This window comes from Patiria miniata, unplaced genomic scaffold (assembly GCF_015706575.1).
Source record: "Patiria miniata isolate m_02_andy unplaced genomic scaffold, ASM1570657v1 HiC_scaffold_27, whole genome shotgun sequence".
NCBI classification, from domain to species: Eukaryota; Metazoa; Echinodermata; class Asteroidea; order Valvatida; family Asterinidae; genus Patiria; species Patiria miniata.
Window position 1 is genome coordinate 444,475 of NW_024037066.1, and position 60,948 is coordinate 505,422.

At 41.3% G+C, this 60,948-nt stretch overlaps 3 protein-coding genes across 3 annotated transcripts; 1 reads left to right on the forward strand and 2 right to left on the reverse strand.

The window, feature by feature from the left end:
- The first annotated feature begins 11,898 nt into the window (after nt 1-11,898).
- LOC119734539 (G-protein coupled receptor GRL101-like) lies at nt 11,899-16,307 on the forward strand. The gene is made up of 3 exons (XM_038208075.1): nt 11,899-12,020; nt 14,881-14,958; nt 15,157-16,307. The coding sequence occupies exons 1-3, from the start codon at nt 11,899-11,901 to the stop codon at nt 16,241-16,243; spliced, it is 1,287 nt and encodes a 428-aa protein (XP_038064003.1). The 3' UTR covers nt 16,244-16,307.
- Nucleotides 16,308-25,956: 9,649 nt separating this feature from the next.
- Nucleotides 25,957-50,842, reverse strand: LOC119734233 (axin-1-like). Its single transcript, XM_038207606.1, has 9 exons — nt 50,705-50,842; nt 39,771-39,887; nt 38,791-38,928; nt 37,590-38,239; nt 36,694-36,831; nt 35,556-35,774; nt 35,050-35,169; nt 32,652-32,828; nt 25,957-26,573 (listed from the first exon to the last, which is right to left on the reverse strand). The coding sequence occupies exons 2-9, from the start codon at nt 39,822-39,824 to the stop codon at nt 26,447-26,449; spliced, it is 1,623 nt and encodes a 540-aa protein (XP_038063534.1). The 5' UTR covers nt 39,825-39,887; nt 50,705-50,842; the 3' UTR covers nt 25,957-26,446.
- LOC119734540 (axin-1-like) lies at nt 50,701-60,647 on the reverse strand. Its single transcript, XM_038208076.1, has 2 exons — nt 59,782-60,647; nt 50,701-50,860 (listed from the first exon to the last, which is right to left on the reverse strand). Exons 1-2 carry the CDS (start codon nt 60,645-60,647, stop codon nt 50,701-50,703), a joined length of 1,026 nt encoding a protein of 341 aa, XP_038064004.1.
- Nucleotides 60,648-60,948: the final 301 nt, after the last annotated feature.

A 60,948-nucleotide genomic window follows, 5' to 3' on the forward strand; every position in this document is an offset into this window, starting at 1 on the left:
TTTTTTTTCACAATTTGTGGATTCATTTTACATCCCCTGATAACGATAATGACATTATCATCTTTCGGATGGACTATCTATTCATCAGAAATCATGGGCGAAGACGAAAATATTAGAAGTTGGCCGGTGAATGGATTAAATTTGGGCAATCACATTCATTTTGAAACTTCACTCCGTTCTAAGTACACTGTAAAAACTCCCTGGTCAAAATTGACCCAGAATCTGCGTCTATATCCGTACAACCATTTTCCAGGTCAAAATTTACCCTTTTCTGGTCAAAATGACCTTTTTTTCGGGTAAAAAAATGACATTTCTCTGGATCATTTTTTGACCCTGAAACGGACTGTTCAGATATAGACTCATATCGGGGTCAATTTGACCCCAGAGTTTTTAGATTGTATGATACTGTACACCAGTGTTGTAGTTGAGTCACTTGAGTCGAGTCCGTCTCGGGTCGTTTGGTTCAAGTCCGAGTCACGAGTCATTTGAGTACGAGTCATTTGAGTCAAGTCCGAGTCCAGATAAATATATCTTGGTCCAAGGATTGGAATGGATACACTGGAGAATAACCACAGCTATATAAGAGAAGTGCCAACCTAATCAAAACACACCAAAAAGCAGTTATATACAACAAATTATATCATGAAAACCAAATGTTTGTCAGTTTGCCTCTTTTTGGATCACTCGTTGGTATATTCCTCGAATGAAACTTTCATGCATGGACACTCAGTGGCGTACTAAGGGGAGGCCTCCGTATGCCATCCTTAATTTTTTTTTGGGGGGGGGGAGCAAGCATGAGCTTTTAATCGTTCAAACTCATTGAGTATACCCCCTCCCTAAACCCCCACCTTCGGCAAATTGGATAAGCTCTCCATGATGAGTTGGAAAAAATAATATAAATCATGCTTGTATTTTTTACTCTAACATATTCAATAGACATGAGACACAATGACGTCACGCTTTGTTTACAAAGTCATGTGCGCTTTCCATTGGAGCTTGGTGGATCTCTTCCCCGTAGGAAAGCGCATATATATGACTGTAAGCAAAGCATGACGTCATTACGTCTTAGGTCTATTTTCTTGAAATCAGCAAGTTTTAAGATAATATTAAAGATGTACTGTCCGAGCTGTTTAACAAATTCCCTTTTTTATCTTTATGTATAGCCATCTTGAATCCTCTGTTCTAACGATTAAAATTTCCCCCCTTTTTTGACAACTGCAACCCCCTTGAGAAAAGGTTTTTGGATCGTTTTTGCGAACAAACAGATCCTCCCTGCGAGCAGACTGGTTGCCTGTCCCCATAATTATTATCGTTTCTGATACAGAGGCGGGAACCAGTCGACGAGTGTCGGGGCCGCAAATAATTCAAAAGTGTGACGTAAATATTCCAAAACTATTTGGTGTTTTCTTGTGTTGATGCTCGAAAATGGCCTGGACAGAACATCTTTAAAAAAAAATCATGGTATATAGACAATTATTTTGCTTATATCTTGGGGCATAGGTCGAGCCACGGTGCAATGGAAGTTGGTGCATGATGTCACACTGATCACTGAAGGCCGTGTCAATGACACCGGTTACAAAAAGAAGGAAATTCCAATCATTCAAAGATTGACCTCAGAGGAAGTTTCATTTTGTGTAACGAAATGGAAACCATTTCTCACCTTGAGATTCTACAATCCAATCCACGATGACAATAATGTTGGTTCTTTTCATTTTTTGTGCCGTAACAGATTTTCCCCCTCATGGCTGTGAGCAAAGGTATTCTGCCGCTTTCTGTAATGGCGATTGGAATCTTGAAAACATCCAAAGGATCGACCATACAATACAATCTCTGTAAGAAACAAGCCTACAGTTTACATGCTTGATGAAACATTTCGCACACTTAAACTGTTTAAAAAATTCAAACTGCTAAAGTGAACTCTTATTTTCTTTATTCAGTCATTTGTTCTTCTCATATATAAATAACAATGAGAAGAATCGAAATTAATTGGTAAAATTAATTTCCTCTGCAACACAATAACGGAAGACAGTAATATCAGGATTTTCAATGAGAACCAAGAACCGTCGTGTGCCTGTCAGAAGGGCGTATGCGCCCTCACGTGCGAACGCGAAATCACCCAAATCTAGTAGACTGGTTGCAGAAAATTGCGTCTATTTTAATAAAATTTAAACATTTTCATAAGAAATTAACTCAATGTTTTTTCCAAAAATTATGCTTCATACGTGTGATAAATTTAAAATGTTATAATACGCGCGGGAGAACATTGGATTTATAATTTGCGAGGAGCTTGGGAACCGTTGGAGCTTTTCAATGCAATGTTCTTAAAGTGGGTTGGTTTTTTTTAGGTCAGAACGTTCGTATGCTTTTCTCCCGGGCACACGATGTACCCAATTTGACGGATTGAGATAAATTGTGTGCATTACAATTAAAGTATACATTAAATTTGCGTTCAAAAATCATGGTCATCAATGTTCGAAATTGAAATACTAGGTTTATCCGAAGCTGTGGCCAAGATATTATGGTCTCCTTGCGCTGTTTGCAAAGTCGGACAATGTCCAGCGGTTAGACTCTTGTGAACTTTTCTCCAGCCAGTGCAGGTACATGAGTCGCTGTCGTCTCCTGCTCGTTTACCCTCGATCTTTCCATTGATGGCCAAATCTTTGAATTTTTCCGAACCGTATCGTGCATCTTCTGTGGGTCTACTCGTTCAACCGCTTCGATGTCTGCACACCGGCTGTTGTAAAACTCTTCTTTCGCTTCTCAGCAGAGAGTACGGATTTACGATTCCGGCGCCGTTTTACTTTTCTCTGTTCGTCCATCAGCTCCAATATCCGATGGGACGTCATTCAGTCGTGATTTGCCGCCCTGATAGTTCGCAGTAGCACCTGATCAGCGGCTTCTGTAAACCGGTTGAGTGAGCTTCAGGAAATCTTCTTCTAGCTCGATGGTGTTGGCATCATTCTCCTTAAGTTCCATCCTGTCTCGGACTTTAAAGATATAGTCCATCATTTGTAATTTGTGCATTTTGTTCGTTTGAAGCAACGAAAGTGTTCAAAATCTAATGAAGGATACTGAACAACTAACCTGATGAAGTTTCAGCTCAGCTTCAGCAAGGGTGGATCGGGGGGGGGGGGGGGGGCGGCAAAGGGGGCAACATGCCCCCCCCCCAAAAAAAAAACAACCCCGAAACCAATTGGGTTTTTTTATGTGACGTCGCAATAAAGGCAGGCAATGAGTACACCACCATCTTTTCCTCAAAAAAATATTGGCTAAAGTGGTCAGAAATTGCCTCAGATCGCACCACAGAGCATCAAGAATCCAAAAAAATTTCGGGGCCCTTAAAGCGGGCCCCGAACCCCACGCCGTAATTTTTTGACCCACTTTTTGGGAGACACAATTTTTTTTGGCCCCCCCCCAAAAAAAAATTGTGTTCGGAATCCGCCCTTGAGCTTCAGCTGTACATTCCGAGAAAAACAACATTCTAGGATCTCAATTTTAAATCAAAAGTTGCTTAATCATGTTTAGAATTGCAGCTATACGCACTGATCTGACGAATTATAGCAACCGCGACTGCCTGTGCGTCGTGCCAATGCTTGCGTGCGCTGCGCCGAATAACAAAACGAACTACTAATTTAAATTTTCCTACGGTGCGTCTTAAGACACCCATTAAAATAATAACTACCTAATGCAAAAATGTACTCAAAACTTTAGCTTGAGCGTTATAATCCAACTTGGCATGGCTTTGGCTATGCTCATTGCAAGCTATGTTTTAAAGATTTGAAATGTCATTGCTATAGTTAGTGATGAAAAATCTTTGGAATGACTAAATTATCAATGGACAACCTACATGGGCGTCGCGAGGGGGGGGCAAGGGTGGGCACCTGCCCCCCCCCCCCCTGGAAAAGCAAAAAAAACAAAAAAAAAAGGAAGAACAAAAAAAGATAAAAAAGAAAAAGAAAAAGAGGCGCGAAGACAAAGTGGTGTAAATTTAATGAGTTGGGGGGGGGGGGCAAAATGTCCCTGCCCCCCTCTAAAATTGATAAATCGAAAATGTGTTGAGAAATACAAGCATTTTTTGGCAAAAAAAAATGTTGCCCCCCTCTAGAAAAAATCCTGGCGACGCCCATGACAACCTAAGGTACCATTATTTGGCATACCTCCTTTTACCGCACTGTCCACAGCTGCGACAGCACATTCCTCCGACAGCTTCACTCACCATTTATTCAGCAAACTTGGAAAAAGAGGGTTTTTTTGGTCTTTGTTTTGCAATCAATGTTGTACAATTTTTGCACTTCAGCCCGTTGTTTTTGGATTACTTTTTTTTATACACCCTGAACATCGATACGCGGTAGTCCGATTATGTCTGGGATGTCCTGCGTGACCAGCAAATCCCTACCGGGCGAGGCAGCTCCGATGAAGCGGCCTGGCTGCCCTTTACGCCGTTGTGTCTGCTGTTCGAATATGACGTCGTGGTCATGTTCTTGGGGAGAATACAGAGGTAGAATCCCCAGCTCCCTTCCTCCGAGTGTTTCGAAGACGAGTCACTACCTCAACCCTGGACCGTACTTATAGCAATGTCCGCTATAAACTGGACCGTTGAGTGCTGCTGTTGGTTTTGCCACGTTGACCCATCCGCCAGCACCCTCATCGAGGTGTGGTTGGCACATCAAGTTCTCATCCGTCTGCCTCATGCTGCTGCTCGTGGTGGTTGCTTTTAACCCCAAGTTGGGGCGGGAGGGGGGGGGTTGGGGCTTAAACTTTACTGTCGCACACCTGATCGCCATGAGCCTCTGTGCTTAGTCGAAACCAGGGGCCCCCGGGCTCACACCTCAGCCACGTCCGTGTAGATTACTCTTAAATGGATCTCCCCCCCGCCCCCTCCCCCTCGCCCCCCCCCCCCCTCCTCCCCCTCGCCCCCCCCCCCTCCTCCCCCTCGCCCCCTTCAGTGTTGGGATATATGGAATGCAATAATGAACGCATGAGTGTTATAAATTGCACTGCAAATGCAAGTGTAATACGTGTGTATCGGAATGGGACAATTATCTGAATCAATTACTAATTCTGTCCAACCCACCAATGCATTTGTTATCGTTCCACGATTGTTAACAGGTGGCTAGAGGAGGGCAATATCTCACATCTGGAGCCAGGCATGTTCAACGGATTTTCTCGTCTCATAGATCTGTAAGTGTTTAGTACCTATTATGGGCGTTTGAGTTTGTGGCATAAAAGACCCGCCCTGTGAGTAGCCTGGTTCCCGATCCCTACGTTATGTATCCTGTTATGGATGTTTCTAGATTAATAGGTCTTAATGGGTTTTGCATAGATATTCTGAGCCAAGTGGCACATGATAAAAAAAAAGCAAATGAAAGGCCCAATGGATCCCTACGTTATGGATCCTGAGAGGAGCAGGAACCAGTCTACACAGCAAGAAATGAAATACTGACAGGCGTGTTTGTGAAAACTAAACTAACGAAGGCCGATTTTTATAGGAAATAATTCTGTATTGCGTGGAAAAAAGGAAGTGACAAATGGCTATTTTATTCAGGGTTGAATTCGAAGACAAAAAAGCCACTTCAATCTGTAATGGATTATGTATAGAAACTTTCACCAAGTTATGGCATGAATCGGAATGATAAAGGATGCGTTCCTTATGCTATTGTCGAGTTTCCCCACGAAAAATATTTGTTATTTTTTCAATTAATATTTTCCTAGCAATATAAAAAGTTACTCACTTTTGAAAGAGATATCAAACAACGAAATCCACCCATGATTAGTTATTCAATTATTTCTTCACATAATTCGAATTATTTTCGGATCTCGCAGGGCGGGCTCATTATTTTATGCGCAAAATGAAAACCCAGAATTCCGTCACCAAAGCCGGATTTTTTTTTCCCGCTCGAACTAATTTTACACATCGAAAATTCGTCTGGAGGAAAACAAAAACTTCATTAGGTGCACGAGTATGATGCAACTTTAATTTTGACAAGTAATATTAAGAGCGTTCTTAATGATAAAAAAAAGCAAATGAAAGGCCCCAATGGATCCCTACGTTATGGATCCTGAGAGGAGCAGGAACCAGTCTACACAGCAAGAAATGAAATACTGACAGGCGTGTTTGTGAAAACTAAACTAACGAAGGCCGATTTTTATAGGAAATAATTCTGTATTGCGTGGAAAAAAGGAAGTGACAAATGGCTATTTTATTCAGGGTTCTATTCAAAGAAAAAAAGCCACATCAATCTATAATGGATTATGTATAGAAACTTTCACCACGGCGTGGCGTGATTCAGAATGATAAAAGATACGTTCCCCATGCTATTTTGGAGTTTCACCACGTAAAAATAATTGTTATTTTTTCAATTGCTACTTATCCAGCATCGTTACTCACTTTTGAAAGAGACATCGAACAACAAAATCCACCGATGATTAGTTATCGAATTATTTGTTCACATACTTTGGCTCTCGCAGGGCGAGCTCATTACTTTTTGCACAAAATGAAAACCCGGAATTCCGTCACCCAAATCGGATGGTTTTTTTCGAGCAAACAAATTATACACATTGAAAATTCGTTTGGAGAAAATAAACCTTCTGAGAACAAGTTTGATGCAACTTTAATTTTGCCAAATAATATTAAGAGTGTTCTTCCCTATTGTAATATAACTATTTGGCGGAAAATTTTAACTTTGCTGTTCTTCATTTGATTCGACAGTATCTTGAAGAATCTTTCTTTTGAGTCGATGTCCGCAGGTACATTTTCTGGACTCTCAAATCTCCAATATCTGTAAGTTTAGATATGGTTCGGATGTATTCAAACTCTTGTTGTTGATAAATAGTTGATGTAACGAATATGCTTGTAAATTGACTTTAAGATTGTTAAGATATCTTAGCAGTTTAATCAGAATCACACAAAGATGACCCTGTCCGATGGATGTTCAATCCTTGTAGTCATTCATATAATATATTTTGCTAAGCCCCTCAAAGCGTTTTCAGAGTCACGGCAGATACTATGCAATAAAACACACCCAAAAAACCCAGGTCATAACCATTCGTTTTTAATAATCAGGTACTCATTTTAATTATCCGATTTTTGTCTTCATTGCCCATTTCTTTTTTATTGCCGGCACTGATGTGCATTTAATTATTTTTCGGGGGCAATTCAATTCTTCCACGTAATCTTTGTTCATGTATTTTTATTTGACTTTGCAGAATATTCTCATTTAATTGCTGATTTTCCACGAATTAATCTTAACGGCCCTTTTCATGGGAGAAATAAAGTAATCTAAATCTGCCCAATGTTTGAATAAAAATGAGGAGGAAATTTACGTTCATACCGTACAGGTAATTAAACTGAATAGAAAACAAATAATTTCAATTAGAAACAGTGCGTTTAACACAAAAAAACCTTTACATATTTTGCAGTGTATTTCAGCTTTGTTATAGGCCTATTCTCCTTTTGATTTGACAGTTATTTGGACAATCTTCCCCTCGTGTCGATCCAGGCTGGCCTTCTTGATGGACTCTTCAATCTCAAAAACCTGTAAGTTTTGATAGAATTTCTGATGTCACAAAAGATACTCAAATGTTTATTAGTATTGCAAGCTATTTGAATGGGAATCAATCTCACACTGAAAAAGCTGTTTCAGCAATTCTTTTTTTCACTTTTCGATCATGGGCAATGTCTTTACGACCTCATTTTTAAGTATAGTTTGCAGCAGCATTGCAGTTGTTGCTAAAATTACTCTTCCTGCATGACTTAACTACAGCGCGTCCCAAAATACCCGCAACTTATTTTTTGCAAGGTTAGCGTCTGCGCGGAAACACGTACCACCATTATACTATTGTCATTTTAAAGCTGGGAATTTTAACTTTATACCTGACGAGTATTGGTTTGATATTTAAAAGAGTTTTAAAATTATTTACGTTCACAATAAAGGCATTTCGAAAACAAACTCAACTGATTTCAAGGAAAATCGATGATGCGGTACATCAGATGCAAACTCGAGTCAACAAGCTGTTGAAATAACAAAAAAGCAGTTGATTTATACTAAAAACACATTGAACTTGAAACGACGAGCAATATTGTGAATTTATTTAAGGTGAAGCATAGGCGCGGATCGAAAAGAAAAGGAAACACAGAAAGTAAAAGGCAACGCGATCGTCACATCATGAACCTGATGAAGCATTTCCACATTAGAAAAAAATGCGCATGATTGATTTTCCTTGAAATCGGTTGAGTTTGTTTTGACATGCCTTTATGTGAACACGAATAATTTCAAAACCCTTTGGAAAATCTAACAATACCTACCAGGGATAAAGTTAAGATTCCAAGCTTTTAATATGATATAAAAAATAATGGCGGTACGTGTTTCCGCGGCGACGCTAGAGCCTCGCAAAAAAATGTTGCGGGTGTTTTGGGACGCGCTGTAGATACACGTATTGCACAAGAACCACAGGTCGTAATGGTTTTGTATACACATTCTGAACCAAGCGGCACATGCTAATTTTTTTTTACAAATTACAGGCCCCAATGGATATAATTGGAAATTTGAATTTTACGTCCGTTTTGTTATCAGTAAGCTTTACTTCACCCCTCACAATATGTGCAAGGCACTTAGTATGGCCTACAAATATTTGAACTTATTTAAAATTATTGCTATCATATACAAAAATAACATTGATCCCAATTCCAGAAAATTGGTGGAAAAAAGATGTCCAAAAAGATTTTAATTTTGCCAAATAATATTAAGAGTGTTCTTCCCTATTGTAATATAACTATTTGGCAGAATATTTCAACTTTGCTGTTCTTCATTTGATTCGACAGTGACTTGGTGAATCTGCCCCTTGAGTCAATGTCCGCAGGTACATTTTCTGGACTGTCCAATCTCCAATATCTGTAAGTTGAGATATGGTTCGGATATATCCAAACTCTTGTTGTTGATAAATAGTTGATGTAACGAATATGCTTGTAAATTGATTTTAAGCTTGTTAAGATATCTTAGCAGTTTAATCAGAATCACACAAAGATGACCCTGTCCGATGGAATTTCATTCCCTGTAGTCTTTCGTGTAATTTTTCTTGTGCTATTCCCCTCAATACGTTTTCAGAGTCACGGCAGATATAAGCAACAAAACACACACACAAAAACCCAGTTCATTACAATTGGTTTTTAATAATCAGGTATTCATTTAATTTATCCCCTTTTTGTCTTTATTACGTGTGTTCTCTTTAAAGCCAGCACTGATATGCTTGAGTTTATTTTGGGGTAATTATCTTCTTCAGCATAATCTTTGTTCATGTATTTATTATTTACTTTGCAACACTTCCTTTGATTTAGAATATTCTAATTCAAATGTTTATTTTTTCACGAATTAATCGTAACGCCCTATTTGTGGGAGAAATGAATAAATCTAAATCTGTCCAAAGTTTCAATAGAAATGAAGAGGAAATTTACGTTCATACCGTACAGGCAATTTAACTGAATTGCAAGCTATTTGAATGGTTATCAATCTGACACTAAAAATATATCGATCTCACAATAAAAAAGCTGTTTCAGCAACAATAAAATTGGATCATATGGGCAATGTCTTTACGGCTCCTTTTTTTTTAGTATGGTTTGCAGAATAGCAGTTGTCGCTAAATTACCTTTACTGATGTTTCTACATACATGTATTGCACATGAACCACACGTCTTAATCGGTTTTGTATAGACATTCTAAGCCAAAGGGCACATGATAAAAAAAAAAAGCAAATGAAAGGCCCCAATGGATCCCTACGTTATGGATCCTGAGAGGAGCAGGAACCAGTCTACACAGCAAGAAATGAAGCGTTTTCAGAGAAACGGCAGATACTATGCAATAAAACACACCCCAAAAACCCAGCTCATAACCATTCGTTTTTAATAATCAGGTATTCATTTTAATTATCCGATTTTTGTCTTTATTGCCCATTTTTTTTTATTGCCGGCACTGATGTGCATTTATTTATTTTTCGGGGGTAATTCAATTCTTCCACGTAATCTTTGTTCATGTATTTTTATTTTGACTTTGCAGAATATTCTCATTTAATTGCTGATTTTTCGCGAATTAATCTTAACGGCCCTCTTCATGGGAGAAATAAATTAATCTAAATCTGACCAATGTTTCAATAAAAACGAGGAGGAAATTTTACGTTCATACCGTACAGGCAATTAAACTGAATAGAAAACAAATAATTTCAATTAGAAACAGTACGCTTAACACAAAGAAACCTTTACATATTTTGCAGTGTATTTCAGCTTTGTTATAGGCCTATTCTCCTTTTGATTCGACAGTCATTTGGACAATCTTCCCCTCGTGTCGATCCAGGCTGGCCTTCTAGATGGACTCTTCAATCTCACAAAGCTGTAAGTTTTGATAGAATTTCTGATGTCACAAAAGATACTCAAATGTTTATTAGCATTGCAAGCTATTTGAATGGGAATCAATCTCACACTGAAAAAGCTGTTTCAGCAATTCTTTTTTTCATTTTCGATCATGGGCAATGTCTTTACGACCTCATTTTTAAGTATAGTTTGCAGCAGCATTGCAGTTGTTGCTAAAATTACTCTTCCTGCATGACTTAACTACAGCGCGTCCCAAAATACCCGCAACTTATTTTTTGCAAGGTTAGCGTCTGCGCGGAAACACGCAACACCGATATACCATTGTCATTTTAAAGCTGAGAATTTTAACTTTATCCCTGACGAGTATTGGTTTGATTTTTAAAAGAGTTTTAAAATTATTTACGTTCATAATAAAGGCATTTCGAAAACAAACTCAACTGATTTCAAGGAAAATCGATGATGCGGTACATCAGATGCAAACTCGAGTCAACAAGCTGTTGAAATAACAAAAAAGCAGTTGATTTATACTAAAAAAAACATTGAACTTGAAACGACGAGCAATATTGTGAATTTATTGAAGGTGAAGCATAGGCGTGGATCGAAAAGAAAAGGAAACACAGAAAGTAAAAAGGCGACGAGATCGTCACATCATGAACATGATGAAACATTTCCACATTAGAAAAAAATGCGCATGATTGATTTTCCTTGAAATCGGTTGAGTTTGTTTTGACATGCCTTCATGTGAACACGAATAATTTCAAAACCCTTTGGAAAATCAAACAATACCTTCCAGGGATAAAGTTAAGATTCCAAGCTTTAATATGATATAAAAAAAATAATGGCGGTACGTGTTTCCGCGGCGACGCTAGAGCCTCGCAAAAAAATGTTGCGGGTGTTTTTGGACGCGATGTAGATACTGTTACGAAGTCACTTCAAATCCAAGCAGACAACATAACAGACAGAAATTTAAATAAAGGGAAAGGAACACTCAAATGAATGAGGATCGGAATCAAGGAGTTTTTGGAAATGAAATTAGAATTATTTTAATTATTTACAATCCACAAATTAACACACATAAACAAGATTAAATAAGCAGATGGGAAAGCCATTAATTATACATTACAAATCAAGTAAATCATATCATACGGTTGGCCATTGGTGAGAGGGGAGGTACCTCCAGAGGGTGGAACCCTGGACTGCAGTCTGCCGGAAAAGTTCGGAAGTCGCGAGAGAGAGTTCTTGTCATAACGACTTGCGTCTTGATCGGCGACCTCCGAAACCGGGCGCTTGGTGTGATGGACGGTACGGGTGGAGACCGGATCAGGGGAACGATTGTGCTAGCTGACCAGTCGATGAAGTGCCATAGCAGAGGGGCGTGGCACCGGCGGGAACGGCACCAAGACACTGGCCCAAGCCAAGGAGAGCCAAGTCAGCGGTCAATCTGGCAGTCGTGGTGGTAGGGACCGTGCCCCGTGCAGACGGCAACGGGCAAGGCACGGCCAAGTCAGCGGCCTCAGCAAGCCAGACGGTCGGGCAGCATGGCATCGCCGGAGAGCGAGTCCCTTGACCACACCTCAGCAAACTGCAGTTCAGAATCTCCAGAACGGCGAAATTCCAGAGCTTTTAAGTCCGGCAGGGAATTCCAATGTCCATTCCACTGGTAATGAATGTGGGTTGGACTCCAGCGCGAAGTCCCAGTGCGGGAACAAAAGTTCGTTGCAACAAAAGGGGACTATGCAGGACGATCGCGGGCCATTGGCCTAATTTACATGAAGTTAATTTGCTTAAACCTTAAACAATTTACGAATTCTTAACAATACACATACTGCACAAGAACCACAGATCGTAATGGTTTTGTATACACATTCTGAACCAAGCGGCACATGCTATTTTTTTTTTAAATTACAGGCCCCAATGGATATAATTGGAAATTTGGATTTTAGGTCCGTTTTGTTATCAGTAAGCTTTACTTCACCCCAAATATGCTTGTAAATTGATTTTAAGCTTGTTAAAATATCTTAGCGGTTTAATCAGAATCACACAAAGATGACCCTGTCCGATGGATTTTCAATCCTTGTAGTCATTCATATAATATATTGTGCTAGTCCCCTCAAAACGTTTTCAGAGTCACGGCAGATACTATGCAACAAAACACATACAAAAACAAGCTCACTACCATTCGTTTTTAATAATCAGGTTTTCATTTTAATTATCCGATTTTTGTCTTCATTGCCCATTTTTTTTTATTGCCGGCACAGTTGTGCATTTATTTATTTTCGGGGGTAATTCAATTCTTCCACGTAATCTTTGTTCATGTATTTTTAATTTACAGAATATTCTAATTTAATTGCTGATTTTCACGAATTAATCTTAACGGCCCTCTTCGTGGGAGAAATAAAGTAATCTAAATCTGCCCAATTTTTCAATAAAAATGAGGAGGAAATTTACGTTCATACCGTAAAGGCAATTAAACTGAATAGAAAACAAATAATTTCAATTAGAAACAGTACGTTTAACACAAAGAAACCTTTACATATTTTGCAGTATATTTCAGCTTTGTTATAGGCCTATTCTCCTTTTGATTCGACAGTTATTTGGAAAATCTTCCCCTCGTATCGATCCCGGCTGGCTTTCTTGATGGACTCTTCAATCTCACAAAGCTGTAAGTTTTGATAGAATTTCTGATGTCACAAAAGATACTCAAATGTTTATTAGCATTGCAAGCTATTTGAATGGGAATCAATCTCACACTGAAAAAGCTTTTTCAGCCATTCTTTTTTTCATTTTCGATCATGGGCAATGTCTCAGTTGTTGCTAAAATTACTCTTCCTGCATGACTTAAAGGGAATGTACATCATTGGCTGTTGCTGTAATTTTCAGAAATGAACTATTTGAGGGGTTAGTGTAATAGATCACATATTGTTTAACTGACATGTTTAAAGTTTTGTGTTCGAAAATGCTGGAAAAATCAAGAAAAACAAAAATGTTTAAGTAGTCTGGTTCCCTGACTCCACTAAAGATAACATGGATCAATTTATAGATGTCGGAAAAATTGTAAGGTAAGGGAACCAGTCTAGCTGGCCTGCACCCGTTCATAAACATGTAACCAATAGCAAACAACATTTGGACTGAAAAAATTAGGAGCAGTAGTTGAAAAATAGTTAGGCCGACCACCGTTGGAAATGTATACAAAAATACCATTTTCTTGAAAATGACTTCACACAAGGTGCCATAATTTTACAGGATGCTTAAGACTGTCATTTACCAACATCCTAGTAAGGTATTTCGTAAGAACTTGGTAGTTTTTTTCTTTGATGTTTGCAAATGTTGTATTTTCCCTTTAACTACAGCGCGTCCCAAAATACCCGCAACTTATTTTTTGCAAGGTGAGCGTCTGCGCAGAAACACGTACCACCGATATACCATTGTCATTTTAAAGCTGAGAATTTTAACTCCACCCTGACGAGTATTGCTTTGATATTTAAAAGAGTTTTAAAATTATTTACGTTCATAATAAAGGCATTTCGAAAACAAACTCAACTGATTTCAAGGAAAATCGATGATGCAGTACATCAGATGCAAACTCGAGTCAACAAGCTGTTGAAATAACAAAAAAAAACAATAGATTTATGCTAAAAACACATTGAACTTGAAACGACGAGCAATATTGTGAATTTATTGAAGGTGAAGCATAGGCGTGGATCGAAAAGAAAAGGAAACACAGAAAGTAAAAGGCAACGAGATCGTCACATCATGAACATGATGAAGCATTTCCACATTAGAAAAAAATGCGCATGATTGATTTTCCTTGAAATCGGTTGAGTTTGTTTTGACATGCCTTCATGTGAACACGAATAATTTCAAAACCCTTTGGAAAATCAAACAATACCTACCAGGGATAAAGTAAAGATTCCAAGCTTTAATATGATATACAAAATATTGGCGGTACGTGTTTCCGCGGTGACGCTAGAGCCTCGCCAAAAAAATGTTGCGGGTATTTTGGGACGCGCTGTAGATACACGTACTGCACAAGAACCACAGGTCGTAATGGTTTTGTATACACATTCTGAACCAAGTGGCACATGCTAAAAAAATTTAAAGAAATTACAGGCCCCAATGGATATAATTGGAAATTTGGATTTTACGTCCGTTTTGTTATCAGTAAGCTTTACTTCACCCCTCACAATATGTGCAAGGCACTTAGTATGGCCTACAAATATTTGAACGTATTTAAAAATTATTGCTATCATATACAAAAATAACATTGATCCCAATTCCAGCAAATTGGTGAAAAAATGATGTCCAAAAAGATTTCGCAAAAGTTATATCTCAAAGTTAAGAAAAATACCTTTAATTAAATTTTCATAACGAGCAAAGTCTCGACGGATCCATAGTTGAACAGATGAAATATTTAAAAGAGAATTAACGCCCCAGACAACTGGTTGCTTAGAATATGGGTTTGGAGTATGCCTGTTTTAAGTGTCACATCAAGACCATGTTTCATTTCTGATCTTTTTCAGTGTACTGTTTAACATATCAGGCACGTTGACTAAGCTCGATAAGGTCGCCTCTGACGGGTTACCAGCCTTGCAAATAGCGTAAGTCATAAAATCGATTTCAATTTTTTTATCAAACATAACATAGACGATGCTGCCTGGGGAAGTGATGTTCATCACATACCAAATTCTTATCCAATTCACGACAGCGTCAAATGCTATGTGCAGTTCTGTCCAAAAAAATCTTAATACATTGTGTGTAGTCTTCAATAAACTTTTTTTTTTTAATTAAATTTTCAGATACGTTGACGACTACCGTCTTTGTTGTGCCTTGTCCAAGTTGCAGAATTTTTCTATCGAGCAAGATTGTTTGACTACAAAGCCTAAACCAGCTTTGAATCTGTGCGACAGCCTTATGCCAAATTTAATACTGCGAGCGGCGTTGTGGGTTTTGGGAATGAGCGCGCTTATTGGTAATTTCTCTGTCCTGATTTGGAGGCTTATGCAGAAAGGGGACGGAGGGGGTAAAAAGACACTCTCATTTATGGTAGGAAATCTGGCTATCGCGGACTTCATGATGGGTGTGTACATGTTAATCATAGCTGGTGCAGATCTTTCATTTGGCGAGGACTACTTTCTTGTGGCTCCTGAGTGGCGCACCAGTGCATTGTGCAAACTTGCTGGAGTTCTGTCAGTTCTGTCCAGCGAGGCTTCGGTGTTTATTGTGACCCTCATCAGCGTAGACTGCTTCTTAGGCATTGTGTTTCCGTTGAAAAGATTCTCTCTGGGAGGAAAATCAACAACAATCATCATTGGTATCTTATGGTTCCTGGCACTTTGTCTGAGTATCGTGCCGACACTTTCATTTGGGTCTGATTCTGATATATATGGACTTTCGGACGTTTGTATCGGCCTGCCCCTTACCACTAAGGCATCTGATGTGATATTGAGGCCGACGGAGGCTTTGATTAGTGTTAGACGCTTTGAAAGTGCCCACGCCACAGGTGAGAAACCATCTTGGATCCTGTCAATCGTTCTCTTCCTTGGGGTCAATCTAGTTTCTTTTCTTCTTGTCCTGTGTTGCTATGTCGCCATCTTCATCAGTGTCAAGCGCACAAGAAGTGCTGTCGGAGTGAATGCCCACAGGGAGCGTGAGTTTAAAATGGCGGCCAAGATGGCGCTGATCGTGATGACGGATTTCTGCTGCTGGATGCCTATAATCATCATGGGGATTCTGTCTCAGACGGGAACAGTCACTCTATCCACCGAGGTGTATGCATGGGTTGTGGTTCTGGTTCTACCAATCAACTCGTCCCTGAATCCTGTCCTTTACACTTTCCTCACAGTTTGTTGCGCGACTAAAACAAAAGTAAAACACCGAAAGTGAATCAAACAAACCAAAATCGCAACAAAGTTCAACAAAGTGCAGTGGCGGATCTACGGAGGGAGGGGTGGAGTAGGCGGTCTCTCTCCTCCTCCCCCACCGCAAAAAAGGAAAATTATGTACAAAATGTACATGCTAGCCCCCCCCCCCCCTCCGACAGCTACACACCCCTCCCCTTGAGCCAGAGCTGAATCTGTCCCAGCAAACATACACATTGCAAAGGTTTGCTCGAAGCATATAATGTGTTATTACCAAAGTGACTCATACCTGGGGAAAATAATGAAAAATAGCCGTGGCTTTGAGCTGTGCAAAAGCCAATGCGAAACCGTACCTTGGTATCAAGGCCCCAGGTACGTTTTTTTTTTAATCCACATTTCATTAATGTTTAAGACATTAAGACGTCCGGTTTCACGAAATCATCAAATTTGTGAAAGCTGGGTGCTGTAAAAATTTCAATTTCTTTCATTGACTAAGGATATAGCAAACTGCTCATTCATACTCACTGTGAATGCTTACAGCTAAATAAAGCCGATAATTATAAAAGGATTTTGCCGATTTACTTGACCACAAGCTTACAGATATGACGTGTGCTGTTTATGCATGATTGCGCAATCTTCCCATTTTATGCTACGCGTACGTGTGATTGTTGGACGAGTTTGTTCAGTTTGGAGGTATTTTCTGTCAATTTTTGCTGAAATGGGACGATCAAAGGTGTCTTCAGAAAACATTCAATGCGGGCGACTACACGTGAAATCAACAGCCTACCTCGTTCCCATGTGTCGCGAGCAGTACGCTCCCACCACTCCTTCCTCTCTCACGTCACCTGGTATTACATCATGATGTTCAAAAACCTTGCACATTTATGCAAATTAGGAAAAGTCTGGTGCCTTGGCTATGCTTTAAATCAGTCTTTGTTTTTGTGTGCGGTGCATGGGGTAAAAACAGAATCAATATTCGTCGCGGCGTGAGATCCGAGAGCATAACTTTCAAGTTCAAAGTTAAAATGTTACAATCTCATCTGATAGCCATATATGCAGTCATGATTGACTCATTGTGACCCTTTTGATGATGGAGTTCCAACTCTGCCTGTCCAAAGTTGACCGGTAGGCTGAGGGCAGAGACATGCCTGTCAGCTCCTGTAATCCATCGGTACAGCGGAGTTTCTTAGCTGTCTGCCGCATGAATGACTGCTTTCAACATTTCCTTGAACAATAATCTTCTCCAGATTATCTCCTTCTCATCTTGAAACATGGCCCAAATACTGCAGTTTGGTTTGTCAATCCTTTGGCCCACGGTGGTCGTATCGTCCAACTTTCTGACGTAATCATTTATCTTCCGCTCCTTCCGTGATATTCTCAACATCTTCCGCTAGCACCACATCTCGAAAGCATTATTTCTGTTTCTGCCTGCCTTTCCAACTGCCCATGTTTCAGACCCATAGGTGGCAATCGGGACAACATGAGCATTCAGGACTTGGATTGGTGTGGTTCTAGAAATTCCTCTGTCCTTCCATTATGTCGGTGAGGGCGAAGGCTGCTGACCTTGCCTTCGCGAGACGTCTTTTGATTTCTTGAGAGCTTCCTCCATCACTGACAATTAGGGAACGCAGGAAGTTGAAAGTCTTGACAACTTCAATGTCCTCGCCATCATCTTGTAATTGCTGGTCTGTCACTCCTCCACTCATCGTAACGTTTGTCTTCCTAACGTCGAGGCAAAGTCCATATTCCTCACTGGTCCGTTTGATTCGGTCAATCTGGTCTCGGAGTTCTGCTCAAGGTGGTGTCGTCTGCATATGTGAAGTTTGTTTCTCTGACGATCCGATTGATACCTGTCCCACAAAACCATCTAGAGCTTTCCTCATCATGTATTCTGCATCCCTATAATGCATCCCTGACGCACTCCTTGCCCAATTGAGAACCACTCGCTGTCTCCGAACTCTGTTCCTTCGGTGGCTTCCTGACCTTGGTATAATGCTCTGATCAGTGTGATCACAATGTGCAGAGAAACCCATTTCCTTCGTGATAATCCACAGCTTCGGATGTTGAACACAGTCAAATGCCTAAGAATAGTCAGTAAAGCAGAGGAACAAGGGTTGTCGAAATTCCTGATGTTTTTCCATTAGACTCCGATTGACGCAAAACTGAACCGAAATACCAGTCAGTTTCAAATGCTAAGAAAGCTGTAACACTGTATATATGTACATACATGCACTACCCACGATTACTTATTTTGCTTATGTAAATTCACATATGCCAAAAACAAAAAAGAAAAAAATGCATGTGCCTAAAAAATAGACCTTCATAATTTTACATTCTTGTGAGAATTATTTCTTTTTTTCATTCTAAATTTTTTGCATGAAGATTGACATTGCGAGAAGCTTGTGATTGTTAGATTTGAAATAAAGGGCCAATTTCTTTTTTATATCGTGGGCCTATGAAGTGTAATTTCAATATGACCGTCAACTAATTAATGCAAGATTTTGAAACGAATGGTAAAGGAAGTTTCGCACTGCTTACGCCTTTTGCTGTATAAAATGCTGTGGTTATGAAGTCGATATAAATAATTTGTTGATGTACTGTGGCTTAAAAGTACTGAAAACGGAGAATGTAATCTCATGTATTCTATACATTTATTGAACATTATAATCAGTGTTAATACACGGTGAGTAAAAAAAAAAGCGGAACCCAAACCCCCAAAATATAATATTTCATATTTAAAAAACTATGTAGCATAAAAAATTATAACGACTGGAAAACCAATTCATAAGCTACTTTTAGATGAAAAAAAATACTGAAATTGCTCAATCCGTTTAGAAAATATTATCACCGTTTAAACGCAACGACCCTAAAACCTGTTTCGTTTAAAGATAAAAGCAATTTATTGTGTATTCTGACTGTTTGGCACAACACAGAAAATGACACAGAATACTTGTCTCAACACCTGTCAACAACTGCAGTATACTGATCTTGATTAACAACTTGTTAGGCAAAGAGTGTGATACATAAAAATCCACTTTTGTTTTAAAGACGGGCCTTCAAAAGGACTTTGTTGAATATTGTTAACTTTTAGACTGAGGTTTTATCGCTGGTGATGTTTGAAGACAATTGTGACGACGATTCTTGAAACGCATTTTAGGACGAAAGAGGTTTTAGGGTCATTGTGTTTAAAGGGTGATATTCTTTGAACGGATTAATCAATTTCAGTATTTTTTTCATCGAAAAGTAGATTGTAAAATTTGCTTTCCAGTCATTATTATGTTTGGTGCTACATATTTTTCTAAATATGAAGTATAATTTTTGGGGTTTGGAGTTCCGGTTTTTTTTACTCGCCCTGTATCGATTCATTTGAGCATGGAAAGAAAAAGGAAAGCACTGCAGGTGATTGATTAAAGATAAGTTTAACACTTGCTAAGAAAAATAATTCTGTTCATGACTGTGTGAGCTTCACAAACACAATGGATGAGAAATCATTGTTAGACAAAAATGCTTAAGGAACAAGTTTATTCTGCTAGGTTAGTGACGTTAAAAAATGTGGCTCTCAAAAATAAAAGCTGTATAAATGTAAAAAGATGTGTAAGATTCATGAATTAAGTGTCCCTCCGCATGTCTGTCTCAGCTCGTTTAGATTAAGAAAGTGAGGACTACATCTGCGCAATGAAACACAATAGATGCTTATACTCCCAACTGGCAGTCCAGTTGAAATCTCCAAGAAAACGCAATGAGATTATTAAAAAGGATAACCAAAGGATGTAGATGAGCACTTTAACGGAAAACTATTTTGGAAAATGATGTAACCGATACATCAATGCTGTCTCCATAATACAATTGCATAAAACAAGTTGCATACAACCACCGTTTTAAGGTTCTGTCCACGGATCACAAAAAAAGTTCAGTGTTCTTTCAGTGAAACGAAAACAAATCATATGTGTGTGAATTGTTTTCGTTTTGCCGAAAGAACGCACACTTTTTTGTGATCCGTGGACAGAACTTCAAAACGGTGGTTGTGTTTAAAACTCCACTTGAAAAGTACATGAGTGATTTGAATGATTCTTGTACCAAAAGAAAGCTGATGAATTGGGCTCTCATATCCTAGGTTGTCTTCTGCACTCACCGGTGGATTTAGGGAGGGGGCCCCCTTCCCCAGTGTATAAACTCCCCCCAGTGTATAAAGGAAACAGCCGATGACGCAATCTCATATCATAAAGTTCTCAAAATTACAGATGTCGATACTCAACATGTTCTCGGGTCTGACGACCCAAAGGAGGACCCCTCCCCTCCCCCCCCCCCCCCTGCAAAAATGTCTGTCTGCACTGCAAATACATGTATTATCTTTTGAAACATGAGTTTAATGAGGGCAAAATAACATGCAAACGATGCTTAAATGTTTGAGTTGCACATCGGTTGCCTGTCGGTTGGACGCGACAGGGACTGTATGACCAGTAAGAATCCGGCTCTGTAATAGCTCATGTCCAACACCAGCACACTCCCGGCGCGGCACCTTTGCGGGGCCCGCGACTCACCGTTTCGGACGCTTAGCGCCACCTATTGACAAGCTTTCCGATGTTGTTATTGAAGCAACCTGGGGGGGGGGGAGGGAGGAGGCTGTGCGGGGGCGGGGGCGCGAAAGAGCTCTCTTGAGTGAAAAGGGGTATTATTTGAGAAAAGTTTGTCACTGCCGGGTACGGGTGGTGGACGTGGGCAACCCCTTTGCACCCCCTGGTGACGTCATTTCGATTTTGAGCAGAAATTCAGCCTAAGCTGTTGATTGGTCAATTAGCCGCCATGATTTTGTAATTCAGCAACAAGTTACCGAAGACCCAATAAAGGGCGCCCGCTGAATGGTCATAATATGGAGGTCAAGACGCAGTCTTGTTTTGCATAATCACCGAGTCCGCTCACATAATTATCATAGACGTTTGCAGTGCAAGGGCATTATACAACTTCGTTTTCGGGTCTTATCTATATAGTTCGTATTCAATGTTCATCCTTATTCTAAAACAGCAGCCTATAGTCCCAATGATAACCATGCCCACAGGGGCGGATCCAGAACACAATTTCTTTTTTGGTGGGGAGGGGGGCAAAACATTTTTTGGTCCCCCAAAAGGTGGGTCCCAAAAAAATTGCGGCGTGGGGTTCGGGGCCCGCTTAAAGGGCCCCGAATTTTTGTTGGATTCTAGATGCTCTGTGGTGCGATCTGAGGCTATTTCTGACCACTTTAACCAAATCCTTTGGAGGAAAAGATGGTGGTGTACGCAGTGCCTACATTTATTGCGACGCCACTTTAAAAAAAAAATAGGTTTCTTTTTTTTTATAGGGGGTATGGTCCCCGTCCCCCCCCCCCCCCTCCGGATCCGCCCTTGCATGCACACCCCAAAACAGTCCTTAGTGAAGCCCACTACCGATTTCGAACAATTTGGGGCCCATTTACTGGTCTGCAACCCATAAGACTTTGGTTTGTTACCAGGGCGCTGGGGACGAGACCACCCCACTTTTTTTTCTTCAAAATTTCAATGGCCGTTTATTACATAAATAGAAAGCACTCAGAGAGCGCAAAACTCCGCCAAGGCTAATCAATTCCCGCCATATTATCAGTACACCCAAAAGAAATACATGTACTCGCATAAGTGGTGAAGAATCCTTCAACAATCCTGGATCCAGACCCAGATCTAGATCGCTTTTAACATTAATCGATTTGTAATTGTACTAAGGACCACCCCTAAAAAAACTGTCATGCAAATCCGCCCATAACTTTTTGAGTTATCTTGTTAACACACAAACCAACCAACAAACAAACCAAATCCGATGAAAACATAATAATGCAATAATGTGGTGATTGATTAGCACTTTTTACCACAGGTCTCAAAGCACTTCACAATTTTGTTATAACCCCTGTTCGTTGGGCAATGAGACCACTTTTTGCAGCAGCTTGAGATCAGCGCATTCAGGGCCCAATTTCACGGCGCTGCTAAGCACAAAAATTTGCTGAGCACAAAAAAAGTCTGGCTTATAAAAAGCAGGTTACCAGCCAAAACTCCATGTGATTTTCACGCTAAAGCATACAACAGCTCAATGCTAATCACGAGCAATATACATCACATGGAGCTTTGGCTGGTGACCTGCTTTTATAAGCCATACTTTTTTGTGCTTAGCATATTTTTTTGTGCTTAGCAACGCCATGAAATTGGCCCCGGTCTCAAACTTCACAGATTTTATACTCCTATATGGAGACAATTGTAGTAAAGTGTCTTGCCCAAGAACACAAGCACCATGTTCCCCGACAGGATTCGAACCCACGTACCATGGCACACGAGTCGAACACCGTAACCGTTGGACCACAGTGCTCCGTTTACGCAGGGCAGTTCCCAAAGAGGCAAAAAATTAATTCTTCTGTGCACAAAGTTTACAAAAAACATCCTAACGAGTGCCCAAAAAATCACTAACCACGCTTCCTGAGGCCGACAGGCTAAAGAAAACACACACAGTCACCGTTTTGTTTCTTAAAAATATAGCACATAATATTCTTTAATTTTTCATGTATACAACAGTTTGCAGAAAACAAAACAAATTTACGTCACACGACAAAGTGTCATGCAGTACATGTCAGTAAAAACACAGGGAAAAAAAAGCTCATAAAAGCAACGTAAAGAAATTATGTATATATCTACAAGTATAAAGACTTAATTGAATCCGACACAATATTCAGCATGGAGAGGTGAAAACTGCTTTGACACTTTGAGGGAAGTCGATGAAGGAATCTTTGTCCACTGATGCCTGATGTTTTTATTGTAAATTTTGAAAGGAAGAGCTTTGCTTAGTACAAGACCAGATCAAATTAGCCTTTAACCAAGGCCCACGCGGCTACCCGAACACGTGGCGCACCCCAGAGTTGGCACGTAAGACTAGCACGAGCGGCAAAGCGGCTTTGCCCTCATGCTGTAGTCTCCTTACGTGCCAGCATTCGGGGTGCGTGTCCAGGAGCCGCGTGGGCCTTGACTTAAGGCTAAGATCAAATACACTCGGATGTTGAAACGTGGCAGTACTGTTTTTCAACACATTAAATCTCAAATCATTTACTCGGGTTTTGATTTTGTTCTGGAAATATTCAGTTTTTGGAGCTTTTCACCAATACTAAACACAGCAAAAAATACCGGGTGAGATTTTCAAAGCAGTTTGTCGAGTCAAGCCAATTTGGATCAAAAGCGGTTTCGGTCTTTCAAAATGATCAATGCCACATGGAATTGTTGACAGCGTGAATATTACGCATTGTACCAGCACTCACAATAGGCCCAAGACATAATGATGTCATGCTTTGTTTACATGTGCGCTTTCCTATGTAGTAGAGGGTCCTCACTTTGTCTGGCGTCCCGACTTCACTTCCATCGGAAAGTGCATATGTAAAACAAAGCCATTACGTCATTATGTCTCAATGAATTGAATTTTGGATGTAGGAGTTTTTCAGCTCACTTCCCACAATATTAAGAACACCTTTATGTGTTCGCACTGTAAGCAGGTTTCCGAGTTGGATATAATGTACTTCTCAGACATTACACCATTTGGAATATACATGTATTATTCATATTTTTTTATTCTTTAGGTTTTATCATCAGTAAGTCTCACTAAGTGATATTTATCAAAAGAAAACCCACGGCGTAATTTCCGTCATGAATTTCCGAGGGAAAATTGACATTTTGAACAATTTTGTCCAAGTTTGCAGAAATGGAAGGAAGTGTCCAGTGTTCAATGAGTTTAGGCTGAAATGGCATCCAAGCTAATAAAGACATGAAACCTGCACTAGAAAGTGAATTTTTTTTCATTTGAATTCCCTGTTCGGGTGTTATGTATATTTGATCAAATTTACCAATTGGACAAATTTATTCGAGCCGAATACACTGGGCTTAGATTACAGAGTTGCTCCACAAAAATACCAGACCAAATTTGTTCCATGTAGAAATTGGCCAATTTTGAAAAATATCCCAGTCATTTCACACAAAGTTGAGCCTGTTCGTTTTTCCAGACAACACATTTTATGATTTTACAGAACAGATGAGATAAGGGTTTGGAACGAAACATAACCGGGGAAGCATGGAAGAGTACAGAGTCAACTTTCAGATCACTGCCCGGCTGGATATGCCAAGACGCGCCATTTCAGTTGCTCGCAGTCTCAGGCATTCAACGCGCTCACCGCACATCTGAACACGTCAACTGCAAGCAGACAACCTTGCGTCTCCCGACAACCAACAAAACGTTCATCATAACAAGCTTAATAATACTTTACAATGTTTCTTTTTAAAGTTATATCTATAAAAAAACAACACCAGACTTTTCAAAAGGAAGTCTAGTCGTTTATCTGTACAAATTGGCAGTTGAATATAAGACTTTGTATCAAATATACACGTAGGCAAACAAGCAGCCTAAACTTCCACAAGTCCTGGCTGCCTGAAAAATGCCTCCTGATTGTTTAAATAACTCTCATCGCGGATTTTAAATTTTTATAGAGGCTTTGTAAGTTTAACTATTAATAAGTACGCATAAATTACAGGGGGACAAAGCTCGTAATAAAAACAGCTTAGGAGGGTGTGGTTAAAAGCTCAATGGGACATGATCTGGAAGTATAGACCACAAACATGCTCCTAATAACGAGGGGGGGGGGCCTTTAAAAATACACAATAAATATTTTTATACAATCTCTTCTAATCACTAAGTAGACGGTCATAATTTCTTCGCAATGCTGTCTTTAACGATAACAGTTTTTTAGCTGTCACTCTACTGGTTAAGAAATCTGAGGTAGACACAATTCCAACTTTTTTTTTCTTTAGTATAATCCTTTTTTTTAAAACCACAGTATAGGGTCAACAAGCTCATTCTCTTTGCTCAATTCTTCAACATATTCAACGATTTGTTGAAATTTAGAGTTTCTGTGCCAAGAAATATAAACGTAAATGTGTATCTGGTGTGGAGAAAATAATAAGTTATCTGCAAGGGATTTGCAAAAGTTTAAAGGTAGAGTATTTTGCAGCTATCCAAAAAGTAGCCTACCAAATCCATGTTGGAAAGCTTACTTGTTTAAAGATAGTAATGACACTAAACTCCCTGCGAAATCATTCTATCTGGCATGCTGTCATTTTGGAGAAAAGAACAAAAGAAGGTCATTTCCAAAGATGTGTCAAGTGACACATTTGTGGAATTTCTGTGAAGCCACCCCCAGGCATTATAATTTGTAGTTGGTTTGCAATTGGGCGAATCCATGAATGGGCGACAACCAGCTGAATGAGAATCGTGTCCCGAATGCTGGTTTGGGGAATGCATCACAAGAGGGCGCAGTTCAAAATATGACGCGGCAACTTTGGAATGGAAATCGAGATCCACAATATCTGTGTTTATGTTTGTTCTGTTTCCTCGAAATGTACAGCATTCACGGAGCTAAAACGTCATCGGGTTAGTTATTAACCGTCCTTCAGATTTTGAGCATTTTTGTTGGGTTCAAACGATAACAAAAAAGCACAAATTACAAATGGTTTACTGTTCATTTTAAGAACAAAAGTGATGCAGAATTAAGCCTAGTCTGTGGGTATGACAAAATATTAAATGTGATGTGATCAAGCTACATGAGTCGTTTGTCGACCCTGGTCAACATTTTGTTTGTTACAGATTTGAAAAGAGCACAATCTCAGCATTACTGCTGTGAAAACCGCATGCTGATACCATCTTTAGTTCAAAGATTATGGAAGTTGGAACACCAAGAGATGTGATGAAGTGATGTGATGAAGTGGTCCTATTTTGGCCTGTATCTCCAAATGAAACTTCCTGACAAACGACTCATTTAGCTTGATCGCATCACAAATGCTGTGTCAATGTCTTGTATTACAGGAGCTGGACACGACTGGCATGATAGAGATGTATTTGAATATTTTAAGTACTGTACATGTAGTTAAAAGTAGCTGAGATATTTTGCAGCAATTTTGTAGACAAATTCCAGCTCTGGCACATTCAAACCAGAAACTGCCACATGTTAATGCTTCAAGTCTACTTTTTTTTGGAGGAGTTTGCATACGATCATAAAAAAAACAGTACGGTTTCACCTTTGGTTTAATTTTGTTAAACAAAATGCCGACAGTTTTCACTTTGCAACGTCAGGCGGTTGTTGGCACGGTTGGGGTAGTTCTGTTTGGAATTTTTCGGGCAAATCGTCGGGTGCTGGCAACCGTATTCAGTCGATCTTCTCCACTTTGCCGATGATTTTGCCCTGGTAGATGGGTAGAATTGTTGAATCGTCCGAGATGATCTCGTGGACAACTCCCGTGTCAAATTCGTCGCTGGGCGTCTTAAAGGTATACCTGTTCGGCAAAAAAAACAGTAAAAAAACACAAAATTTATATGACTGGTCGTCAAATTTCTCTGATTGTAATACCCCTCCCTTTTCTTTGGGGGGGGGGGGGATAAAATACTTAGCATAACTGAAGTATAATAATAGACATTTGATCCCTAACAATGTATTCAACTTCATGTACATGTACATATATATTTACATGTGCATAAACACAACACGCACACACACACACTGAGGTATGCACCCCTATCTCTCTTCTGAAAATATCCCCTGCCTAGTGGAATTCCAGAAGGTCAATAAAAAAAGTTGGAGGAAAACCGCAAAAAATTTTTTAACATAAGTCACAACAACTTCTACGGGTACATGTAGTTGTGATGTAGCCCCGAGGCTAGAGAGAAGAAAAAAAAAATTACGGACAAGAAATAAGATGTCCCTGACAGGTGCGGCAGCCAATTGCAACTGTAGCTCCTAAGGCGCTGACTTAAAAAAGGGCCACAGCAAATTCTTTTTTTGTAGCAAAATAAGACAATCAAAGATGGCCGCCTTGGCAACCACTGTTCCCTCCACATGGGTCCCCAACCCAGGGTGCATCATCACTACACACATTTCAAATCAAGAGTGTGTGTGTGTTCCAGAATGTCAAAGCCGACCGGCCAATTAGAGTGCAGCGGTTTCCAGTTTCAGGCGGTTCTGTCCAGTCTTGGGCGGCACCAATTACAGGTAATTTTGGTGTTGCCGATGACACGCCGGGGGGCGGCGGCGGCCATCAAAAGGACACCAGCAGGGGAGGGAACAGCTCAGAGAAAGCCTAGCGTTTCTGTTTCGAAAGCCACAGATGAGGAAAGTACTAAGAGACTAGTGGGCGGTGTGACCTGGGGCCAACTCTGCATAGACACATATTGGTTTTAAAAATTCAAGTTTGTTTTTACTATTTGCAGTGAAGGTAATTACATCTGCATTTACGCTGAAGTCACTGCATCATATGCAAATCCTCTATTTGACAGAAAAGCACGAGGCTGAGCTGCATATGGACAACACACAAGAATAAGGAAATTATGGTTTTGGTGAAGCTGATCCAGTTAACAGCGACTAGACTAATTTGGCAAACAACATTAGAAGCCATTTTTTTAGGTCGAGCCACATCCGCGCGCGCGCATTCTTAAAGACGAGGCGTGTGCGCATTATGTTAACCCCATTGATCAAAGGCGTACGGAGTGCGTGTGAACTACATGAGCGCAACTCGCCCAAGCCTGGTGCTATCTCAGAGAATGGCTGTCGCGGAATCAGTCTCTAGTTTTTACTCTTTTTTTTGCAACTTTTCATCATGCCGTGTTGATAATCTCTGGCAAATTGAAACGATTCTAACATCTATAATGTAAATAGTCATAGCAAAATTTCTGCAGCTCTTCTCCATGCATTGCCGACAAGAAGTTGACGTACTGGGCTGTACTACTCGGCTTTAAAGGTACAGCTCCTTCCAAAGCATATATTCTCTCTGAAAAGCGGCCCAAGTCCCAGATTCATAAGGCATGCTAGTAAACCGCACTGCGTTCTGAATATTAACGTTATCCCTAAATCTCCTTTGAGGAACTTATGGGAATAGAGACCACTTATTCTGTTTACTCTAAGTTCCCGGCTGATTGGATAACTCAACTCACGTTATTCCACACTGATTGAAAGGCAACTGAAATTAAACCCTTTCTGTACTTTCCCTTATTTGAATATTGAAAAGCTCATCACGGAGTGTTTAAATTCTGTACTTTAAAACAAATTCGGGGGAATTGTAAATAATGTGGTTTATTTCACAGGATGATTGAGGTACATGTATACTTCTTTTTTTTTCCGGATTCTTCATTTATATATTTATCAAGTGTGCTATGGTTTGAAATTTGTAACACAATTGTCACGATGTGATGTTAACCGCTTCGCAATGGACGGTGTGTTATCGCGATCTGGCCGTTTCTATACACAGGCACGGCTTTCTTTCTGTGGACGGCCAAAAGTACTATACCCGTAGCAACCATTTTGAACTCTCGATGAGAAACATTCTTAATTTTTTCCAATTGTATAACTTCCCTTAAAATGTCAAGTGTGCCTCGACACGCCTCCGGACGACGTCTAAACACACTAATCCCCCATTTGTTTTGTACACACAAACGAAGTCCAAACAATCTGTGTAGGCGGACTGTGTGTTGTACATGTACATGAACCTGGTCACTGTGCACAGCCTGTTGTGGTACAAGTAACGCTCCGTGGGTACACCCCAGAGTGTTGAAAAATATGAGGTTGCGGAAAGAAATACGCTAAAAATACTGTTGAAATGACCCTGAGAATCAGTATTTGTGGTGTTTTGCTGTATCAAAAGCTGGCTGCTATACCTTGCCTTTTTCGAAAATCAAAAAAGAGCCTTGTTAATAACAAAGAGTATATCTCTTATTTATCCGAAAAACACAGACAAAAATGGACAGATACTGTTCATCATCAGACCCAACAAGCCCAACAGGATCTTGAAAAAGCAGACAATTTGTTTCCTTTTTCTCCATCCAATCTGCCGTCTAAAATACCCAGGAGAACTCGGATTAATTCTAAACATCCCTCCGATCGGGAATCTGAAGTGGCAAGCAAAACAAGACGATTGCATCTTTAGCCAGTGCGGCCCGGAGTAACGACACGACACAGCGTAGTGGACGCCCTGCTTTTTCAAGAATAAACCCCCTGAGGGCGCCCCATCAATCTGATCAGTCAATGTAGCGAAAAACAGGCAAAGGCAACAACGCTTCCTCTGCTTGTCTTCCCAATTTGTGACATCGGTTGAGAAGCCAGAACACATAAATAATGTCTCGTTATTCTTCCACGCCGTGGTTTTTGTTTGTTTTTTGAGAGACGCACAAAATAGAAAACCATTATTGTTTTTATAAACACTTTGTACATAACAATTATCAACTTCAACATAATTATCTACTTGTTTTTTTTTTTCCTCACTGGTCTTTATTTTTTTTACCTCGGAAGGTAATATCTCACTAAAGAGGGAAATTTATTTTTGAAAGGGGGGGGGGGAGGCAGGCAAGAAATGAAAGCCAATCCCACTCATTTTACCTACATGCAAATCTCTTTTACTTATACTAAGTGGAAAGTGGAAGCTGCAGACAGCAGAAAATATTACGCAGGCAAAACATCATAAATCTTGCAACGTTTTGTTTTATAATTTGAAAGCCATTTCCTGTTTGCGCACATTGAGATTATTTTCTCCAAGTTTTTAGTGAGCATTTCAGTCAAGACTTCAAGATGCTAGAACACCAGGCCTAGGCACGGAGCACAGGCCGCAGGCTTCGCTTGAGAAACTCCCTGGAGACAGCTGAAGCATCCTGGCGGCGATAATTCCGGAAGGAGGCGGGCCAAGGAGGTAATCACACAATGAAAACATCTCTCCAAATGGTCGGCTTACGGAACTCTTCCCGTCTCGCGAATTTTTTTTTTTTTTTTTTTTTTAACCAAGGCTCTCCCAATACACGGCCAATTCCAATCCAAAATGCTTTCCCTTGAGTGTTTTGATTACAGATTATCTTCACTCCTGTGAATTTGCCACGGTTTTAAAGTCGATGGTTATGCGATTCTAACCTTGCTTCAAAACAAAGACTTATTATTTGTTTTCTAAAAGCACCGCATCAAAGAGGTCTACATGAGAACGTTGGTCAGTAGTGTGTACATTAGGGTATTAAAATCTGTGACGTTCATTTGGAAAATTGCCTTTTGATGTGATTGCTTTTTTAACTTGACCTTAAAGCATGACGGAATATAATCACAGCAGGGTCGGGACAATGAAGTGATTTCGGTACTACAACACAGTATGCATTTACTATTTCACTGTCAAATAAGAAGATTCAAATTAATGATCATATTAGTTTAATGGTGATTACAATGTAGTTTTTTTGGAGTGCTTTTAAAAATCATAAACAGATTGGAATTTACGAAAGAGACATGCATTAAATTGCAAGTAAATTTGAACTGAAAGGGTAAACTCCTTTTATGAGGCATTCATCGTTGTTTCAAATACAAGAATACCAATAAACCCCAAAATGATGAAGGCTTTTCGAAGTTCTGTTCTTTTTTTTCTGTGGAATTTCTTAAAAAGAAAAACACCAAAATGAACATGGCAAACAAATTGATTTGGACCAAGTCGACCCCCCCCCCCCTAAAAAAAATGTTTAACGAGAACTGAAGATATACATGTGGCACGGCACCTAGCCTATTTGGTTACCAGCGACACCAGGGTACCATCTGTATATAGAGGCCCCAGAATTCCATCAGGCCTTAATCTCATCTCTCATCAGCCCAAAATAACATCTTGGCCACAAAAGCAACACCCCGGCAAGCCTGACCTCAACACTGTTGCCCGGGGCATCGACTACCACCAAGCCCAGCACCGGACAGTAGAGTGTTAATCCAACCAAATCAAAGTCCCCCCCCCCCCACCCCAAAAAAAAATGGCCTGGAACAGAGAACCAGGAGTCACTGCTGAGCTGAATCTCTCTTGAGCCAACAAGGCGCTGATATAATTTGACTTCAGATACAAGAAGGGTAGGCCCCTGAAGGGGTGCGAGCTGAACTAAGAAGCCAAGGTAACTGCAGCATGAGACGGAGATATCAAATTTCACACTCCGAACACCTTCCAGTTCCCCCACGTGGGTCGGGCAGCAAAATACTCTAGTATTTCTCCTTAGCTGCGACACGCTAGGACGGTGTGAAAATCACTTGGCCCAGTCAGGGCAATTACATGTGCAGGGGAGAGCTGGACAGAAATAGATGGCTCATCAGTCAAGTTCCATTTAACATGTAAAGCACATCCTCTGTTTCTTTAAAGGGGCACTTAAAATCAATGCCAACTTGAATTATTTCTCATGAAAGAGAAAAAAAATAGACTTGCTTTTGTGCTTCTCTTGTTGTTCCACAACAGCTCATTTAGACAAGACTTAAGAAACAAATCAGACAACGAAGTGTAATTTTTCCAACATCAGACCAAATGGACCAGAATGCACTGTCAAGTATATCATTTTTATATGGTACCGGAAACATCAGAAGTGCCACCAACCTTGACAATTACCAACAACCTCAGAGTTTTTCAGCACATCAGTCTTATCAGATGATAACCAGAGAAAAAAAGCCTTGCAAACATGCGTATTATCCTGAGAGACGTTAATCTGACACTCCAAAATGATGCTGAGATATCCTCCTCTCAACTGTCCATCGCGAGTGACCACTGACGGGCTGCGGACGTCCACCGGGAACGGACAGGACAGTCCGGTCAAGCATGATGGATAACCCCGGGGCTTCCCAGTACATCCCAAGTCATGAACTTCAATCCAGTGGACATCAAAATGGCCACAACTGGGAGGGGACGTGCGCCTAATGTGATCCCGATCACGCCGGTGTGCCGAGGTGTCAAATCGTAACTGACAGCGCGCGAGGCTTTTTAGACCTGAATTAAGTAAGTGGAGTCAGGATAGATGCTTTTCTTTTTTTTTCCTGCCACGAGCTATGCATGGGCTCGGATGGCAGTTGAACGGGATGACAGGGATGATTCCGCAAGACAGATTTCTGACTCAGACGTCAAATTACTAGCACTGGGCTAAAATAATACTGCAGCTGAACAATGCAGGATCGAAACTCGCATTACACGCGAAGTTGCAATGATTACTTAATTTAGCTGGCATGTCACATACATGACAGACTTTGATATTCGAGATACACATCTCGTATCTAAATTCTGTTCAAAAGCTCTTATTCAAAGCAAAGGCTTTTGACTGCTTTTTGATTTTTCAATACTTCAGCAAATTTTTTTTCAGGCTTTGTTAAGCCATTTTCATCCTGCACACAACACAATAACAGATAGGCGGTGGATCTTTTAAAGCTCCAGACTGAATGTTGGATTTTCTCCAAAAAAAAAATCTTGCTTCGACATTCAAATAATAAAACACTGTAGAAAAAGCGTTAAAAAATATTGGAAATAGAATATAAATGCATTATAATTTTATAGGAATTTGTTTGCATTGTCGAAAATGACATCATTGATTCGTTTAAGGCTTACCTGTAGTCACCCCTCTTGGAAATGAGAGTCTTGAATTGGGCCAACGTGATCTTGTCGCCCGGTAGTGTGGTCCTGTAGGGGATGGGATCGTTGCAGAAGTAGTAGGCTACCGTCGTTGTCATTGTTTCCTTACCGTCCGGCGGGGCAAAGGTGCGCTGCTTGGACCCACTTTTCCTCCTGTGAACGTAATCAGAGAAACAGATTACCAGTTAAAAAATATATTTATAAAAAAATATGTGTTTTGGGAGATTATAGTTGCTGAAATGGGCAGTTCCAGGGTTACGTAATGTACGTGACAGAGCCTTTTAAACAGTTGCAAAGCTTTTCCGGTGTTCGGAACGGATGACAGATGAGCACGCAAAATTGAAGAGACATGCTGAAATTGTTTTAAGATATTCCTGAACTACAAGATCCTGGTCGTATATGGTAAAAACGGCATTGAAAATATAGCTCAAGTTAAGAAATAGCGGCCGTTTAAAGAAGAATGGTCCAAAACTAGTTTGTCCACATCTATGGCAGTCATGTAGACCTAAGTACAATCATTGCAGTTCTTCGTGTGTGCAGTGCTATTGTTTTGACAATATCTCATAGACGTGCATGTGGACAAACTGGTGTTTGACCATCTTTCTTCAAACCATCGCCATTTCTTAATTTAGGCTTCATTTTCAGCGCTGTTTTCACCATATACCACCAAGATGCTGCAGTCAAGGAATATCTTGAAACAATTTTAACATGTCTCCTCAATTCCAAGAAATCTGCGTCTGGAAAAGTGGAAACGTTTTTTTAGGACCACCCTGTACAGAGACAGTGACTTTAAAGAAACGACATGAATGCTTTGGAGTAAACACATGTACCGGTATGCTGACCCACTTCAACTGACCTCTTTGGGCATGCACATGCTACATTCGTATCAAACAAAAGCCTGGATTTTAATTTCCCTTCCCGAACAATAGAGAAATCTTATCCAGCCACACACTTAAAGGCACACGCTTTCAAACATGTCCTGTTCTGGTGTATTTCGCATCCATCAAACATCACATACATTAGCAACACACCGAGGCACAAAATGAGTTTAATATCCGCTCGTTAGCCACTTATGGTCTCGCAACGCCTTTTTTTTTTTAACTTTTCGAAACCTTTTTCTTTATGAAAGGGATTGGGTGTCTTACAAGACTTAAAGCTTCAAAATTTGCTTGCGATAGTGTACCGTACTGATGCAACTGTACATTCACGAAAAAAAGAGAGGAAATTCCAAAATTCAGAAGACTTTGTACAGTGTTTTTCTTTTTTGAATGACAGAAATGGGAATTAAAGAGGAAATCAGCTGGTCTGAGGAAAATTGTATTTAATTTGAAACACCTATTAAGGAGTACCAAATAATTGTGTACAACCTGTATGCAATATGGACCCACTTTATTAATAGCCACTAAGTTTGGTCATCAGATAAGTCTGTATTTCTTGAGAGCCTCTGTTGTCTGAATGAAAGCCTTACAGTTTCCACTTGGGTAATTCCAGAGTTATGAAAGGAAGTGTAATGTGGTGACACAGCCAATTAACTATGATATCTAATTAATGATTCAGAGAAATGATCGTAAAACTCCTAGTCTGTAATCTTCTTGACCATTACTAGACGATGTATAGGATTTTAATAATACATTGTTGGGTTTACTCAATGAGCTCTTAAAAGCGCTGTCAAGGATATTAAAAAAGGCTGGATCGCCCACTTGTGAATATCATATTAATGACAACGGACACGACAAACACTGATCATAAGAAACAAGGCGAGACCAGTAAAACTTTGGGGATGGGGGGAAGGTTCTAAGGGGGAACTTTGGGGATGGGGAAAGGTTCTAAGGGGGAACTTTGGGGATGGGGTAAAGGTTCTAAGGGGGAACTTTGGGGATGGGGGAAAGGTTCTAAGGGGGATCTTTGGGGATGGGGTAAAGGTTCTAAGGGGGAACTTTCGGGATGGGGTAAAGGTTCTAAGGGGGTACTTTGGGGATGGGGTAAAGGTTCTAAGGGGGGTACTTTGGAGACTGGGTAAAGGTTCTAAGGGGGGTACTTTGGGGATGGGGTAAAGGTTCTAAGGGGGTACTTTGGGGATGGGGTAAAGGTTCTAAGGGGGTACTTTGGGGATGGGGTAAAAGTTCTAAGGGGGTACTTTGGGGATGGGTTCTAAGGGGGTACTTTGGGGATGGGGTAAAGGTTCTAAGGGGGTACTTTGGGGATGGGGTAAAGGTTCTAAGGGGGAACTTTGGGGATGGGGTAAAAGTTCGAAGGGGGTACTTTGGGGATGGGGTAAAGGTTTTAAGGGAGTACTTTGGGGATGGGGTAAAGATTCTTAGGGGGTGTAGGGGTCTGGGGGTGAAGTTCAACTGGCATGTGCCCTGCAACCTACCCTTGGTCTTCCATCATATCTGGCGAGACCACTGGAGCCATCTTGGCAGGCGCTGAGGTTACACGGGTTGGAGGGTTTCCGCTGGTGGGTCTCCTCTCCTTGCGGACGCCATCAGAATGCCTGCAAGGACGGAAATTCAAAAGCCGGTCAAGTCCAGCAACACGAATCTTCAGAGAATCATAATGCAACTATAGACATTGTCTTCTGCAGATTCACTTACGGAGAAACTGTAGAAACTATGGAGACTTTTTCCTCAACACTCAAAAAGTGGCTAGCTGGTTCGTTCTTCAAGATATAGACAAAGCATATGTGTATACCAAATATCAAACATTGCATGTGTGTGTATAACAAGTTTTCAGAGTTTTTGGGTTGTAACAATTTGATGTCATGTACTACGAGTGCTATTTTGGGGGGAATTCAAGGCTCAGGCCTTTTGAAGTGGTGGTGCTCATTTCAGAGTGAACAGACATTGGGACAAAAAAACAAACTATCCTGCAAGACATTACCTCTGCCTCTGTTTGCTGGAGACGTCTATCCTTCGCCGCACCTCCTCCAGCACGGTGAGGGGCTCGGGGGGCTTATTGACGGGCATGCTGGGGTCCTGCATGATGGGCTGGGTGGGGAGGTGCGGGGAGCTGCGCTGGGGTAGCACCTTGGTCAGGCAGTGCGTCCGCTCCTGGGAGTTGGGCCGCGAGGTGTTGTAGGCGACGGGCTTCTTTGGCATACTGTGGGCGAGTGTAAAATATAAAATATTGAAACAGCGAAACAAATGAATTTTTTAACGACCTCAAATGACCTCCAGTTTCGGACGACTTGTGATGAACCCAACCCAAGCATCACTCCATCCAAGGCCAAGTTCGGGCAAGGACCATTAGTCGACTAGTGGTTGATTTGTGACGTACCTTACGCCTGCACACTAATAGCAAAGTGCGAACGTCTCTAGTCGAACGCTGGTCAAAATGTCATTGCAAAACGTCTGGATCCTGGCTCCCTGCTGTATGTTACGAATGTGCGCGGCTATGGTTACCAGCGATGCAACCAGCCCCAGTAGGTTGGTTCCAAATAGTCGACTAGCGTAGTTAACCATCGTCGACTAGACAGAGTTCGGGCAAGCGTTAGTCGACCAATGGTTAACTATAGTCCTTGCGCGAACTTGCCCCAAGTTACATCAAAATCCATCAAATTCAGTAGACAAAGAAACAGTCGAAGCACATTTGAAGAATGACCTCTAATGACCCCTACATGACCTTTGACCTCAGTTCAGTACTCCGATGAAGAGTTGTGTCTTCCCACCCAAGGGTCACTGCATCCAAGTTTTATCAAAAATCCATGAAAGCATGTAGAAGTTATACATTTTTTTCAAAACTTTATCATACGGGTCTACGGACGTTCCAGCGGATGGGAGTTCAGGGTAGGAGCATTGCTGTCCAGATATCCCTATTTCTAAAGACTTGTGGGGGTACCCTTTTTTCTAAAGATTGCACATGTGGGGTACCGTTGCCTTTGTTTGTTACCCCACAAGTATCTCTGGTGCGTACGGTCGTACAGAATTTAGGGCTGGTAAGTGTCTCTCAAAATTTTGTTTACGCGACACAAAAAATGGTCACAGTGTGCCAGGTCTCCCGAATTTCGCTTGTTACTGACCTTGGTCTGTGCGGTGGCACGGATGAGGTCTGCGTGATATCAGGGGAAATGCGGTGGCTGGTCCGACGGTACTGCTTGCCGATGACTTGCTTGCTGTACCTCTCCCCTTCCTCAATCCACTGCTCGATGTGTTGCTTCCTGCAAGTGCAAGACCGATCATTAATCTTTGATTCATTCTCACTGATGGACTAACTTACCTACCCCGCGAGGCATCAATAAAGGTTGAAAGATGTATGAACATAAGAACAATTTAAAGCCCGACTACCATAACCAACCAAAAATATGCAATGACTGGCATTACATGTAGATGTTGGACTCCAGCCTGAAATTTGAAAATGCCTTTATCAACCTATACAGGGCGAGTAAAAAAAATCGAAACCCAAATGGACGGACCAATGTTTGAATGAGGTTTTGCATGTAGCACTTTCAAAATCTAGGATATGAAAGCCCAATTCCTAAGCTTTCTTTTATTACAAGAATCATTCAAATCACTTATGTACTTTTCAAGTTACGGAATTTTAAACACAACCACCGTTTTTAAGTTCTGTCCACGGATCACAAAAAAGGTGTGCTTTCTTTCAGCAAAACGAAACAATTCACACACATCCCTATGCGACTTGTTTTTGTTTTGCTGAAAGAACACTTACCTTTTTGTGATCCATGGACACTTGAAAATTACATGAGCAATTGAAATGATTCTTGTACTAAAAGAAAGCTTATGAGTTGGGCTTTCATATCCTAGATTTTGATAGTGCTACATGCGGAACTTCACTAAAACAATAGTCCCGACATTTGGGTTTCATTTTTTTTTTTACTCACCCTGTATTGCACTCAACTTTCTACCTTCGAGAAAAACAAAACCTGAGGTTAATACATGAGTAAGACGAGGTTTATACCTTTCATTGTCCGATGGCAGCGAAGGAGGACCCTCGTATATCCCACTGTCCGTCGTCTTGGAGATGGAAGAAATATCAGACTTTTTACTGGACTTTTTGGTTTTCACATGCCGTGAGGAGTCCGTTATGAGGTCCATGGTTATACTGTCTCCCCTGGCTCTGAGTTTGTGGTATATTGAGTCGCCCGTTTCGGCCGTCATCCCGGCTAATGTTCTCTGCGCTCCGGCATCAAACTCGATCTGCTTGGCCTTGTGATGCATCAAGTGTTTGTACTGAGCAAGGGACATCTCGGGGTCCACGTTGTAACCCGGCGTGTAGGCGTCCTTCGTCCGCTGTCGCTGCATGATGAGCTTGTTGTGCTGTTGCAGCTGATGATGAGGAATCATCTGCTTGGGGTTTATTCCCGGTTGGACCATGGACCCGCTCAGCGGATTAGCTACCTTAGCCCGGTGGACGCGCTCGGGCGATCGCGAGCGAGGGGAGTACTCCCCCGGCGTGTGCCTTGCCGAGTCCACGAACACGCGGGAGAAGTGATCGTCTAGAATGCTGTTGGGGTCGTCTTCGGGTAACGCTCCTTTCTCAAACATGGCCGCCGATAACCTGGGCGCATCAGATGCACTGGCTGTCCTATCTGGGTCCGATTCCTCTTCCTAAAAACAAAAAGACACGCTAATTAATTTAATCTACAAATTTGCATGAACAGTTTTTATCTCTGATGTGCAGACAATGTATTGCTCATTGAAAGTTTTAGTCTCTGTCTGAGCAACTTCGTAAAAAAAATATACTGATCTCTTGGAAATCATTGAAAATACATCTTCTGTCTTTTGTGTTTGTTGTTGTTGAGAGCACAGAACAGTGATGGAAACGTACACGTCATAGCAGACTTGCAATGTACAACTCGCAATTTGCGGTACTGCTCATTTTAAAGCATTAGGGCCGATTCATACTCAAGAAAGCGAACACAAATGTGAACTTATGATGCCACAACAAATATTCGCACTACGAATCCGCAAAGCTGAACACATCTCAGCTCCGGCTAACACTGCTCATTGCCAGTGCAGCACATACACGCACAGTGGTTTTCCAGAGAGGCGCACTCTTATTCAGCATGTGGGAAATTCACAATTTTTCCAGTCAGTTGTAGTGAGAGCACCACGCTCGGCTATCCTTGGGGAGACCGTTGTTGATTTCTCTTCCTTACCTCCACTTTTCGTAACCTCGCCGAGAGTCGTTCCTCCGTCTCTCGTTGTCTTAGGACCCTCTCCAGTTTCTCGGTCAGAATACGTGCAAACTCTGCCGGCTCCATGGGCTGAACATCCTTGGGTGGACGCTGAGTTATCTATCAAGAGCACGGGGAAAACAAAGCGCTCCTTAGTATTCACCTTACATGTACCATGGGATGCAGAGGCTCTCTCGCGTGAGCACTAGGTTTCTTGTTCAATTCTAAATCTGCACTGTGTGTACTAGGGTGTTGAAACACACGGGGCAGGGTTTTGGCCATGATTGGGAAAGACGGAAACAAGGTATCTGAATTTTTCAGATTTCCTTATGGTATTAATGTGGTTAAGAAGTGGATGTACGAAACTTGGATTCAAAATTCGACGTGAAAGGCACTTGAATAAACTTCTGGCTATCAAAAAAAAAATAATAAAAATCCAGTAAAACAAGACCTTCATGTACAACGCCAAGACAGTTATTTTAACTGAAAACCTGTTTGTTTTCATCTGGCTCGCTGCATGGTCACAGAAAGGTTGTCAACCTTGATAGTGGAAACTTAAGATTAAAAACTAGGTGCATATAAACCTTGAACAGCCTTCCGGCTAAAAAATTTAAAGACTGTGCGTTAAGAGAGAGATCTTTAGGTACAATGCTAGAAGTGTAAGTATAGTAAGTTTACAGAAAACCTGTTTGCTTTTCTTCTGACTAGCTGCAGAGTAGCGGAAAGGTTGACAACCTTATTGAAAGGTACACAACCTTTTTTTTTTGGCCAAGGCTACATGTTGTACCAAAATTTCAATAGATGGATCTTTTAAACAAATGCAAGCACGCATACATCCCTAGTCACATGTTTGTTAATTGAAGCATGCTACACATGTATTCGGGGGTCCGAGGGGGGAGGGGGAGGGGGGGGGTGTGAAGTATGGTACATGAATGTAAGGATGGGGGAGTGGCTTATCTTACAGGGAAGGGTGGGAATGATGTCACCCGTCCGTTCTGCCTGACGTTGGTCTTCATGGCTCGGTATTGCCTCCGTCTTTGCTGCTGTTCTGATGTCTCCCCATCATGGGCCCACCGTCACTGCAACAACAAAAATACACAACACTTAGTACACCTCTTCAAGTACATATATTTGTCTTTTTCAAAAAACGACCAGCTCAAATTGATACCTACATGTACACAGTGGAGATCTAAATTGACACAATGTTTAGAAATAAAATATACGGATGAACACTTAACCCTAACCCCCTAGGCCCTTGTTGCTTACAACCATCCTCAATCCTTCAAAATCCTCCAAAATTTTCAACTCCGCCTAAATTTTTCAAAATTGTCAGACAGTCCTGCCTCAAAATCCATTCATCCTCAATCCTCCAAAATCCTTCCTCATCCCAAAACTTTGCACTCGTGTTTAAATGAAGGATAACCAACGCCAAATCCTTCAAAATCATCAGACAGTCCTGCCTCAAATGCATTCATCCTCAATCCTCCAAAATCATCTTGTGCTTCATTCACCATTCATCCTAATCCTCCAAAATCCTAATGTGCTTCAATCACCATTCATCCTCAATCCTCCAGCATCCTCATTTGATTCAATCACCATTCATCCTCAATCCTCTAGAATCCTCCAAAACCGCCAGGAGGATTTTGGAGGAGTGAGGTGGGTTAGGGTTAATCCCCATGTCCTCCGGGGGTTTTTTTTGCCGGCATTATAAATATGGAATAATCCAGCATTTTCAAGTTTTTTTCCGCCCAACAAAAGAATAATATTTTCTGCACCCTCCCTTAAAATTATTAAGTGGGAAAAAGTGCGCATGTTCACTGATTGTCCGACATATGTAACGATGGCTTTATGCTAAAGCCATTGAAATGTGTCAAACGAAGCCACAGATAATCTGACATTTTCTGTGACTTTGCACTGATGCCATGTACATGTACTTGTGTTGCTTGTATACATTGTATACACTGTGTGCTCGTACACATGAACATGTACATGTACATGCGAACACTAAATGTACACTGCGTCAAGAAGAAATAAGTAGTTCATACGGATCCATTTCACACAAAAAACTGTGTCCCAGTTTTCCCCATAAATCCCAGCAGGAATGCACACAACCATCTTGGGGTGAACGTCCTTGCTTTCTGATTCATTTCACTTCGAAAAGACCTTTTGTATTGCTGAAGATTCACGTAATGCTTTGATTCATTTCTGCACAACATGAGCATGAAGCAGCTTTTGTTGCCAATGTGCCTTTGTGTATTCACCAGATAAACTTACAGTATACGTGTGTAATTACAAAATTTTTGCCAAACACACGTTATTAACATCCTCAAAAAAAAAAAAAAATAATTTAAGAGACGACAAAATACTTCGGACGTGTCGACACAAAGAACATGCTGAAAATCAAAGATCTTCAGATCCTTAATATATGCATTCTCTAAACCCTTGTTTCGTCATATCAAATCAATAGGCAGCCCATGGCAGCCTAAGACATCCGCCTGCTCATCATCATCCCCGACGACCCCTCAGGTCAAAGGTGAAGGGTCAACGCAAGGCACTCACCCTGAGCCTGTTGGCGCATGCACTATCATATTACATGTGCATGAGCAGGCCGTGTTTCGTTCACCTCGATGGCTACACTGTTTTTTTTTTTTTTTACTACACTGTATCTAATCATTCAGGCAAAGGGTATCCCTTGGTCAGTGAACCAACATGTCCCCTTTGGGAGGGATTAGTTGCCATGGCAACGCAAGGTTTTTTTCCCAGCGATATTTTGTTTCTCTCCTTCATATGAGAACTGAACCCTCCACAAAAGCAAAAAGCAGGTTGGATTTAGACTTGAAGAGAAAGTAAAAAAACGACCATGATTGTTACGAAAGCATTTGCCCACAACATGCTGTATTTTCATACGACCAACATATACCAGTACATGAAGTCTTTCAATGTTTAGCATTTCTGCATTACACACAATACATGAGGAACATATAAAAATAACCGAAAGTGCAGTCTGGCGACACCTACAACATTAATGAAATGACATTCAGTATCTTTCTAGGCGCCTTTGTTCAATTATTATCCTGAGAAGAATCAAACCTCCGTGTTGTGTCCATCAATTACGAGCAATTATCATAAACATACAAGACTGTGCATACTCGCGTACCATGTGTACTTTCCATTGATAAATGAGCCCATTCCTTTTTTTCAACCAAATGACAGGGTTTGGACAAAATACGAAAATGCGTGCAATGAAAAAATATAAAAAGGATTCTTCAAAATAAATTAGGTATGTCAAAACAAATAAGATAAGAAATAATGTACTAGTAATTAATACAAGAGGTGCAGGGGACCCACAAAAAGCAAGCTTGTCGAGTGCGAGTCCCCTGAACAACAAAAACAATAACACAATTAACAATGTACACAATAACAACAAATAAAATACAATACATATACACATAGACAATACGAGAATGCAAATGTCAGGGACAGTGAATGTGAATTATTGAAAGAAGCATAAAAAAGATTAATTTAATTTAATTTAATTTAATTTAATATGGAGTAAGCTAGGGCCATAATAGACAAAACAAAATTCAAAAGGCATTAAAGAAAATGGCAATGAAGAAAAAAATGGCATGCTTGAAGCAATAGTACATGCGTAAAGAAATAAACTGAATGACAAAGACGATGAATTTAATAGTGAACTGAAAGGTGAGTATTAACTGCATTTTGTGCATGGGGCTCCATAGCATTAAAGAAAATGACAATAAAGAAAATAAAATGGCATGCTTAAAGCAATAGTAGAAGCATAAAGAAATAAACTGGTCTTTCATCTGTGCTTATTTCTTAAGTTCATATCTTTACTTTCTGTGATGCTTTCATAAATTCGTAAATTGATTTATTCACAAGATGCATGTGTCAAAGTTTTTAAAAAAAGGGGGGGGGGTGGAGTCGTGTTAGGCTATCTGTTTGATATTTCAAGCTTACATACTGATGTACAAACATGTACATACAGTACAAAATTTATCTGTATATAGCAGGCATGCAACATGGAATTAACAAAAAACGAGGAAATACCAATCCTAACAGGACTTTGTACAGTGTTTTTTAATTTTAAATGGCAAAAGTCTGAGGTGAAAAACGAGGAAATCAGCTGATCCGAGGAAAAGTTGCATGCCTGATATAGCCAAAAAACCTTAATTCAGTTGTTATGTTCAATGAATTTGAGGGATACACGCTTACTGTTTATGGGGATCATAATATTCTTTTCAAAATGAATCCTTTGATTTTCCAACGTAACGAAAATTGTAAGTGACCGACAGTCTGTCCACAAGCAAAGCATAATACCCTCTGTTCTTGAAAGGCTAATAACATTCACGGCTTGTAGTTAAGACTAGCAACTCTGGCTAGCATGTAGGTCAAGTACATGTTATAGCATTCTAGGCTCACATTCCTGTATCCTTATGTTTTTTTTACATGACTGAAGATGGTTTGTCTCTCAAACAAACTTCAAATGAGTCAGACAAAAAAAGAAAAGAAATTGCAACTGAAATTTCAGATGCCGTCTGCGAATTCACTCAAATTGACTTGTTAACCCACATTAGCATTTTGTAGTTTGGTGAAAACAATAGAGGGCGCTCTTTGGTTTTGGGTAAACTTTTGTATTTGTCTCAAATTAATCCACAAAATTAGCGACCTCCCATTGCATATCTGCCATATATCTCTAAAAAGGTTAATGTACATATGGCAAGCAGGAGCTGCAGTAGAATGAGATATTCCGTACAAAAAATACACATCGAATATCCTGTGTCCAAACCACCTGCCCCATCTCTGCGTCTGATTGGTCAGTAGACCGTAGAGGCAGGCTCTTACTGACCGTTTCGCACATGACTTGCTGATGTCCATGTACCCTGGCGATACGGACAGCAGGAAGGGGGGAAAGAGAACTGACGAGGGAGATGCAGACAATGTTTGGAAAACTGCATTGGCGCAAGTATATATATACTAACCCTGCTGAATCCAACAGGATCCAACTACGTCATACACCTGGTGGAGCATGTTGGATTGAGCAGTAAACCCCTTGTGTACATTCCTAATGCAAAATGTTGGATTCAGCAGGCAACTGAACTGCATTACAATGCATTGTTGGACTCTGTTGGATTCAGCAGACAACTGAAAATAAGGCACAGTGGATTGAGCAGGAAACTCCGGTTGGACTCTGCTGGATTTAGCAGGGTAGTCCAAGGAATGACTAGGGGGTGAGGGTTAACATCCTCGGACCCTAACATTAATCCTAACCTTCCCAAAACCTCCAAATTCTTCCTTGCATAAGTGGAGGATTCGGCAGGGTTGAGGCTATATGGCAAAAATGGGTGGCTGATTTTGAAGGATGCACTCTGTCAGGGTCTTGGGCCGGACCTTGTTGTTTGTACTCAGCCGTGCATAAATTTTGGCCTAGATTATGTACTTGAAATCCTGCACACTGCTCCAAGTGTTGACAGTGATTGCTGGAGGATTTTGAAGGATTGAGGCAGCGTTCACCCCTCTCAGGAACACATTCAAGAAATAACGGATGATTTTGGAGGATTGAGACTGTATGCAATTTTTACACGGAGGCAGTTGGAGGATTTTGCAGGATTGAGGTTGCATTCTAGCAACAATGCCTCTAGTTAGGGAAAAAATATAAAGAAAAAAGGAAAATGGAAAAATACAGGATGTGCACGTCTGCGATATTTATATAAACTTTCGCAGCTGCAAAATCATGATACATGTACATGTACCATACCAAGTCCACAATTGCGTTGTCTTTAATAAAATGAAAACTGCTGTGACCGACCTTGACCAAGAATGAATTACGCTACTGCCGTAATTTTGATGTCAGGCACGAGAGGGTTCCCAAAATTGTTAAAATAATTTTCTGTATCTTGTTTAATCACATCACAGGGCAAAGCAATATGTACATGTATATATATAGAGCATTTGTTGTTGTCCTCACTTCATCATTTCAAATTTGGCTTTTTGAAAATTTGTTTTTTTCCCCCCAATTGATGAGGACAGTCTTTAGGATGAAACATGGCCGGGGGGGGGGGGGGGGGGGGGGGGCACTGGCACCGACAGGTGAATGGGCTACACTGCTCTGCCAATCATATAACTCGATCAATTTCATACGCGGCTGAATACGCATTTATGCCTGCGAGGGGATCGTAGCTTGACCTTGTACTCACGTTGGTTGGACAAGCTCCCCACATTTCGACTTAACCTGATAGACTTTCCACACACGTAAGACAATTTCAAGCCGGCCGGGATGTGCTGTTAATGAGTCTGGTTTGGAATTTCGTGTTTTAAAAAGCAAACATGACTTAGCAGATTCTTTACTCCAAGATGCACGTGAGGGTGTCCAGTGCAGACAGTAAAATGCAAACAGTGACACCATTTCTTGAATTACATGGTCATCAAGACCAGACAACCTTCAGAACAGCTCTCCAAGATATTTAAATTTGCTTTATTTGGCGAGGGGATTTAGAATCACAAGAATCTAGAATGCATCAACCGGTACGTTGTGCCACACATTTCCAAACCACTAATAGCTGCCACACAACACTTCCGTCTGCCATTCGTTTCAGTATTTAACAAAACAGAACCAATCCAGTAAATTTAGCCATCCATTTTTGTGTAAGTTTAGGCCGAGCATAACTTCAAGTTACCACTATTAAACTGGTCCCCTTTCAAACAAATTTCGAACCCCCCCCCCCCAAACTCAATCCAAGTTCAAGAATCTTTCATTGCAAAAACGTTTCCCATAATCCAATTACAGCCAGCATTAGGGCTCAGTCAAGTGGGCATGCTAAGTCCCCCGCTCGCTCTTTTGTGAGGCCACCTCCAGTATCCTGTAGGCAGCCCTTCAAAAGAAAAGAATCGGGGAAGAATAACCGGACCCCCAAAAGGCAGAGATGGGGATCTCTCACTCTCTCCAGCCACTCTTATTGAAAGAAAAAAAAAAAAAAAAGACCCTGTCTGTGCATGCAAATGAGATGCACAGAGCAGGCTCTTTCAAGAGGTTTTCTTTGAGATGGGATTAACACCTACGGCTTTGGCAGAAATGCCTATTCAATTGGACAAGGTGGCTTGTGGGGAGTGTTTTTTTGTGCGGGACTGCAGGAGGGAAAGGACGGTATCAACACAGAAGTGGTGAAACTCTGCGGGTTGAGCACACCGCAGCTCGCAACTTGCACTGTGTGTAAAGTCCAGGAAAAGAGGCTGCAGAGCGTGGGCAGGATGTTTCGGTTTGCAGAACGAATAAACTAAAAGTACCGTTGTGCATAAATAGGAAATATCAAATCCTAAGAAACTTGAGTGTCATTTATTTTAAAGCTGCATCATTTTGTTGTATCCCACGTGGTAAATACTTTGTTTAAATATCCGAATCCGATAATTTAAAAACCATATTTGGTGGACTTTCCAACAATTCATTTGCGTGTATCTCTCTCACTCGTCTCAGCTGTTACGTATCCATTCGATTTAGGAGTCGTTATTCCAGCCACGTTGTTGCACCCACTCAACTTTAAACGATAATCCGGTTTAGAAATCTCTTGACACAAGCCAATCAGATTCAGTCCCGTTTCCTTTTAAGGCTTTTAGAAAAACCAGAGTCGATCAGTGTTGTAACAATGTTATATTTGGTAATTGGCAGGGCGAGTTTAGCTGCGGCCCGCTGCGTGCGGGACCACCGTTTTTCCCAGCTTGAAACCAACGGCGTTGTCTGGTCACACATGGTGCCTTCTGTTTCACTTGCCGCCACCATCAAATTGAATTACATCGGAAAAATCAACTCTCAACTCTCCTGAACTGGAGGCTTGCTTTAGCTTGGCTCTCCCCAGGGGACCCGGGGAAGTTAATTTCTTGAGCGGGGCGAGAGCAACAACTGTTACAGTTCAAAAATGCAGACCTCCTCTTTGGGGGCTTGATCAAAAAAACAAGCAGACAACGCCGACATCCACGCTTTAATCTCAAGCACAAGTCTGACAGTGTTTCTCAGCGCGGCGGCAGGCAGCAGGGGGAAGCAGTACAAACAGCCTGTCAGAGGGTTTGGACATGCCGGGCCTAAACTTCAATCGCCGCCGCCTCTCCCCTAGACAATCTGATCAGGGAGGCATGTTCAAATAGACATTTATCGGCAGATTTCTCGGCTGACGGCACGCGAAAGGGAGCACGGCGGCAGAACAAAGGGACTGCTGCTTTATGAAAATTTGATTCCAAGATAAAAGCCTGCACAATAGAATATAAGTGCGAGTCGCTCAGACGGCCTGGCCGATTTTCATTTTTAATAGAACCTTTCAGATCACGGTGACAATTACACGTACACAATACTAAGCTCGCAGTTCTATCATCAACATTAAAAAAAAAGACAGGAACGGCCCAGGAGAAAACTCCAAAATACTTAACAAAACCTCTTTATGCAGATGAGGCGAATTGTCACTTTGAATTACGTCCGTGCTCATGTGCTGTATTGGAACATGCCAACTCTCTCTCTCTCCCTGAATGAGTTGCCGGTCTGGAAGACATTGATTTGCATTTCTACCTGGGGCACTCCACTGATTTCATTATACTTCCCAGGATAAAGAAACCTCAATTTAGTGATAAGATCATAACTGGGTCACCGGGTAAGGCTCCGTTTTAGTCGGCAAACCTTTCCAATGTCTTCATTCAAACCTCTGAGGGATTTTTTTGCCAATTGGACTGGCTGATGAGCCTGATATCTGGGGAATGACTGTGGATTAGACCTGTACTTGCCGGGACACCAAGTACTGTTACTCACATAAAATATGAGCGCGCCGCGAAAGTAATGTTTTGAAAAATGAGACGGCCAGAGAGAATCTTCAACTGGATCACACAAGCATTTCAAGTGCACCAGAGAGGATACTCTCCTGCATTAACCCGGACATCTGTACTTAGTTTTACTGAGTAGAAGACCATGTCTATTCAAAATCCGTCACTCACTCTGCTTCGCATTATGTTTCAGGACCAAATCCATTGAAATCCACCAGCAGTGCTGGTGGATTTTGATGGACTTGGTATGGGATACACATGGCTTACCTGCCAAAATCCCCCAAAATGGAAAAAATGGATTTTGATGGAGTTGGTAAGGTTAGGGCTAATGAACATTAAGATTCTAGTACACATTATTTATAATGAAAAATTGATTTGATTTTGTGGGGTTTTTTTGTTTAGCTGTTAAAGGGAAAATACAACATTTGTAAATGTTCATCAAAAATAAAACTACAAATCATTTTGAAATACCTTGCTGGACTGTTAGTGAATGACAGTGTAAAGCATCCTGTACAATCATGGCACCTGGTATACTGTCATTTTCAAGAAAAGTGGTATTTTTGTATCAATTTCCAACGCTGATCGGCCGACCAGCGTTGCAAAAAAACTGGCATTTTTTCAAATACTGGCCCCAATTGACCATCGCACTTGTTTGCAATCAATTACACACCTATGAACGGGTACAAGCCAGCTAGACTGGTTCCCTGACCTTACAATGTATGTAAACTGCTGTTTCTTCTTATATGGAGTCAGGGAACCAGACTACAGGAAACTGATTGTTTTTCTTGTTTTTATAGCATTTTCGAACCCAATACCTCAAAAAAAAATCAGCGTAACTATATTTGCTATATATTTCCAACCCCCCAATTCCATCCATTTCTGAAAATTACAGCAAAAGCAAATGATGTATATATTCCCTTTAATAAGCCCCACTAAATCAACAACCAAATGACTTGGTTGCCCTTCCTGAATTCAAACCCTGAACACACCTGTCAGCATACATGAACTACATACTTACTGTATGTGCATGTTCGCACTGTACATTACTCTGGCTGCCAAAATTGTCATTGTCTCTCTTTTATACTTGCAGGCCTTTACTGAAATTAATGTCCAGGCTTTGTACTTTCATGAATGATGGATTCAGGTACATAAATGTGCATAAGGCATATCATTCAACTTGAGGTTTCATTCTCAGTTTTGTAATTTTGTTAAAAGAAAGTCTATGAGTTGAACCAACAAGACCGCATCAATCATTCCGGAACCTACGGTTCTGAAGTAAGTGACAGATTTTTGCAGGTTTAGGGAGGTTTCACACATTCTTTTGGGTATAGTTCTTGTCTTGATGATGAACAAATTCAGGTGGTTTTTTTTTACAAAATAATCAAATTACAAATTTTAGCATTAAAATCTGTGTACTTCTTGTCTGACTAAACATTTCAGTGGGAGGGCGCCAAACAGTCAACTCGATATTTGAATAGCGTGTTTTGTAAGGAGTTTCAGTCCGGACCAAGAACAGAACGGCACCAGACACTCAAAGGCACAAGCATGCATGCACGCATGGTCTGGTGGTTCGGCTTGGGGAAAAAAACAAAAACACCCTCTCTATGTTGCAAGCCGACTTCAGGGCCGACATTCCTGGGTTGAATAATCTGACAAGTGGGCAGCCGACCAGAAACGGGACTGTCACGGAGATGATTGTGGCTCAGCGCTCTCACGGCAAACATTTACCTCTCACAGGTCAACGCTTGACTGATCAAAACATTCGCTCCGACACATGCATCCAACCAAATGGTGAAGGAAAGGAAGGAGGGGGGGGGGGGGGGGAAGGGGGAAGGAGATGCATGACAAAGGGCTGTGGGGCCTGATGCCTGTGAGCTATTTTCAAAACAACATGCAGAATTAGTTGTCCACTACAAGCACCATTTTGAAACTTAATATTTCATTTTTGAAAAGAAGATGCCTTGATTGTAACTTAGTTTCAGTTGAGTAAACCTTATTTCGGTCATGTTTTTTTTTCTTATTTTTTTACCGTTATTTGTTCTTTTTGCTAGTCGAGAGGGTTCTCTTACAGACAGACTACCTAACTGATTGACTAACTGATTGACTGAGTCACTGAATGACTAACCGAGTCAAAGACGGTCCACAACTGCCAAAACCTGTCAAACTTTCAGGTCAAGTTGACTAAGATAAAGCCCTTTTATACTAGAGCCACTCAACCCTGGGCGAACCCAGTACCACCTTGGGTTGGACTTTTATTTTTCAACCTGCATTCGACACCGCATCGTTTCACAGTTTGTTTCTTGCAAACCTAGCTTATTTCACTTGATTACTACCGCTTCCAACACTGGCAAGAATTTCAACCCGGGTAGAAAATCTCGACTTGGTCTGGCAAGGTTTAAGTTCATTCCGGGTTGAAATCAATCTCGGGGTGACGCAGGGTGAAATTTTTCAAGTGTGAAACGCTGCACGTTTTCAACCCTGTGTCAACCCCGAGATTTGTCTAGTGTGAAAAAGGCCTTAAGCAAGCCTAGTGTTGTACTTTCATGTAGTAATGAACCCGGATGACATAACTGGGCCAGGTCACATCCTTTTCATACAATACAAACTATGTGCACAGGCAGGCAGACTAATTGACACAAGCAGTTTTAGTGCAGGCAACCTTTTGAGGTCTGATCTGAAGCTCTACCGATCACGACATCACTGCTGCGCTCACAAAATTGACAAGTCACATTAATTACTGTAAAACCATTGCGATTGTTAACCAAAAAAAAAAAAAAAGGTCATGACAGACAAAATGGTAAAGAAATGATTGCAGGTTATGGTACATTCAACAAGCAGGTGCACGACAAGGGCTCAAGTAAAAAATGACATGAAACCTTTCAGGAAATACCTATCACCATACCAGTACAGTGACACTGCCAAAACTACACACAACGCAACTTGCGAAATAAATCTCCACACAGCTAGGAATTTATGAGATTTTTTTTATGAAAAAAAAAAAGCTTAACGTGTCAACGCTCAACGGGGAGCCAATATGACGCCAAGTGCCCCTCCCTTTTCGACAATGCATTGTACTTACACACTGGAGTCCGTCAGCGACATGGTGTCATCCGAAATGGCATCGCTCGACAAGCTCTGCAGCTCCGAATCGTTGGTGGATACAGCTGGCGCGAAAGACGTGAAGCTGGGGTGATAGGGACTCGGCACACGGGCGCTGCTTCCTTTCAGGTAACACCTGGGTTCACAATGAAGCAAGAGAAATCACACTTACTGCAACTGGCAATGAATCTCGGAACTTCCCTCGGAAAAAAATCACGTCTTCAGTCAGCGTACGTGTGCGAAATCGATATGCACTCTCACGCGTACTACATCATAAAAAAAACCTCGGACTGATATCTAAGCTTGATCGAGTCTCTAAACTCATACTTATTGTATTTTCGTTTTTGGGATGCACCCATGAAAACCGTGTCTGTCTTTTATTAGCGCTACATGCCTACCGGTATTACAATTACTCAAAGTCAACATGGTTCACAACCTGTGCTGAAATTGAGTTGAGCTCTTTAACAGTGTACAAAAAATAACGGGCTTGAACATCGCAAGCTCGTGTACTTCAGTGTAAACATGTCATAGGCGTAGCCAGCGGGGAGGGGGGGGGGGTAAGGGGTAACCCCAAAAATATTTTGTAAAGACTGCCCTTTTGAAATACCCTTTTTTTTCACCAGCGCTTACCCCCCCCCCCCCAAATATTTGTAAAGAGTGCCCTTCTGTTCTGAGCTAAAAAAAAAATCATGCCCTTTTTGTGCCATCGGCCGTTACAGGCGCATTTTGAATTTTGCTCATCTATTGCCCTGAAAAATTGTGCATTACTGTGCATAATCGTGGGTTTTGAACAGCACCCCCATCAACAAATGGTACCAGCCCCCCCCCCCCCCCCCCCCCCCTCCCTATTTGATTTTACGGAGGCCAAGTGTCCGTGGAGAAAAATGTGTCCGCATTTCAGCACGGATGTGCAAATGTCCTTTTCAAGACATTTTTCCCCCCAATAAAAATGACCTTGCTATGCCACTGCACATAGGCTTACAACAAATGTCATTGACATGCATGTATACATGCGTTTACTTTATTTTCTACATGCCTGTACATATCTTAATTATTTATTTTGAACAATTACCACAAAAATTCATTACGCATGTACCAGTACATTGTGAATATCATGATCTGGACATCTCTTACAACAGCATAACACCGAACACCTTTCAACAATTTCCATTTAAGTCGGGGCCCACTCTATAGAGTCTGATATTCAGGTGACAAAAATCACTTTTTGGTCATTAACCGGAAGGCCCCGGTTCTGGCGCAAGTTCGCAGCACTTTCACACTTTCTGCGGCTGGGGCCATTTGCCAGTTTTGTACCCAGTAAGGCTTAGATCAACACAATTTTTCGGCCACACTAGCTGCCCAGTGGGACACCAGTCCTCGGCACAGTCAGTGCTGAACGCACATCACCAGTGCCACGGATGAAGAAGAAAAAAAAAAGCAGGGAAAAAAAAATAAAAAATTGTCCCGTGCCCTACACGGGAGGCCGATTTCACTCAGGGATAGTGGATAGCGTGCATTGTCAAAGTGTGTGGTTGGCTGAGCAGGGGAGGCCAGGGAAGGGCAAAAATGGATGGGAACCAATTGCTGAATGGACCAACAAAACAACAAAAAAAGGTCAACGGCTCTTGCTAAGATGGACGTTCTCTCTACACTTCGTCTCTCTCTCTCTACCCGCAGAGACATTGAGAAGTAAATATCCATGAAATGACGTCATGGCAACATCTGGCTTTCTATCCCATTGACTTCCATGGATACGCACCAAAAGAGGGGGAAAAATCAATCTTAATTTCAAAAGAACCTGGAGCATTCTTGGTGCGTTGCAATTGCACACAAAACTGCAGTTATTTTTAATAATATTATAATCATAGCAAACGCTGCATTACAGCTAATACATTACACATGTATCTTGTTTCTAATTTTCTTGAGAGGCACGGCAACTCGGCAAACGACAAGAACGTTGAACAGGCATGCAACTTGGAAACTTGTGACAAAAAAAAAGAGGAAACTCCAATCTTCACAAGACTTTGTACAGTGTTTTTCCGTTTTTTAATGGCATGAGTGTGAAGTGAAACACGAGGAAATCAGCTGATCCGAGGAAAAAGTTGCATGCCTGGTTAAAGGACGAATACAAGAAATCCACTTCTAGACATGCATTGCATGTACATGTGTTCCCACGTGCGTTGTATGGGTACATCTATATTACGCACTGTACAGGTACATGTACAGTACAAATCACTGAAGAGATAAAGAACATTACTGACAAAGTGCACTCAAACAATTACTGCAGTAACAGCCTTGGACTCCCATGACCGACATGCAACACAACAACAATCATCTCCTTGTGGACGTGTGAAGCTTTGATCTTTTGCCGACCTGCCATCATGTACCGTAATAAAGACCAAGGGCGACTGCTGGACTTATGTGTCACTATGTTCATTTTAAAAGCAATGCATTCGACACATGACAGTGCTTTCAAGGGGGGGGGGGCGGTAAATTGATTTGTTCAGTGAAATGGATTGGTTCGAGGTGGCTAGTCCGGTTTCATGTATATAATGCATCGTGATGAGTTGATGTTAATGTCTTCATATTTGAACAGTGTGTGTACACAGAGGTGGATGGCCAAATGTTAAACAAAGTGCATGCATACTTACATGTGCAATGTACATGTACATCATGAACGTACATGTATGCCTACAAGGTACACGTACAATACATGTGGATACCGGGTACCAGTGAATAGAGATGCTCTTTCCACATTATTTATGTACATTGTATACACATGTACATGTAGGCTGAACACGTGTTACAGCAGATTACCAGTGCAAGTGTTCGTACATTTACATGCTTGTATACATACGTAATTTGTATGTGTACACGTACAGCTCCACAGCTTGGCTATGTGATGTGTTATATGCGCCATCTTTGATTGAGGTGATATTTTGTCTTTTCTATTCAACAATTCAACTGAACTACAGGTACCAGGGTTTTCATAAGATCCTATCGAAGGAGCAATTGGCAAAGCTGAAATTCATTTTGTCTGTTTTAAAGAAATGACATATGTATGTAACATCTTTTCTTTCTTTTTTGGAAATTACAAGTACATTTTGTCTACAATGTTTTTGTAGCTGATGTCAACGGCAGGATATGCCATTAACCTGAGAATATGCTTATCAGGAGGGGGCCCTTTCATGGTGGCAGCTTTGTATCTCTCTCAACTCAGGGCGCAATTACAAGACATGGCCAGTGGGTCATTACTACTGGGACTTGCTGATCTATCGGGCATCTGTGCCTCCAGTTATTAAGAACCTCCTCCCCTGATAAATACCGTGATCGCCGGGCAGGGGATAAACAGTCCAGTCTCAAACTTGCATGTGATTTTCATGTATTTAATATTAAAATCTGTGCAGGAGTGCAGCGTTGGTGGCGTAAAAAAAGTGATGAATTGACGGATGATTCTCAAGGTTTTTTTGGTCTGGTTTTGAAATCGGGATCCAATATCCATGAAGCTGCTTTGCAGAAAATGCTGCTTTAAATATCAATTTTTTGTGCTAAGCAAAAATCAGCCAGGTACCAGTGACAAGCAAAACACTTTGCATGACACTTTGACTGGTAACTCGATTTTTGCTAAGTAAATATTTTCTGTGCTTATCAGTTACGCAAAATTGGAATTCCCTTAAAATATGCAAATGCCTCAATCATTTCATTCACTTGGTTTACGTGTATTCAAGGTTTTAATATTATTAACCCTCCATAGATGTATGCAAACATACATTCTATGCCAAGTTGTCCTTGCAGTCAAAATCAAGTCACTGTTTTCAACATTTAAGAGCTAAGCAGTATTGGCTGGCTATGACTATTTATGTAACCTGATATGCTTTGACTGTAAGTGATTGGTAAGCCAGCTGTGCCCACTTCCTGTCTGTTTTTGTCTGTTGACCAAATTTGACTTGTCACAGTGCTTGCTTGAAATATGATCCGACTGTTGGTGACTTGCCTGTGTAAAAGGCATGGCAGGGGAAGGGGATTGATTTTTTTGACTGTTTGTGGCTGTTCAAACAGCAGGAGGGTTAACCTAATTAGGGGAACATGAGTACTGATTTGATTTTCTGATTATAATAATGTCCCGTGCAGTTTACCAATAAAAGACTGGAAATCCCAAACCCAGAACCTCCCCGGCCTCCTAAACTCAGATATATATCCTGCAGAAGCTAATGGCTAAGTGCTGCCCTCTTAGACCCTGACCCTTGACCTCCCCTTGAATTCAATACTGGCCTTCCAGGAGGCAGTAATAAGTGGCTGAATCTGTACATGATCCCTCCATTCCAAACGCTGGATTCATTTTCTACAGCAATTTTCCAGCAGTTCTACACAAAAATTGTTTTAGTGTGGAATTTGTGTTCATTATGGGGGCCTACATGCATTACAGTATGAAGGGTAATCACATGGCCTGTTTTTCTGATCGTCAAAGCCAAAATCTTCTTCAATTGAGAGTTTATGCCGTAGTTTCAGACATGTGTTTGGGGCAAAAACAGGTTCACACTCACAGGCATAACACTTAACAGGGATGAACATTAAATTTTAAGGTCACATCCAGTTAATTTAATTGGTAGAACTTTTTTTTTTAGTGATCACTATCACAGACCTAGGTCCCTGACTCTCCACGATATCAATCATGATACATAGTGGAAATACAGACTTGAAATTAACAATTTCTCCAGCCTATTCTGGGCTGTCCCTAATTGGTTGTGATCCCAGGAGAGACCGAGGGGGCCAGCTTTCCCTGAAGTGAAGCAAGAACTGGGCTTTGTCCCTTCAAGGTCCCCCCTTCTTATCGCTCGCTGGCCTTCTTGCCACACAAGCACTTGGGGGGGGGGGGGAGAGAAGCTGTAGGGACAAAGTTTCATTGTAGAACATAACAGGCAAGCTGCTAGCTGCGGACTGATTATGCATTGCGCAGATGGCAGAAATCGCAACATGGGAATTCAGGTTTCTTGGCTCAAAAGAGATTGGCTTTAACTGGCTGGGTCAGTAAGGTCGAGGGGAACCATCCGCGCTATGTGCCCTCCGTAATTGCAAAAGCAACCCACCAGTATATCTCCACATTGACTTCCCAGCACTGACGCTGCTTCTTTTTTTTTGGCGCTGGGCAGATTTAACCAAAAAAACCCACAAAATCCTATGCACGGTGCACACGTTCTGAATGTTGGAAGAGCAGACCCAGTTTCCTGAACTGCAGTGCACCGGGCTTGTTGATTCGGCCTTGATGGCAACAACCTCCCCCCCCCAAAAAAAAGGGGAATTTATTCCATCAGAGAATGAAAAGCACTTAAAATTAACTCTAGACAAACTTAACTGGGAACCACTAGGGGCCAGACAATGCAATTACACTGCATTGGGTTTATTGCCTGCAATTGCCGACCTCATAATACATCCTGGGCCAAGAAGCAGTATTATTCAATCAGTTCAATGGACTGGCCACCATTTGCTATCTCATTTAATGCAGGGGGCCATTTCAAGGTAGTTGCAGGGAAACTTTATGGCCCGGCAGTTTTACGGCCTCGCTTTTTATTATCCGCTGATCTTTTGTGAGTTATTTTATTTGTCTGTGGCCTTTCGTTTAACTAAAATGACCAGTTCTTTTTTTTACATTCCAGTTGGTGCCGATGCCAATAGTTGGGGCAGTTTATGGACCATCTGAAGACATTATATGAAATGTCCCTTTTTTATGAGTGCAAAGATTTCAGTTAGATGTGTTTTCGAAAAGGAACCCGAAGAAATGAATTTAACTGTGAGAGTAAATTTCTTCCTGATCAAAGGGACACTTTATTTCTAAACAAGTCACAATTGCAAAGTGAACGATTGTCGAGTTTTTATTGCTATTGCGGATGTCCGCATAGTTTGAATGAAGTAGGACTGTTTAATTAATTTAATGAAGCTGGACTAACACAGCCCCAAACTATACCACCGGTATAAGTTTTGAAAATTCAGAGCCACATGTATCCGTATGGACAAGGAGGTCAACAGTATAGACTCGCCACTCCTCTGTTTGATGCAGAATGCTTAAAGGTAACATACAACATTTGCAAACATCAAATAACAAAACTATCAAATTATTATGAAATAGCTTACTTGACTGCAAGTGAATAATTGTCTAAAGCACCCTGTGAAATAAGGGCACCTGATATGCTGTCATTTTCAAGAATGGTCAAATTTTATCATTTTCCAACGATGGTCGGCTGACCATCGTTGGGGGCAGAGTTTGAAGGGGGGAAAAAAATCACTTTTTCAATATTTCCAACGATGGTCGGCTGACCATCGTTGGAAAAATTGAAAAAGTGATTTTTTTTTTCCCCCTTCAAACTCTGCCCCCAATTTACCAAATTTAGTTAGTCCTTATTTTGTTTGCAGTCGGTTACACCATGAAGGGGTGCAAGCCAGCTAGTCTGGTTCCCTGACCTGACATTTCCCGACGTCTATAAATTGCTGTTTCGTCTGAAGTACGGTAGGAGTCAGGGAAGTAGGAACCAGACTACAAGAACAGCAAGTTTTCCTTTAGTTTTGCCAGCATCCACGCACACAAAACTTTAAACGGGTCAGCGTAACAATATGTGCTTTAAAACACTAGCCCCCGAATGATCCATTGCTGCATATTAATTCAGAAAAGGCAAAATGTTTTATAATAGACCATTATCATGTTGCCGCCATCTTGATCTTTTCCCATTCAAATCCATGTCAACCAAAGCGAGGCTGGAAGAAAAAAATAGTCTGGTTCCTTTTTGCACAAAAACCTGATCATTCAGTACTGTTATTGGATACAGGAAACATGACTGAAATGGTGGCAGCATGATAAAGGTCTATCAAGCTTCCACCATTTTAGTCATGTTCCCTGTATCCAATGACAGTACTGAACGATACTGTTCTTGTGCAAAAAAAGGAACCAGACTATTTTCCCTCCAGCCTCGATTAGGTAACATGGATTTGAATGGGGAAAAAAAATCAAATGGCTGCAACACGATAATGGTCTATACCTTTAAATTCAGCGCATCTGCAGCAAACATACAATGTAATTGATTCTGTGAGTCACAATCCAACCAGCTTCCTGGGAGGCATTTGCATGCACTGCCCGAATGTAAGATAAGACGATCAAAATGCCTGCGTTGAATTGCAATGGTCATGTATACATGCTTCTTAAAAAGAAAATAAAAAAATTCACTTGCAAAGAGGATGTATGCACGTGTTATCTGTCTACTGGCGCCATGGCCCACCATTTTGTTTGTGCAGTTGCAGTTTTATGAATTTAATGTTGGCGTACGCTGTGGATAAACACGAGGTGATGATATCCACATAATACACAGTCATTCATTCATGTGTATTCACTTTCTGTACATGTACACACATACCGTAATCACATTGTTCTTTCTTGTACACATGTACAGCAAAATAACAAAATTACATGTACGGGTACACAAATTATTAAACAAAAATAAATCGAGAAAAAAACAGGAAGGATTTCGGAGTCCAATAGTTCAAGTGTGTGTGTGAGGTCGCTAGGCAGTGCCCGCAGATAGGTGCCTTACATGGATTATCAAGCAAGGTAAACAATGGCCCAGATATCGCAGTAATGTTTGGCTACTTGTACCTTATCATGAAACAAAGGTTACTCGCTACAAAAAAATTATTCTGCCGGACATGTCGTAATTGTGCAGCAACTCTAACCGACCCGGCCATATGCTGGGCTACGTGCAGCAAATGAAAAACTCGGGTTGCACTTTGTATTCACATATTATGATAATGCGGACTTGTGCAAAGTTTGTATCAAAATAAATTTCACCTAAATCCCTTCAGTCATTCTGCACACCCCTCCCCTCCCCCCCCCCCCCCCCAAAAAAAAACCCACAAAAAAAACGACTTCAGGTAGAACTTCACTCTGAGGAAATTTATGCTCTGAATATAAATTTATCTACATGTACATGTACACATACAATTTGCAGTGACTAAAATTTTTAAGACAAAAAAATTAGTTTGAAAAAAGAAGTTGGGATCTAGAGATAATTTTCTTACTGCCCCTTTAAAGATTTAATTAAATCCGACTGTTTATCCCCGACTGGACAATGCCCCAAAAAACTGAACATAAACCAGATATATAAATGTTTTGCACACAAAGCCATAAAATATCTGCGCCATGTGTGAGAAGCCCAAACGTGCCATGTGTGTGTGCACTCCGAGAAAGGTAGGCTCAGCACTGAACTTGTTTGAACCCAGGGATATAAATTGTTCAAGTGCATGTAAACATCCTCGTAAACACACATACACCTCCTAAGTCAATGGAATAAACACCCGGCATAAATGGAGCGGGGCTGCTGTTTGTTTTTCACTTAATTTATCACCTAAAGGGCAATTTCCTTCTTTCCATAATCCCAGTGAATTATCTCGCAGAAGGATGGGAGCCAGTCCGGCGAAACATGACATCTAGCAGTCAGCAAGTTGGGTGTGCCCAACAAAGGCTACACGTACATGTACATTTTCACCCTTGCAGGAATATCAGAACAAGTTTGTTAACATAAAACCCCTCAAGTAGGAGAAAGTCTCAACAAAATACGCCAGACATTTTCTTTTGGCCAGAAGTGACTTCCAAACATAGCTGAATTCATATGAAGCACCATCTGCAGATACTGAAATATCTCGGTCCCATAAAAAAAAACCGGCCATGTAATGTATCCCAGGGCCGGAGAGTAGAGGTTCGGCAAATTGGCATGCTATATCATTTTGCCCATACGCGTGCTTTGCGTCAAATGTGCTGTTTAAGCAGAGATGACAGCATCCATGAACTGGCATGGGGTTAGCACATTTGCCTTGAATAACTCTCTCAAGGCCTGGATGCTTCTCCACAAAATGAAATTGCAGGAATGCTTAACATTACATGGCCTTTTTGAGATAGGGGATACACAACAGGAGGGCCCTTCATAGGTAAACTGCGTTCGCATTTGACCGCTCCAAACAGCGCCCTCATTGTGTCCATTATGTCTCACAAAGGCGACTGGAGAAAATGACACTTACCCTTCCTGCGTCTTACTCGTACCATGGCGATGAAATGATGTCTTCATGAGCATCTCCATGGTGAGAGGTACCTGTCCCTGATTGGTGGCAGCAGCGTCTCCGCTTGGGATGTCCGTTAGTTCCGCATCCTCTGGCAACGTCGGCAGGTACCCTGTAATCCTGGAGTTGCCCCCACTGGAGCTGCACTCGCTACTCTTGGGGCTAATTCCACCATTGTTTATGTATTGCACGTATAAATCGGACTTGAGGAACATCGGGTAGGTCGACTCCCGGATGTGTTCCTCCACCTCCGCCTGAGCTGTATCAAACAAGGTCTCGTCAAACACTGAGCTACGCACCATTCCTGCGATGTTAGTTCTCAACGCTGAGGAAAGCTTGACCACTTGTTGTCCATCCGCTTTCACAAACTTCTTGTAGATGACCTTAGCTAGTTCATTCCGCTTGGGGTCGTCTGCCGATTTCTTCTTGAAACCCTCAGTTGCCAGCCAAAACAAGAGCGGGTCCTGGGCCTTTTCCTGCACCAGGAACTGCTTGAATAGGCAAATCCCATCTTCGTCGGAAAGCAAGGCGTGCAGACTCTCCGTCCAGCGCGTGTAAGGTGGGGTGGTCGATGCCGACCCCTCAGGTTCAAACCCCAACGGGGCTTCATCCTCGTCCATATCTCCTCTGAGTCCGGCCTTCATGTTTGCCACGAGCGTGGACCGACGTGGCGTGGCTGAAGGTGACCGTTCCTTGCTGATGCCGGCGGGACCCGTCGATGCCGTTTCATTTTCCTCACCGGGCACGGGCGGCCGTTGGCTAGTGGGCAGGTTCTCCGTGAAGTTTCCACCACAATCTGCCATGTAGTGGTATACCTGAAGTGTCATGGCGCCGGGGAATGCGCACGTTTCAGCCTGCTGCCAGTCGACGGCATGAGTTGTCAGCAAAGTTTTAAGCTTCTCCCAGCGACAAAAGTGTATTTCATTCACCGCAGAGGAAAAATCTCAGCAGGGATGCCGACACAGCGATGAAACCAGCACAACAAGAACCTTTATTCAGCCGCCTATTCAGAGGGGGTACCTTCCCACACTGCGCTGGGCCACTTTGCTCAATAGATGACCAGCCAACTATGCACAACTCCTATTGAGACAGCTCACCCGCTGAATGGACCTGCAACAACAGAAGAGA

Bases quoted from the DNA above. Each gene is read 5' to 3' on its own strand.
- LOC119734539 (XM_038208075.1), top strand. From the start codon at position 11,899: ATGGCATCGCCGGAGAGCGAGTCCCTTGACCACACCTCAGCAAACTGC. The intron at 12,021-14,880 runs GTAATGAATGTG...GATCTTTTTCAG, and splicing joins TTCCAATGTCCATTCCACTG to TGTACTGTTTAACATATCAG. The intron at 14,959-15,156 runs GTAAGTCATAAA...TTAAATTTTCAG, and splicing joins TTACCAGCCTTGCAAATAGC to ATACGTTGACGACTACCGTC.
- LOC119734233 (XM_038207606.1), bottom strand. From the start codon at position 39,824: ATGAAGACCAACGTCAGGCAGAACGGACGGGTGACATCATTCCCACCC. The intron at 38,240-38,790 runs GTAAGGAAGAGA...TTTTGTTTTTAG, and splicing joins CGAGGTTACGAAAAGTGGAG to GAAGAGGAATCGGACCCAGA. The intron at 26,574-32,651 runs GTAAGCCTTAAA...TTTGCCGAACAG, and splicing joins TCCAAGAGGGGTGACTACAG to GTATACCTTTAAGACGCCCA.
- LOC119734540 (XM_038208076.1), bottom strand. From the start codon at position 60,647: ATGACACTTCAGGTATACCACTACATGGCAGATTGTGGTGGAAACTTC. The intron at 50,861-59,781 runs GTAAGTGTCATT...TTGTGAACCCAG, and splicing joins ACGAGTAAGACGCAGGAAGG to GTGTTACCTGAAAGGAAGCA.